This window comes from Sciurus carolinensis, chromosome 11 (genome assembly GCF_902686445.1).
Source record: "Sciurus carolinensis chromosome 11, mSciCar1.2, whole genome shotgun sequence".
In the NCBI taxonomy this organism is placed as follows: domain Eukaryota; kingdom Metazoa; phylum Chordata; class Mammalia; order Rodentia; family Sciuridae; genus Sciurus; species Sciurus carolinensis.
Window position 1 is genome coordinate 21,425,894 of NC_062223.1, and position 72,089 is coordinate 21,497,982.

Sequence of the window (72,089 nt, forward strand, 5' to 3'; positions counted from 1 at the left end):
GGCAACACTTGTTGGGACCCAACATCACCTGGCCTGCTGTTTTGGCAATCGACAGGGTCCTCTGGTTCCCCAATCCCCAGTCCCCCAACCATCCCCTAACCACCCACATGGTTCAGGTCCTGCAGCTCTGTGGCTGGCCCACAGCTCTCAATGCCTGGTCCTGATTTTTCCAATACTTACCATCTTTCCCAGACAGGGGCATAGGTCTGCAACTTAACCCTCAGGACCTCCAGGGAGAGACACAATTCAGAGACTAAATTATAGACCAGGAATTTTGGAGCCCACAAGTGAGGGAAGGGACTAAGATGAAGCTCCTGCATCACATTAGTGGATCACAAAGGAGAGACCAGATGGGCAGTCTTCCAGAGGGACTGGCAGTTGCTATACCCTGCCTCAAGGAGTCTCACCTCCAAGTCTAATCCTCCCACTTTAGCAACTGTCACCATCCTGAGACTGGAGTTACCTGCAAACTCCAGACAACCCTGCCTATCAGCATAGAGGGGAGGAAGAGGAGATATTAAACACCACACAAACAATTGTTCAATATTCCTTCAAGATCTTTTTATTTCTTTTCCCCCCAATGTTTTCTTTTTTCATTTCCTACTCTCACATCCCATGGTCTTTGAAATCAAATACCTTTCATGCATCAGGCAACTGAAGACTGGGAGGTTTGAATAGTATATTACTGTTTTGTTGCAGATTTTTTCTAACTTATTCTCTCTATCCTCCTCTTGTTTATCTGTCTCTTTCTCCTGCTAACAACCAACTTCTTTTGATTCCATTTTCACTCTTCCTATGATCTAGTACCTCTATGTTTTCACTACTTACCTCATTAACATCTCATACTACACCCCTCCCCCGTCTTCTCTTTGTCCACCATTAGAAATTTTAGACCTTATTGAAAACCTACTGTTTATGCTGTAGATAATAATCAAAAACATCGTCTCTGTTTATTATGACAATACTGTTAACATCTTAACAGGGGATATTTGGTTTAAGGCTGCATATTGTTTGCATCAAGTGATGTTAATATTGATATCCCCTTAAAGGTGAGGTATTGGAAACCTGCAGGGATTCTATAAATCTATAGTGTAGAAACCACACTATCTTGGATTTGAACTTCTAGAAGGGAAGATACATGAACAAAATGAAAACACAAGGGAAGAAAGTCACCCAAACAAAGATGCTATATTAATAGAATTCATTGACAGCATAGTAGAAGAAATGTCAGTAAAGGACTTCAGAATGTACATAACTGAAATGATCTGCAAAGTAAAGGATGATATAAGAAAGCAAATGCAGGCAACAAATATCACTTCAATAGAGTTAAAAGAACAAATTCAGGAAGCATAAGTTTATTTCAATAAAGAGATAAAAAATTCTGAAAAAAAATCAAACAGAAATCCTTGAAATGAAGAAAACAATAAACCAAATTAAAAACTCAATAGAAAGCATCACCAATAGACTAGAACACTTGGAAGACAGAACTTCAGAAAATGAAGACAAAATATTTAATCTTGAAAATAAAGTTGACCACACAAAGAGAGAAGATGGTTGGAAATCATGAACAGAAACTGCAAGAATTATGAGATAACATGAAAAGACCAAAATTAAAAATTATTGGGATTGAGGAAGGTACACACATACAAACCAAAGGAATAAACAATCTATTTAGTGAAATAATATCAGAAAACTTTCCAAATTTGAAGAATGAAATGGAAAGTCAAATAAAAGAGGCTTACATGACAGCAAATGTACAACATTGCAACAGATCCACAGCAAGGCATATTATAATGAATATGCCCAGTATACAAGATAAAGATAGAATTTTAAAGGCTATAATATAAAAGCATCAGGTTACATATAGGGGGAAACCAATATGGATATCAACAGATTTATCAGCCCAGACCCTAAATGTTAAGAGTGTTTGGAACAATATATACCAAGCTCTGAAAGAAAATAAATGCCAACCAAGATTCTTATATCCAGCAAAACTAACCTTAAGATTTTACAAATAAAATGTCTGCATGACAGAACATTCTAAGGAAAATATTTCATGAGGAGGAAATGAAAAACAACAATGAAAGTCATCAAAGGGAGGAATTATACTGGTGGAAAAGTCAATCAAAGGAGAAACCAAGTCAAGGTAAAAAAATAAATAAATAAATAATAAGCCAAAATAATTGGGAATACAAATCACATCTCAATAATTACCCTGAATATTAATGGCCTAAACTCACTAATCACAAGAAATAGACTGGCTTATTGCATTTAAAGAAAAGACCCAATAATATGCTTCCTTCAAGAGACTCATCTCATAGGAAAAGATATCCACAACTGAAGGTGAACGAATGGGATAAAACATCATCCATATCAATGCAGTAAAAAATAGGGGGTTCCATTCTCATATCAGATAAAGTGGACTTCAAGCCAAAGTTTCTCAGAAGGGATAAAGAAGGACATTTCATACTGCTTAGGGGAACCATATATCAATAAAATGTAACAATTGTAAATATTTATGCCCCAAACAATGAAGCATCTATGTACATCAAACAAACACTTCTCAATTTCAGGAATTAAATAGACAACAACACAATAATACTGGGTTACTTGAGCACACCTCTTTCACCAAAGGATAGATCTTCCAAACAAAACTGATCAAAGATACTATGGAACTCAATAATGCAATCAATAATTTAGACTTAACAAACATATAGAATATTTAATCCATCAATGAGCAAATACACTTTTCTCTCAGCAACACATGGATCCTTCTATAAAATAGAACATCTGTTTTGCCACAAAACAATTCTTAGCAAATACAAAAAAAAAAAAATAGAAATGCTACTTTGCATTCTACCTTATCATAATGGAATGAAAATAGAAATCAATGATAAATTAAAAAATATAAACTACTTCAAAACCTGGAGACTAAATAATACACTATTGAATGATGTATGGATAGTAGAAGATATAAGGGAGGAGATAAAAAAAATTCTTAGAGGTAAATGAAAACACTGATACAACATACAAAAGTCTCTGGGAAACTATGAAAGCAGTACTAAGAGGAAAGTTCACTGCATTGAGCTCATTCAAAAAAAGAACAGAACAAATGACTTAACATCACATCTCAAAACCCTTGAAAAAGAAGACAAGGTCAACACCAAAAGTAGGAGATGAAAGGAAATAATTAAACTCAGAGCTGAAATCAATTAAATTGAAACAAAAGAAATAATTGAAAAACATGACAAAGCAAAAGGTTGGTTCTTTAAAAAAATAAACAAAATTGATAAACCATTAGGCACACTAATGAAGAGGAGAGAGAAAAATCAAACTACCAAAATTTGTGGTGCAAAATGAAATATCATGAAGACACAATTGAAATACAAAACATAATTAGAAGCTATTTTGAAAATCTATACTCCAACAAAATTGAAAATTTCGAAGATATGTACAAACTTCTAGAGACACATGATCCACCCAAACTAAATCAGAAGGACATATGCAATCAATTGCAATCAATGAAATGGAAGAAGCCATCAAAAACCTACCAACCAAGGAAAGCCCATGACTAGCTGAATCTCAGCTAAGTTCTACCAAGACCTTCAAAGTATTCCAGAAAATAGAAAAGGAGGGAACCCTTTCAAACTCATTCTATGATGCTATTATCAGACGGATACCAAAAGCAAACAAAGACATATCAAGGAAAGAAAATATCCTGATGAACCAATATCCCTGATGAACACAGATGCCAAAGTTTTTAACAAAATTCTGGCACATCGCATACAAAAACATATTAAAAAGATTGTGCACCATGATCAAGTGGGATTCATTCCAGGGATGCAAGTTTAGTTCAACATCCAGAAATCAATAACTGTAATTCAGCACAACAATAGACTTAGAGTCAAGAATTATATGATGACTTCGATAGATGCAGAAAAGCATTTGAAAAAATACAGCAACCCTTCAAGCTCAAAACACTAGAAAAAATAAGGATAGTAGAAACGTACCATGACCAACATCATTCTAAATGGAGAAAAACTGAAAGAATTCCCTCTAAAGACTGGAATGAGACAGGGATGCCCTCTTTCACCATTTCTAGTCAACATTGTCCTTGAAACACTAGCCAGAGGAATTAGAATAAAGAAATTAAAGGGATAAAAATAGGAAAAGAAGAACTCAAGCTATCACTATTTGTCAATGACATGATTCTATATTTAGGAGATTCAAAGAACTTCACCAGAAAACTTCTATAATTAATAAATGAATCCAGCAAAGTATCAGGATATAAAATCAACACTCATAAATCTAATGCTTTTCTATTCATAAACAATGAATCTTCTGAAAAAGAAATGGAAACTACTCCATTCACAATAGCCTCAAAACAAAACAGAATAAAACAAAACAAAACTTGGGAATCAATTTAACAAAAGAGGTGAAAGACCTCTACAATGAAAACTAGAGAACAGTAAAGAAGGAACTTGAAGAAAACTTTAGAAGATAGAAAGATCTCCCATGATCTTGGGTAGACAGAATTAATATAATCAAAATGGTCATACTACCAAAAGCTTTATACATATTCAATGCAATTCCAATTACAATCCCATGATGTTCCTCATAGAAGTAGAGAAAGCAATCATGAAATTCATATTGAAGAATAAGAGACCCAAAATAACCAAATCAACACTAAGCAGGAAAAATGAAGCAAGAGGTATCACCATACCAGAACTTTAACTATACTACAGAGCAATAATAACAAAACGGCATAATACAGGCACCAAAATAGGTAGGTAGACCAATAGTACAGAGTAGAAGACACAGAGATGAACCCACATAAGTACAGTTATCTCATACTACACAGAGATACCAAAAACATACAAGGGAGGAAAGATAGTTCTTCAACAAATGGTGCTGGGAAAACTGGAAATCCATATGTAGCAAAATGAAATGAAACCCCTCTCTCTCACCCTGTGCAAAACTCAACTCAAAATGTATCAAGCATCTAGGATTTAGAGCAGAGACCTGACACCAAATAGAAGGAAATTAGGCCCAAATCTTCATCAAGACTTCATCAGACTTCTAACAAGTCAACCAGAGTGAAATAAATAAAAACTAGAATTAATAAATGGGATGGATTCAAGCTAAAAAGCTCTTACTCAGCACAGGAAACAATAAATAATTGGAGAGGCAGCCTTCAGGGTGGGAGAAAAATCTTTACCACATGCACTTCATATAGAGCACAAATTTCCTGAATTTATAAAGAACTCAAAAAACTTAACACCAAAAATACAAATAACCCAATCAATAAATGGGTTTAGAAACTGAACAGACACTTCACAGAAGAGGATATAGAATCGATCAACAAATTTATGAAAAGATGTTCAACATCTCTAGTAATTAGAGAAATGCAAAAGAAAACTACATTAAGATTTCATCTTGCTTTAATTAGAATGACTATTATCAAGAATAGAAGCAACAGTAGGTTTTGGGGAGGATGTGGGAACATAGGTGCCCTTCGGGAGGTGAAGGGATAAAGAAACTGTACTATATATACACGATGGAATATTACTCAGTCATTAAGAAGAATAAAATTTATGGCATTTGCTGGTGAATGGATGGAGTTGGAGAATACCATGCTAAGTGAGATAAGCCAACCCCCCAAAAAACAAAAGCTAATTGTTTTCTCTGAAAGTGAATACTGATACATATTGGAGGACTGGGGATAAAGAATGGAAGAATTTTGGATTGTGTAGAGGGAAATGTGGGAGGGAGGAGAAAAGTAGTAGTGTAGTAAAGATGGTGGAATGAGACAAATATCATTACTGTATGTACATGTATGATTACATAAATGGTCTGACTTTGTATCATGTACAACCAGAGAAATGAAAAGTTGTACTTCATTTGTTTACAATGAATCAAAATGTATTCTGCTGTCATGTATAATTAAATAGAACAAACAATAAAATGAGAAAAAGAATAGAAAATCCATAGAGACAGAATACAGGTTGTCAGGAGCTAAAGGATGTGAGGAACAGGAGAAATTGCTTTATGGTTATACTGCAGCCAAAAAAATTTAAGAAAATTTATTTATAAAAGCTTACAGGTTGGATTATTCAGAGAAAAAGACTAGAACCACATAAAAACTGAGTATTGAAAGGATATCTGTACGAGAGGCTGAATTCCAGCTATTTTTGATTCAGTCTCATGGGCTAGAACTAGTCAGCGGTGGTGGCTGCACAACATTGCAAATGTAATAACTGCCCCTAAATTGTTTCCTTTAAAATAGTTGATTTTATGAAATGTAAATTTGCCTCCAAAATTTTCAGGTAGACTCTGATATAATCTTATGTTTGTTATCTGTTTTATTAGTGAAAAGCTTAATCATATAATTTATTATACATATACATCCCTACTAATAATTTGTGTCTAAATACCTACAATAATTTTTTAATTAGTTGATGTTAATTTTGGGATAATTAAAACTTTGATTCTGATATATTCAAAATAATTTGTATCTGGAAATTCCTCAACTTAAATTATATATATTAAATGTATGTATTTAAATTCTATATATAATATAGTATTATATATTTAGCATATATGATATATATGTGAACCATATCATATATATATATTTATAAACATATATATAATTAACCAGATTGCATTCTACTAATAATGAAAGTTCTGGTAAATATTAACACTATTAATCTGCATTTTCTTAAAATAAAACATACTTGTTTTTCACAATCAAATTACATAAGAGTTCACCTGACTTTGTATATTCATAGTAGTCCATTTTTAATTCACTTTTACTTCAAATATTGTGTTCTATGAACTGATATTCTTTGTTGAACTTTCTTCTCCCTGTGAGTCTCGGTCCTGATCCAAGTGAGTTTACTTCTTTACTGGAGGTTATCACTATCTATCTACCACATTTCATTCACAAGTGTCCTTGGTTATCAATGAAATTATGTTCTTATGAAAGACATGCTGACAGATGTTTACTCTTTGAATGGTAAAGCAAAAGAAATATGGAGTGGCTATAACAGACCAAATAGACATCAAGGAGTATTGCAAGAGATAAGGTGGGAGGTTTTATAATCATAAAAGAATCAAAAATCAGTAGATGTATAATATGAGTTTGGAAACAGAATTTTAAAATTTAAACAAAAATTAGGTTTTATTTTTCTTTATTTTTAAAGACAAATGAACAATCTTAATCATACTTGTAAGTTTTAATATCTTCCTCTAAGTAACTGGTACAACAGTGACTGATAAAACATTAATTGATAGAACAACTAAATGACGTCAGTGAGGATATCTGAAGAAAATTAGATCACTTCAACCTAACTGATATGTACAAAAACATGTGCAAGTGAATAAGGTGATTCTTTTAAAATTCATAAAGATAATGATATGCCTCATAAAGTCTTAATAAATCTTGACAATGGAAATAAAAAAAAAATAATGTGTTATACTACCTAATATCTTAGTATGCACATTTCTTTTTTCTTTGGATCATTTTTGGTACATCCATGTTAATTTATTTAGTGGGCATCCTTCTGATTTTTCTGACTATTTGAGGTCAATTGTAACTCACACATTACTTTCAAAATCCCTTAACTACCCATCCACCAGAGGAGTGGAACTATTTTTAATACTCTTATCTTCTTAGGATTAAAGTCACCGACTCTTAATTTTGTACCAATTTATAGGTATGTAAGGCTGTTTTATATCATTTTATACATGTAATTTCCAGAAAAATATAAATTACATGAAATACATAAAATAAAATGTATACATTATCCATGAGAAATTTTTTTTTATAATTTTTGTATGTATACTTTGTCCAACAAATGTGTCATCTGTAACAGACTCAGAGTAGTAGGTTCAAAAGCAAGCAAAACACTGAATAGGTACCAAGTCCACAGAAAATCCCATAATGATGGATGTAGATTCAGTTCTGGGAAGACCAAATCTGCCAACCTGTTCTGTGAGTTGTGAATTTTATTTTTTTTAATATTAACTTTAATGTTTTTTTAGTTTTAGTATGATCTTGAAAAATATTAATGTCTAGTCTTTCGTATTCTGTGATAAATTAAAAATGGATTTTATATCTGTGCTATGGATTATATGATAAAAGTAGAAAATGTCCCTCATGAGTCAGCCCAATGATGATGTCACAATTTGAGTGTGTTCCCTGTGCTGTCTGAGCTGTGTGAATAAATTGCTGTGTAGACTGAAGGATTGAGCAGATTACTTCAAATCCAGAACTCGGTACTAATAACTGCATGGAAAATAGCGTGGGCTTATGAGAAAAGTAGTTACTGTTACTATTAGGTCATGTTTGATTAAACTAATTAGAAATTTTAAACATTATTTATAAATGTGATGATGGTGGTGTGGATAATTTGACTTAGATGGAGATTAAGGAAAATAAGATAGAGCATTTTAAATAAAGATGATGTAAATATATGCCTGTGCATGTGTTTTGTACGTATCAGTCAATATCTGCATTCATGTAAAAATTACATATGTATATGTGCATATATTGTTAGAAACATTGCGAAAATCAAAATAAAAGGGCGACTCATAATTTGCTCATTATTCCAAAGTTAGCAATAAAAGTAGATGCTGATTCTGCCAAGAATAAATCCTGGTCTCTAGGAAAACAAAAATCAAGGAAAACATCATTTCTTTGGATGCGACACTGAACTCTAGTCTCAGATACATAAACATCGATACAAATCTTTTTTTCTGAAATGTTATATGTCCCTTAAAACAATTTTTCAATTTTTGAGTCAGAACGGCAAAGATGGATTCAAAGGATTGGGACTTGTCATCCTCTGAGGCCTCAGAGGCTTCCTCATGTCTGATAAATGGTAGTGTGGGGAAATTCAGCAACAAGAGTAAACAAACAATGACTTAAAAAAAAATTGTAAAGAAAGATCTGCTTTAATGACCAAAATGCAAAACAAAACAAACCAAAAAATACACACACCAAAAGCATTATATCCTGTTTTCAGGGGAAATACATTAACTGAGTCAACACCTATTTATTTACCCTTCTCCCCTTCTGATATCAGCAGAGATTAGTTGTTTCTTCGCTGTTGCTATTAGAGTCTCTAAGCACAGATGCAATTTTCTGTCCTTTTCTGAAACACCTGCCACATCTTCCTTGCACCAATCATGATGAAAAGAAAATTACATTAGGCTGTGACCATTCCATTCAAAAGTCATTTTCCTGTGCCCTTCTTCCTTGCCAGACTCATGATATCTGTCCCACTGCTCTCTGTGAGTCCAGAGTGAGGGGAAAGAAAAGACTAGGGCTGGGGGTCAGAACACCTGGCTCAGGTGAGAGAAGCTCTTCACTACAGGAGGCATTCAGGTGATAGGCAGAGAAGACATGGGTGAAGCCTAGGGTATCTTCAGCCATAAGAGGCAATAGCTCTGTAGCAAAAGGGATACCTGAGAGGGAAGGAGCCTTCGGAACTTCCTCCCTGTTAGTGGCCCCTGCCTGGTTTCTAATCCTCCTGCCTTTGGACACTGGTATTGAGATGACCACCAAGATGGCTTTTGTAGTTGGCAGACTTGGGAATCTATTTTTGTTGCTAGCATCAAAATTGTGAGCAAATTACTAACCTCAGCTTTGTTTTTTTTTTTTTTTTTTTTTTTCTGTTGTTTTCATTTTTGGGTGGTTGTTAACTTTTTGTTGTTCTGTTTTGTTTTTATATGATGGGGAGGATTACTTCATTCCATATTCAATGGCTATTAAAGTACACTAATGGGGGCTCTGAAAATGGCTGTGGAGAGCAACCCCCCACCCCATACAATGCATGCTCTCTGAATGAATCAGACTAAGTGCTAAGTGACAGTTCTATATGGCAGGATGAGGTGGGAACGATGTGGAAAATTGCCAGAAGGCAACTCGAGAACTAGTAACCAGGTAAAAGCAACAGATATTGGGTTTGGGGAGAGAAAGACAATTTGTAAAATGAACAGACTGAAGAAGCACCAGGTATGTGGGTTCGCTCAGTGGGAGAGGGAAGGTCCCCTTGTAAACTTGAAGGGAAGTCTGCCAGGAAGTTTAACAGCAGGCTACGCTGTGCAGGACATTCCGTGTAAGCAGGCAAAATGCTTAGATACTGGGAAGTGAGCTGATGCGGGAGGGAGACGAGGCACTTCCCAGCTGACTTCCTGAAAATGGCCACACTGCAACAGCAGCATGAAGTGACTCCTTGGATTTTCTGAATAGGATTGTAAACCCCTACATTTTCCCTTCTTTTTCTTTTTTCTCTCTGCATGCATCTGTGTATATATGGTATGTATGTAATTTTTGCAGCTCTGGGGTTTGAATCCAGGGCCTCACATGTGCCAGTCAAGTATTCTAACACTTGTCTACATCCCAGCTGTGAATTTGTTTTTCTGGTTTTTATTTATTTATTTTATATATTTATTTTTTTGGCGGGAGGAGATTCTGAAATTGAAAATCTAGAAAGAAGCATTTGCTTTTCAAAATTAAATATTGAAACTTTAACTTTCTCTAAAATGGATGATTGTTCATTAAAGTTAATTTGGGGTAGCACAAAATAAAGTATTTTAATATAAACATTGTAAAACTTGTAGTGAATTAACATTTCACTGTATCTCTGCTCTGTGTATTTTCTAGGAAATTAAAATATATTTTTGTATATATAAACCAACTGCTGAAACTCTGTTATATATTTTTATCATAATAAATAGAACATAACTGTATAAACTTCAGGAATATTCATCCTTAACTGACTGTATATATATGTATGTATATATGTATGTATATACATATATGTACATATATAAGTATATATATATATGCTATTATTTCAATGATTTTTCATTCATATTTGATTGGTAAAAGATCATTTTATTAGATGATATTACACTAGGAAAACAGATCAGTCTCTATATCAGTAAAATGCTATGAATGTTAAATTAATAATAATGAAAACATACAGATCATTTTATACAGGATACAGTATCTTCAGACACTATGATGGTATGTATGTCAATATACAATATATTATGCCTTCATTAAAAATGTAACATATTGCAGGGTGGGGGAAACAGTTCAGTGGTAGAGGGCTCCCCTAATGTACCTGAAGAACTGGGTCTAAATTCTAGCACCACAAAAAAAGGACAAACTAAGAATAAATACAGCAGAGTTCAAATATTGTAGGATTATCTCTGTTGCTTCCTTCAAACCAGATTACCATCAGTACAGTCAAAGAATGGATCATATCCAAAAAATAGTACTTTCACATGGAACCAATCTGAGGAAAATCAGCCAGAAGAAAGAACAACAATGCTAGTTCATCACAGAGTAGGTACCTTGGGTAAGAATGAAATATCAAACAGACCATGACTTTTAAACAAGATTTTTTCTTTGCATTTAGAGAAGCAAGGGAGAGTTACCATCCATTAGACAAAAATAGGCTGCCAGGAATTAATATTAATCCAATAAGGAATAAATAAATGAAAGAAAAAGAAGGAAAAGAAAGAAAGAAAGAAAGACAGGCAAGGAAAGAAAGATAAAGAAACAAAAAGGAAGAAGGAAAGAGAGCAGAGAAGAAAGAAGGAAGAAAGAAAGAAAGAAAGAAAGAAAGAAAGAAAGAAAGAAAGAAAGAAAGGAAGGCAAGGAAAGAAAGAAAGACAGGCAAGGAAAGAAAGATAAACAAAAAGGAAGAAGGAAAGAAAGCAGAGAAAGAAAGAAGGAAGAGACAGAAAGAAAGAAAGAAAGAAAGAAAGAGGGAAGAGAAAGGACAGAAAGGAAGGAAGGAAGGAAGGGAAAAAAAAGAAAAAGAAAAAAGGAAAGAAAAAAGGAGTAAAATCTTGGGAGCATCTATGGAAGAACTTAAGTTTATCTTAATTGGTACATCCACTCAAACATATATTCAAGCACTAGATTAGACAAAAATCAAGTTCAATACTGAATCTATGAGTTACTAAATAGCCAAATACGTTGAGTTAGAGGCACTCCTGGGCTCACTCATATATGAAAGTAAGGATACAGATAAGAAAAGGGTAGGACTCTAAGATTTCCAAGTGGAGGAGGGACATTGAGCATATTCTTATGACATGCAAATCAGCATGCTACACTGAGTCTCTTTGCACCACAATTAAATTTGATTTAACACAATCCATAGATGTGTATGAAGCATAACATGGAACAATCATGCTTACCCCAAGGCACAACAATTCACAAACACAAATATGGGTCCTAAAATCTTATTACAACAGTCGAGGCTATAACAATAAGTAGCTCATCTCTTATCTGTACATGATATTCTTTCTCACTCTCATACAACATACAGCCTATAGTGCAGAGATGACAGACCAGTCATATTGTACTGATGAATTACTTTGATTTTCACACTACTAACTAAAGTCTCTCCATTCAGGAAGGCAAGGTTCTTTACCACTTTGTTCAGTGTGTGTTCATAGCATTTAGAAGTTTCAAGAAGATAAAGAAGGTCAATCTCAATATATTTTGAGCCCATTTTTTGCTAGCTATGCTAATTGGAGAAATGCAGTAGATGGTCCCATAACAACCTGCTGTGTATGCAGTTTTCAAGAAAAAACAGTGCATATCTTTTTCCATGTGCTTTGTATGGCATGTTTTACATCTTTGTTCCTCAAGCTGTAGATCAAGGGATTCAACATGGGGATAATTACAGTGTAAAATATGGAAGCCAATTTATCAGTGTCAAAATAGTGACTGGACTTAGGCTGCACGTACATGAAGATCAAAGTCCCGTAGAACACTATGACCACCGTCAGGTGGGATCCGCAGGTGGAGAAAGCCTTGCGCCTGCCCTCAGCTGACTTCATCCTGAGAATGGTTATGAGGATGAGCAGGTAGGACACCAGGATGATCAGAAGAGAGGAAAGCAAATTAAATGCTGCCAAGATCAGAATTATCACTTCAATTTCATGTGTGTTTGAACAGAGCAATGGTAACAAAGAGAGACTGTCACAGTAGAAATGACTGATGACATTGTAGCCACAGAAGCGTAAAGTAAAAATCTTTATGGTGACCAGAAGAGACACAAATGTGCTGTAGAGATAGGGAACAACTACCAGTATATGACATAGCCTCTGTGACATGATGACAGTGTAGAGGAGAGGGTTACAGTTGGCCACAGAGCGGTCATAAGCCATTGCTGCTAGAAGGAAAAGTTCACAAGCAATGAACACAAGAAAGAAAGCTAGTTATGTAGCACACAAATAATAGGAGATTGTATTTTGATCCACCACAAAATTTACCAACATTTTGGGGCCCACAACTGTAGAATAACCAAGATCTGTAATAGCCAGGTGTCTCAGGAAAAAGTACATGGGTGTTTGCAGGCTGTGGTCCACCTTGGTGAGGATGATCATGCCCAGGTTGCCCAGCACTGTGACCAGGTAGATGATGAGGAAGAGCCCAAACAGTGGAGCCTGCAGCTCAGAGCGCGACGTGATACCCATCAGAATGAACTCATGCACCAAAGTCAGATTGTATTTTTCCATCCGTTTTTATTAGAAAGCCTATTCTGGATAGATAGTATCAAAGTCAATAGATTCAAATATTTGCAAGAGTCTAATATTTGTTATGCAATGCTAGTGTAAATAAGCTATGTCCAAATGTTCATATTTAAAATAGTCAAAAATAAATGCATGTTTAAAAATAAAAATCTAGAGAAAAGAATCAGAGATTGATCACTCATTCTCATCAAGGTTACTTTTCTTACTAATGATCATTTTGTAATATCTAGAGATATTTTGTCATGATTGTAAAGAGAACTGCTGCTGGTATCTTAGGTTAGTGATCAGGTAAACTACTGAGAACTCTACCCAGATTAGTGTCCAGATCAACAATCTCATTCTGAGGTTAAAAATCCTTGATAGATAGAGGTAGTAGGTAGATAGACAAATAGATAAATCGACTTTACATAGACGATGGATATATACATAAAGTTGGAAATACAGATACAGTTATATGAATACAGAAAGCAAAATGATGAAAGTTTAAATATTATAAAATGAATACAATAATGAATAATAATTTTGTTTCTTATTTTTATTTGCACTTCTATAATTACAATCACATATTTACAATTACATTTAATTAAATTACATGTCATCTATGCTGATTATGTAATAAAAATCTCTAATGACAAATTCCATAAATTCATACAACTTTCTACTTTGACATAGTCTTATAAAATCTATATACTACTAGTTGATACAACTCAAACTCAGCCTATTCAGTGTATACAAATACCAAAACTACTACAAAAAAAAATCACTGGAAATTATCTTTATATGTGTATAAAGAAATATATAGGTGTATACATATTATCCAAGTTGTATGTAAGCATATGGTTTACGAAGATTATTTTCAGAAAGTATTTTAACAAAACACTTTTCTAGGGTTGTTGAGAATGAAGGGTGACTAAATGATTCAATGTGTCTCTGCTACTTTGAAATATTTCCCACAGGTCATGTACCGAATGTCTTTGTTCTCTTGGTGTTGGTTATGTGACTGTTACCAACCTGAAAGAGGTTTTCTTTAGGAAGGTAAATGAGCATTCTTGTGCACAGGGACTCCACTTGTTGTCCAGGGCTGAAATAGTGAAGAGATGAACAGGTCACATAGGACAAGTATGTAAAATATATCCAGACTCTATCCCATGACCCCCACGCTTACTAAAACTGGAAGTGTGCTGTTGTCTTGGATTATCTACCTTTTGTTTTTCATAACAATTTTAGAAATATTTTAATGTAAATCACCTTAGTATAAATGCCTTAAAATGTTAATTTCCTCCTGGGACACTGTCATTATTATTAGAATACCCTTACTTGTATGTAACAGATTCTTAGTATCTTATATGCACAAATCTGGATGTGGATGAGATAATGTGAAGAAATTTGTAGAAAATCAGTGGCACTGGTTGTATACAATGAAGATTCATAAAATTCTCTTTTGATAAAGGAATATTAATTTTAAGAAGAAAAAAGGCTGAAATTATTTTGCAATAAATTTTATGAAGCTCTACAATTTGTAAACTTTTAATATGGTACGTAATCCCATAGAAACACAATAAAATACAGTAAAGATGACGTGGATGGGTTGCTGGATGTCATTGGAAATCCTACTGTGCATTAAATTCATAGAAATTCTTTCAGATCTGCTGTAGAACATCTTCCAAATATGGTAATGCATATAAACCTGTGTATAAGCAAATGAAATCTACCTGAGCATCTAAAAGATTGAAGATGGACAGGTAGCATAGGAGTGGAGGTATGACATTTAAAGAAAAAAAATTACTGTTGGAATAAAATATTGTGAGCACCAATGTTTCCTAAATCTAAAAAAAATAGACATGACACTTTATAGTGAAAATTGTCATGACATCAATCTACAAGTGGGCTCCAGGAGTCAGAATCATAGAATTTGATGACATTAATTATTTATCAGATTACATGCCATGGACTTTTAACTTACTTAAAATATTTCTTAGTCATGTGACTACCTGACAGCCTACCCTGCTACAAGTACTCATCATTCCTAAATTAGTCATATGAAAATGTTGCAGACTAAAACATTAGAAGATATACTTTTAATAAATTCAATAAGAAAGAGTGGAATTCTTATTTTTTGTTGTTTAGGTTTGGTTTTATTTGTAACCATGAAGCGTTTAAAAAGTGACCTGGTCAGTATGAACTTCTGTAAGTAAAGATGAAAACTGCTTTCACCAGTGTTGGAATTCAATGGGAAAAAAATCTGGTTTTTGTAGTTGAATATCTTTACCGTATCCTGGAATTTCATTTTAAACTCTATGTTCTAATTTCTTAGACTCAGTTCCCCACTGCAAAAAGAGGAGTACTTTACCATCACTATAGAACTGGGGACTTGAAAGTCTCTGACTCTTCAAAAAATGCTTTTCATATCTCAGTGTGAAGTGGAAGCTCACTTTTGCTTATGAAGAGATCAGGAATGAATCACATTTATCTATTTACATAATCATTAAATTTCAAACCATTTGTTAAAATGTCACAAAAACAGGGCTGGGGAGATAGCTCAGCTGGTAGAGTGCTTGCCTTGCAAGCACAAGGCCCTGAGTTCGATTCCTGGTACCGCAAAAAAAAAAGAAAAAAAAAATGTCACAAAAACAGCCTAGAGACACTCACTAGGTAATTATGTCAAAATAAGTCCTAATGTTATGTATAACTAAAAAACAATTCTACCAAAAAAAAAAAAAAAAAAAACAGCTTAGAATCACTAGGTAACTATATGTTTGAAACTAGAATCAGAAATGATCAGTAACATTAGATGACAGAACCATAGCAAAATGTGACCTTTTCTATAGGTACTGGTAACATACGCACCACATTAAAACTTCTGCTTCTGTCCTTGTTACCTGAAATGAAACCTCTTCTCTTGATTCCCCTGTTTTCTTGGCATGGCACTTGTAAGGATGATTTATGGATTCTTTCACCTCTGGAGACTTTCCCTGAGGAGAAGTCAAGCAACTAGTAGAATATCCCTAAAGTATTTGGAAGATCTAACAAAAGGCCTGAAAGTTAGCCACTAATTGTCAGGAACAATTTGTATTTAATTGTGACTTTATTAACTAATTGATCACATGAGCCAGTAATCCAACTTCTGAGTTTTATCCAAAAGTATCTAGATATTAGAATCTCAAAAATATACAAGCACTCTCATGCTCATTGCAACATTATTTGAAATACACAAGATGTGGAAAAAGCATAGACATCCACTTATACAAGGTATTGAAAATACTCTGTAGCACTAGTTTTCATTTGTCTTGTTATCTGTGAATGTGTATATCTACAAGCATTGTAAGTTTGCAGAGATTTTAAGTAAATTTTTGTAATATACTAGTGACTGTCTTCTTCAGAAGATTGTTTTTCTTCTTTTAATTATTTGTTTTGGAATCCTCCATGATAATTAGCTAGATGTTCTTCCCTTATTTTGCTGAATACATAAATTTATTAGATATTTGAAATGTTTCCAAAAATATTTGTTATGATTTTATTATATAGTCCTATGAAAAGAGTAAAAATGTTCCTTTACCTCATTTGGTCACAATTACTTTGAAGTCACCAACCTTAAATTTGAGTCAGTTTATGAGTATTAATAGTGTTTGATATAATTTATTTAGAATTTTCAAGTTACTTTAAAATTTGAGTACAGATATTAACAATAAGACCTTTCATTCTGTGAGATTTTTGGTGTTTCTGTGTCATTCAGTGCCATAGGGATTAATGGTCTATTAATTCACCAAAAGTATATGTGTAGCTGTTTTCTAGGCTCTGTGGTACATTTTACTATATTTGTGATTGATCTTTATGATGCATACTTAAAATTTGGTATGCATATATTCATCATTCTTTGTAAGTTTGAGTGGGCTTAAGAAACTCTTGGTGCTTAACATATGCATATATATATGCATATATATATGCACATACATATATGCACATATGCATATATATATATGCACATACATAAAAAGACCTATATAATACAGTGCTCATTTTTCCATGTGCGTATTCAGAAATAATAATATGTATCAATGACCATGATATATTTTTGAAATTTTGAAGAAAAGATTTATATAGGAGAACCCTCCAGAGAAGAAAAACATTCTTAAGGTGTTGTGTAACCATCTGTTGCAGTAAGAGGTGATCTCTATTTGACTGTTATAGTGCTATTGAAATTGATCAATACCATGTTAGATAAAACCCTTTGGTTGTATTCTATGTAATAAGGATATTGTTTCGCTATAATTAATGAGTAAATGGAATGCTTGTAGGGGAAAATCAGTTCACAAAATCACTTAAAAGGAAACAGGGAAAGAGGGGAAACAATATCAGTTAAAATGACTTTTAAGATTTTTTTTGTGTGTGTGGTGCTAGGAATCAAAACAAAGGCCTCCTGCACTGATCGATGTCCCAAAACTCTCAGCTGTCTCTTGGAGACATACCTGTGCAGTGGACATGAGGTGTGCTGGAGGCAGCATTAGACGTGAGCACAGCAGAGATTCTTCTCTGGGCTTCCATTCCTGGACCTGGGCAGACAGGCAAGTGGCATCTATAAGAGCCTCACAGAGTGGTGGGTGTCAAAAGAATAAAGCCAACAGCTGAGCCCAGGCCCCCAGGAAATCCTGATGGAGACTCTGTTCTGGGGAGAGCTAAATCTGTGAGCCTGTTCTGTTTTATTCTATGAACTGTACTTTTGTTTTTTTATCACTGTCATTCCTAACATTTAAGTATAAACTTGGTAAGTGCTAATGTCTACTCTGTGCATCCTGGTGAATTACAGAAGGGGTTTATTCCTGTGGCATATATAATATAATAAAAGAGGAAAAATGTCATCATCAAATAAGCCCTGGGATGGATGACGTATAGAAATTTGATATTATCTACAATGTCTTAACCACAGGATGTGATAAGCTTGCAGAACAGAACTAAGGATGGAGCACATTGCTTTGAACTAGAATCCTAGGCTTATGGGAGCAGTATTTATTTTCCCTTTGAATTACCTGGAGTCTGATCAATCCAGCCCGATAAACCTGAAAATTTGTTTATAATTGCAACTATCATAGTATACAAAATATGAAATGGAAAATTAAAGAAAACCATGTACAGCATTTTGAAATAGAGATAGCATAGTGTGTGTGCATTTTGTCTATTTCAGTTACTATTAGCGTCAACTTACAAGTATATGCATATGCAAATATTAGTATGAGCATTGTAAATACCAAAGGGATGACAGGGTTTTTCACACATTTAAAACAACACAGGAGAGGATTGCACTTGATTTTTATTATGAAATATGTATAAAGAGACAATTACACTAATAAAACAAACATTTTTAAGATATCCTCTTGATACTAACATACATAATACACTCTAGATTTTTGCAATGAAATTTTTAGTGCAAACAATATGCCTTTTTGTTAAACCAAATGTTGCTCCAAATTTTTGCATTACTTTAAATAATTGTTCCTCAAACCCAAGATTATGGAATTCAACATGGGAATCACAATGGTGTAAACTATCACAATTATCATGTCATGATCCAAAGAATATTGGGGATTTGGTCTCATATCCATGAAAAACAATACCATAAAAAATGAAAAGTCTACCTAGGCAAGAGCCACATGTAGAAAACACTTCATATTTCCCCACAGAAGAGTGTATCCACAGAACAGTCAACAGAATAAAACCACAGGAGATCAGGACAATTTGTACAGAAGATACCTTCACAGACTCACCAAAGCAGCTTGGTGAAAGTGTAGAAATAGAGAGACGGGGAATATGACTGACCTGGACCTTCACTGGATCCACAGGACAAATTGAAAGTAGCTGCTGTGTGCAGAAAGGGATGCGGAATTGCATCCCTTTCTTGTAGATAGCTACATAGTCTAGATGTGTTTGGATATTTTTAAGCAATTTAAGCTGGAGAATCTTTATGAAATAAGTAGTCATCTGAAATGACTACTAGATTACATAGCTAGATAACTAATTTTACAGAATCATTCTTTATTTCCCTATTATATCAAAATAAGACACCCCTGCTACTTGAACATGCCCATTGTTTCCAACACTCTATTGATGGACTCCTGAGTGTCCTTACCTCAAACCATCTGCATCCATCTGTAAAATGGAAGTGCACACCCTGTAAGGAGACTCTTATTTGCTTATCCAGACATAAATTCAAATTTTTCTTCATTCTTTGCAGGAAATATTGCTTTATAATTCCTAGCCAGGGCCTTGACTTAATCACCTTCATGAATACATGTGACTCACACATACAATAGTCAAAAACTGAAGAGTTTTATACTTGTTATCAGTAGCTAAAATGTTCTGCACATGTCATTGAAAATTTATGTTCACATTTACAAAATAACCTTCGAATTGTCTGAAGTTTTCTCCTTCCCAATGAAAGGCAATTACAGTTTTAGATATACAGTGAATATGGCTAATTTTGATTGTGCAGTTCAACTTATTCGTCTGCTGATGAAGTCCATAGGAGATACCCCAAGGCAAATAGGCCCGGTGATCTGCTGTTCAATGTTGCAAGTTAATGATTTATTTCATTCTGGAGTAAGGTCAAGAGTGTTGTTGCTGTTTTTTGAGTAAATAGTGTGCTTTGTCCTCTATTTAAAATGCTTTAGATCTGCATCTTTCTAATGATTAGTAAAATTGAACAACTTTTCATATACTTGTTGGCCATTTCCTTCATTAAAGAAAATTATTCATGTCCTTTATGTATTTATAAATTAACTATTTTTTGTGATTGAATTTTAAAGTTCCTTAAATTTGTTTATATTAACCCTTTATTAGACTTATTACTTTATCCTATTTTGTAGTTTGCCTTTTCACTTTGCTGATTGTCTTTTATGCTCAGCAGAAGCTTTTTGAATTGTATGTAGAACCACTTGCCGAACTTGGTTTTATTGCTCAGTTTTGGTGTCCTATCCAAGAAATCATGGCCAATCCAGAATCCTGAAGCTTTTCCCTTATGGTTTGTTCTGGAAATTTTACTTCTGGGTCTTAAGTTCACATCTTTAGTTGATTTCCAGTTCATTTTTCTGTATGTTGTGAGGAGGGTCCCAGTTCATTCTATTGCATGTGCATATTCAGTTTTGCCAACACCACCTGCTGAGGAGACTCTCCTCCTTTCCTTTGTTCATTATATTTATGGTATTAGGGCAATATGAATATATCTGTTTTGTTACCCTTACAAGAAAGTTACATGTTGTACCAAATTTTCATCTTACTCATTGATGTCTCTTTCAGTTAGAAAAGCATTTTAGCAATTCTTTTAAGACAGATCTGATGGAGGTCTATTCTTTCTGCTTTGTTGTCTGGAAAAAATCGATGACTCACTGTCATTTATTTTTAATTTGTAACAATAGAGTATATTTTGACATATTTATACAAACATTGAGTACCTCTCCATTTTATTCTAATTAGGATCACAGTCTTGTGGTTGTTCATAATATGGAGATTCACTGTGATGTATTTATACATGTACATAGGAAAGTTAAATCAGATTCATTCCACTCTAACCTTCATTTCTAAAAGAATGTTTTACAGTGTGCAGAATTTTTAAGTGACTAATTCTTTTTATTTTTTTTTTTTATTCTTTCACTACTGTGAAAATTTCATGTCAATTTCTTTGACCTACAAGGTTTCTGCTGAAAACTCTATTAGGTGAATTAGGACATACTTTGATCTTTCATTTTTCTCTTCCAGGATTGAGAATCTTCTGTTTATCTTTTACCATTTAGAGTTGGTTTATATTTCTTAGGGAGGGAACTGGTTGTCTGGAGACTTGACATTCTTCTACTTGGAATTTTGTATCATTCTTGAAGTTTGAAATTTATTCCTTAAATAAAATTTCAAATCTCTTTGGAATCCTGTAACCCCTCTTGAATCCCAATTTTCTGAATATTTTCACTCTTAATGCTATCCCAAATTTTCTACAATCTTTCTTCATCCCTGCTTATTCTCTTTTTCTCCTTCAATGGAGTATTTATTATCAATTGACCTGTCTTTAAACTCACTAATGGTATCTTCAGTTTGACTAATCCTACTGCTGATGTCTTCTATAACTAATTTCACTTAGTATATTTTCTGGTCAAGAATATCTACATATCTCTAAATTGCTTCTATTTGTCATTAAGTTCGAGGTTGGAATATTTCTTTTTTTTTCCTTTTTTTTTTTAAGTTGCAAAAGGTTATTTCACTGTAATACTTTTATTGGCCATTAAATTTAATTAAGAAGACTCCAGAGAAGGAAAGAAAATTCATTGCTTTTTTCAGCATTTTTGCTCCTTTCAGTTTGTCCTCTTCTTGAGGTTCTGAGATTCCTTCTTTTTTCATTTGTTTTATTTAAAGACCATCCTTTACCACTGTTACAGGAAAAGACTATCAGCAACAAATTCTGTTTTCCTTCATTTGAGAATGTCTTGATTTCCTCTTATTTCTTTTGTCCTCCCAATTGCTAGGCAAGCACTCTGCCACTGAACTACATCTTCAATTCTCTGCCTTTTTTATTTTACTTTGAGAGAGAGCTCACAAACTTGTCCACTTTGGTCTCAAACCTATGGTCTTTCTGCCTCAGTCTTCCAAGAAGTCAAGATTATAGGTGAACACCAGTCTGCTCAGCCTCTTCTTTCCCAAAAGATATTTTCATTGGACATACAATTCTAGGATGACTTAAAGAATGTTCTGTTCTTTCAGCATTTGAAGAATGTTCTATCACTTCCTTTTGATACCCATACTTTTGGGTAAGAAATCCTGTCATTTGAATTACTTCGTCATTTGAATTTAAGTAAGGTCAATTCTCCTTAATGACTTCAATTTTTCATTGTCTTTAATTTTCAGAAGTTTGACTCTGGTGTGTCTTGGCATCTATTTCTTTGCATTTATACTATCTAGAGTTCATTCAGATAGTTGAGTCCTTCATTTCTCTTTGTTTTCTTGAAGCTCCTTGACTTAAGTAGCTGGTTTAAACACTCTAATCTGGGATTTCTCCCATATTGATTACTATGCATTTTGTTCTAGCACCTTATTTTGAACATTTAGTGATGTCATCATTTCCTAAAAACTTTTGATATTCCTCATCATGGAACGTCATCTGGACATTGAAACCTTGGGTATTTATACTAATCTTTGCTATCTTTCCAGAAATTCAAAGAAGTATTCCCATTTTCTTTGAGTCTGTAGTTACTTACCACACTTCAACACTAGATGGCAACCTGTGTTCAGGTTTCCCACTGATCAGTGCTTGAACTTTTTGTCCCTGCATAACCATTGAAGATGATGGAAGCCCGGGTTTTACCAAGTCTGCACTGTTGTGTGGTTCAACATGAACTAAGAGTACTTTTAGGTAGCCCATCCCTGGAAGCCCTTTCCTGTGACTGGAATAGCCACTTATGCATTGTCCACAGTCACTGGCCTGTGTTTGGACACTAGTGTTCTGTTTGGATCTGGGTCCAATCTCCATGGAGGGACCACCACAGGCTCCTGTGCCAGACCTGTACTCCTCAACAACACAAAGCTATGTCACACCCTTAACCCACACCCCAACAAGGTCAGCAGAGCACTGGAAGAGGACAAAAGCCTGGCTGCTAAGGGGTGCCCATTGATGAAGATGTGCTCATGGCCTGAAATCAACACATTCAAGCCTCGGTTGATGCTGACATGAATAGAAATGCTGGGTCTGTGTCTCTCTTCCTAACACCAGGAATGTTCCAGAAGCTCTACCAAGAGACAGGTCTGAAGATAGGGATTCCAGCATTTCATTTCTCCATCCTGGCCTGAGATCTGAGTCAAATTCCTCTGCTCAGTGTCCTGAAATTCTCTCAGTGAATAGAGTCTTGCACAATGGTCTACTGCCCGAGGTGGGTATAGTGTTGGTAAAGGCAGTCCTTTGGTCAACAAGGCTGACGCTAATCTGGGTCATGCCTGAGTCACATAGCCACAAGGTTCTTCGTAGTCTTAAGAGCACCTGGAGGCCCAGATCCCAGCTGGCAGCAATGAAGGCCAAAACTTGAGTGTCCCACTGAGGGACAGTTCACTACTGGTGATGGACCCAATCTACAACACTGGTCTGAAAATAACTGTGCTGCCAAAGGGAAGGGGAGGGGTGGTACAGATAGTCCATTGTCCAGCAAGGATAATGCTAAGCTGGGTCGCATGCCCTCACAGTGCATGTTGTCTTGGGCTGGGTGTGCCCCACTAACACTCTAAGGTTGGCAATGACACAGGCAAAACTTAACTGTGTTCTACTCAAACACGGTTCTCTACCTGATGCAGGATTTGTAGAGGCTTCATCTGTGGGCTCTGCCCTGGGCATAAGGCCCCTTGATTTCTGCTTATGCTGGTTCTTTCTGCAGTGGACCTGGCCCTGAACTCTAAGACAAAGGCATATGCTCAGTTCTATACCATGCTAACCTGCTGATAGTCTTGCTTCCTCCACTGATGTCCAAGGCTAGTAGAAGCATGCTGGAAGCAGTTTCATTGTAGCCTAGATTATGAGTTCTAGTGGCTGAGTCTCAGGTATCACCTTTAAGTAGGGATCAAAGGACTCTTCCTGGCACTCGGCTTTATCTTGGTATGTTTAAAACTAGGTTTCAAGTCTATGGCCTGGACTCAATTCTCTGTTCCCCTCTCACAGGGGAAGCATTTCTTTTCAAGCTTTTACTGCAAAGAGTTGGGTAAGGGGAGTGCAAGGCACTATTCCCTTCCTGGTTTTCTAAATTTCTTTTTATTATACTGAACCAGGGCTCTATGGTACCTCACCTGGCTTCCTTAGGTGTTATGAAGATAGTTTGGGCTTGAAAGACTGTTCTAATTAGTATAAATTTGGGAAGAGGACACTGGAGGATATTTCTCATCTGCCTTCTCTATCTCCCCAGCTTTTAAAATACAATTTAATTAACCAACAGAAATCTACTAAACCTAAATGCCCTGGCAATTATTAATATAACCACATGATTCCACTATTACATCATACTGGATTTTCAAACTGAAATTGTTAAAAATTGACTTCACCTATTCACGTTAGTCCATTTTTAATTTATTTTTATTATTTATTTATTCATTTGATACCAGGAATTGAACCCAGGGACCCTTAACCACTTTCCCATATCCCCTGCCCTTTTTTAATTTTTTAGAGACAGGGTCTCCCTGAGTTCCTTATGGTCTCACTAAGTTGGAAAGGCTGTCTTCATACCCGCAGTCCTCCTGACTCAGCCTCTCAAGCTAATGGTAATACAGGCATGTCCCACCTCACCCAACTTGATTTATTTTTATAATAAAAATTATATTTTATAAAATTGAAATTTTGTACATCACTTTTCGTCCCTCTTAATCATGGTCCCAAACCTAAAAATTTTACTCTTTACCAGAGGCAAATCCTATCACTAATTTGTCATTCATTTGAAAGTGGACATTAAATTGATGTACTCATTAAAAATATTAGTATAGATTTGCAAATAATTGAAATTAACATTTACAAAATTGAAGGTCTTATTCTGAAAAATATTTTGTTCACTCTGATAAATGCAGTTGAACTAATCCATGTAATTATATATAAATAAAAAATGTTCCTTGATTTTTCAGGTTGTTCAACCTTATTGATTGCAAATTTTTTCCCAAAATGGCTAAAAATTTTGTATTCCCACTAGAACAGTGGGTATGTTTCTTTTACTCCACATTTCCACCATGACCTGAGAGTCCTATAATTTAACACTTTTTCCATTTTACAAGATTGTGTTTTATATGTTTTTGCTTTTTCAAATTATTTTGGAAGTATAAGCATAGATCATAATATTTTAAACTTTATGATTCTTTTGTATATATCCTTTGTCAACTTTTCTATGGATTTTTGACCTATCAATTATTAATTCTACATTTGCAAAATTGTATCTATTTTCTCCAACTGTGGCATGTTTACTTTTTTATATTTGTGGTTATTTCCATTGTATAAATATTAGAAACTTTAATAAATAAGTTTTTTGATCAGTCTTTTTGATTTTTGGTTTTGTTTAAGGACATTTTCTGTGCTGAATCATATACAATTAGACACACACGTACAAACACAGACAGTACATCTGTATGAAGAGAATACATACAGATAATCAGTATCAGTGACCATATTTAACTTTTGACATTTAAAGAAGAAACCATGTGAATAATAGTCAAGAGAGCCTTCCAATCAAAAGTAGAGAAATTGCACTAAGAATATATGATGAAAAGAAGTACTCTAAAAATATGTTTTTAAAAGATTAGTTAAACATAAAAATATCAATTTAGGAAAATAATGATTGAATTCTGTTTTCTGAGATTTTCCTATCAAAATTAAAGAATAAAAGGCACCCCTCAAGAAAGAGTTATGCAATATAAAAATATTTTAAATACAAAAGAAGGAGAGAAGGAAAAAAAAGATAATATTACCAGTCTTAGAAACTTCAATTTTGCTTTGAGAAAGTTATTGTAATAATGCATATGAGAATTAAAACTTTTTTATGTGTATTAACATGTCTGTTTTAGTTTCTTCATGTGGTAAATGACATTAAATTTTAAATATTGAAGCAAACATAAATTCCTTAATCCTGACCTGGTGTATTATTGTTAGTATATTGTTGGACTTATCAAATAACATTCTCTTTACAATTTTCACATATATTATTTAAAGATGTGTCTAATCTAAAATACACTGTTAACATTCACTTTATCCCTATTTACTATACAATCTCAAGAACATTCAATTTTGAGTATATATATATATATATATATATATATACAAATATATACAAAACTTACAAATAGGTATAAAATTAGGAATAAAATTTTTGCCTTGATAAGAAATAAGTGCATGAACTGTTTAGCAAGTTTTATCTTTATATGACAATATGCATATACCTTTATTATTCTAGTAAATTATTTTATTTGAGTGACTCTCTTGATAATTTGAATGCATTGTAATGTACTAAGAAAACACATCTATGATTTCATAATGATAATGAAATGCAATGAGTTCTAAACAATAAAACAATGAAGGTAACATGGAGAATTTTAAAGAAGCCTGATGGATGATATACAAAAACATTATAAGTACTTATGATGTAAAATGACATACTATACTCCAAATAGAAATATAACATAGCACAAATCAGGGAGTTAATCTTTGGTTACATCAACTCAGAACATTGAAAATACAGGGACTACAAACATATTTCATCTTAGAATAGGTATATGGTGCCAAAATAATACTAAGAAATAGATTGAGACCTTTTAAAAGATTATTCCTTGCATTTAGTGAAATAAGGAAGAGTGCCTATCCATGAAACCAAAGCAGGAAGAAAGGAATTCAGATCAGACAGTAAGGATAATAAATTAATGAATAAACCGTGGGTGTGTCTTTGGTTGAATCTGAGACATCAGTCTTAACTGGTACATTTACTTGCATATATGTACATACTAAGACAAAATGAGATGCTGCACTGAAGCTCTGAGCCACTGCAGAGCTGATGATGTTGAGATAATAGACTCTTTTGAGCACTTATAAGGTCAGGGTACTGATGAGAGAAAAGAAGGAGCCTAAGATCCCCACATGGAAAAGAGGCAAGTTAGCATATTCATATGACTGTTTTCTTCAAATGATCAGATTACATTAAGCCTTCTGTTACCACACTCAAGATTGAGTTTAGCACGAGCCACAAAAACACAAAGATCAAAGTGGAATGAGGGTGTTCATGTAAAAACATAAATACATGCACAAACAAAAACATGGACAGTGGAAAGGTTATTGCAATGCTTGAGAAATATCACAGAAAAATTGTAAATTCTCTTTCACACACAGTACTCATTCTCTAATAGAACGTGGGACTCTGCTACCTACACTGACCGGATGAGCATTCAAAATCCATTATAATTTACCATAAATGTAATCATTTATTATGTTTATGATTCATATCTCATGCTTAAGAAGGGAAATTCTTTTGCCATTCATTTTATTTACATGTGCATTTAAAGTATTTAAAAATTTGACCAGTACAAAAAGGTCAATATCTACTTATATATATTAAGTCAATTTATTTTATTTTATTTTTTTGTTTGTTATACATTCTGGAAGAAAAGAGACCACGTTGATGTCAAAATCTGATTAAAATGACTTATATTTTATATACCTTTAAGTAAAGATATTGTGTACTTTTTTCCATGTGCTTAGTAGGGCATACTTTACATCTTTGTTCCTCAAGCTGTAGATCAAGGGATTCAACATGGGAATGACCAGGGTGTAAAATATGGAAGCCACATTATCAGTGTCTAAGGAATGACTGGACTTGGGCTGTACATACATAAATATCAAAGATCCATAGAACACAGTGACCACAGTCAGGTGGGATCCACAGGTGGAGAAAGCCTTGTGCCTGCCCTCAGCAGACTTAATCCTGAGAATGGCTATGAGGATGAGCATGTAGGACACAAGGACAATCAGAAGAGAGGAAAGCAAATTGAAAGCTGCTAAGATCAGAATTATCACTTCAATTTCATGTGTGTTTGAGCAGAGCAAAGATAACAAGGGGAGACTGTCACAGTAGAAATGACTGATGACATTGTAGCCACAGAAGGGCAAAGAAAAAATCTTTATGGTGATTAGAAGTGACACAAATGTACCATAGAGATAGGAGATTGCCACCAAGAACTGACACACCCTCTGTGACATGATGACAGTGTAGAGGAGAGGGTTACAGATGGCCACATAGCGGTCGTAGGCCATCACTGACAACATATAAAGTTCAGAAGTAATGAACACACAAAAGAAAGCTAGCTGAGTAGCACAAAAATAATAGGAGATCGCGTTTTGATCCACCACAAAATTGACCAACATTTTTGGACCCACAGCTGTAGAATAACCAAGGTCACTGAGAGTCAGGTGTCTCAGGAAAAAGTACATGGGTGTTTGCAGGCTGTGGTCCACCATGGTGAGGATGAGCATGCCCAAGTTTCCCACCAGTGTGCTCATGTAGATGATGAGGAAGAGTGTCGGGGTACCGCGGACCCCCAGCCCTACGATGCGGCCAAGATGGTGCCTGGCAATGTGCCAAGGAAGTGCTGAGAGCAAAACCAGGTACCTCCAGCAGACTAATTCTCTGTGCAACAAGTGGCGTTATTTGAGGAAGTTAATGTGATTGGCCATGGGTCCTCGTGGACACTGCATGCTTGCTATATGCACACTATTATGCTCCATTACTGTCCATGCTTTCTCCTCGTGATCTATAAGCTGATTGGTTGTTGTATGTAATGTAAGGCCCTTGCAAGAGCAGCTGTGCGCGGCCAGTCAGAAGTAACAGATAGCAGAAAATAAAGAACTTGCCCCGATCCAGTTTCGTGTCTCTCTGCAGGCGGGGAGCGCGATAAATGGTGCCGAAACCCGGGAACGAGTAAAGATATAAGGGTAAGTTCACATAAGTTCTCAAATCAAGACAAAATTAGTCCAAAAGTACAAAGGTGAGACGTCTCGACGATCGCGGAGCCACAACAATTCATAACAAAAGGATCCCCGTGGGAGGGACGAGTGAAGTGGCCAAATAAAGACTTATACAGTGGTACCAAACTGTGTATGTGTGTGCGTGCGTGAGCGTGTGTGTGTGCGTGCGCGCGCTTGTCTTTTTGTTTGTGTGTTTAAACTAGCTCGTAGTGCTGTAAGATTTAATCATGGGAACGGAATTGTCTAAGATTAGAATGCAGCAGCCTCTTAGAGAACGATTAAAAAATCATGGAACACCATTGAAGGCAAAAACGGCCCTGAAGTTTCTTGATACTGTAGAGAAAGTCTCTCCGTGGTTTTTAGACGAAGGGTTACTAAATCTTCCTCAGTGGGAGCAGCTAGGAGAGGATTTGCGCGATGCGGAGAGACGAGAGCCATTGCCAATGGGAACACTGGCCATATGGTCGCTTATTAAATCTTGTTTGATGCAGCAAGGTAAATCAAAAAACCCTTTTAGGGATTTAAAGGGGCCTTTAGAAGAAGGAAGTCAGATCTTAGAAGAAATTAAAGAGGAACGATCATGTTCTCAGAATTCAGAAAGAGAAAATTATACGGAAAGAGAAAGTTCCGAAGAGGAACTTACTGGGGAAGAACTTGAAGAAGCTATGGGAAAGTTAAACATGCAACCTGAGCGCCCCCTAGCGCCTAGACTGCTTAGTACACCTGTTGCCCCCAGTGCACCACCTATGGAGTTTAAGAAAAAGGAACACCACAGCAGACACCGAGGGTGGGCCTCCTTACAAAATGCTACATATCCAGTATTTGAAGATGCCCAGAATCAAAGGTTTCATCAGCTGTTAGATTTTAAAATTGTTAAACAGCTGAAAGAAGCAGTGAGCACTTATGGGCCTCAATCGGCTTTTACAGTCTCACTGGTAGAGACCATGATGTCCTTAAATATGCTACCTTTGGATTGGACTAATCTAGCTAGAGCAACCTTGTCAGGGGGACAGTATCTTATGTGGAAAACAGCTTGGCAGGAAATTTCAATGGACACTGCAAGGCGCAATGCAACTTCAGGGAATCCGCAGGTAGACAGAGACATGTTGATGGGAACAGGGCCTCATGAGGGAGTCCAGGCACAAATTAATTATCATCCTGCAGTGTATGCTCAAATTGCTGTGGCTGCTATTAAAGCATGGAAAACCCTACAAGGGTCAGGAGATTTACAAGGACAGTTGTCAAAAGTTACCCAAGGAAGTAATGAGCCCTATGCAGACTTCGTTGATAGATTAATTCAAACAGCTTCTAGAATTTTTGGAGATGCTGATCAAGCAATGCCATTAATAAAACAGTTAGCCTATGAACAAGCGAATAAATGGTGCAAAGATGCCATCAGGCCATGGAGAAATAAAGACTTGACTACTTATTTAAGAGTCTGCAAAGACATTAATGAGGCCTCTGGAAATAGTGCTGCATTTATTGCGGCACTCGACAGACAAACCTCTGTTCTTGCCACAGCATTAGCACAAAGAGGAGGGGGAAAAAAGGGGGACCTCCTGGTTCCTGCTTCATATGTGGACAAATGGGACACTTGAGAGCATGTTGCCCTTCCAGGAACAATGGCCAAGGAAAGGGGCCCAAATTATGTCCTCGGTGTAAAAGAGGAAATCATTGGCTTAGTGAATGTTATTCCGTTAGGGACAAAGAAGGGAATCCTTTACCAACTAACCCCAAGCTACAAAAAAACGGGGTGAGGGGCCCGCCCCGGGGCCCACAACAAATATACGGGGTGATTCAACAAGTGCCACAACAGTGGTATCCTCCAACCGAAAAGGGAATGAAGCTCAGGAAAGAAGAGCCACCTCAGGAAGTGCAGGATTGGACATCTGTGCCACCTCCAGACTCGTATTAACCCCTGATATGGGTGTACAAATGATAAACACAGATTGGGAGGGAAATATTCCGGCAAATTCAGTAGGATTGCTTCTAGGCAGAAGTTCTTCTACCTTAAGAGGTCTTATAATCCACCCAGGAGTAATTGATCCTGATTTTCAAGGACAAGTTAAGGCTATGGTTTCTTCACCCAAAGGAATCACAGTCATTTCTCCAGGAGATAGGATAGCACAAATGTTAATTTTACCTAGTCAGCATTCCTTGTGGCCTAGTAAGAAGACAATAAGGGGAACTAACGGATTTGGGTCTACAGGAGGACCCTGGGCTAATTTTACTATGGACCTCCAAGATAGGCCCATAATGCAGTTAATAGTGGGACATAAAGCTTTTATAGGATTACTGGACACAGGAGCTGATAAAAGTATTATAAGTGAGGCAGTTTGGCCCAAAGGTTGGCCTGTAGTTACAGCTAATCAAAATTTACAAGGTTTGGGTGTGGCTCAATCACCTAACCAAAGTGCTGCTTCGCTGTCCTGGAGGGATAATGAGGGCCATTCAGGGATTTTTCAACCATATATCTGTAAAATACCTATTTCCTTATGGGGGAGAGATGTCTTAACTCAAATGAATGCTAAATTAACAACAAATATTAATTCTAAACCTGTGACGCATATGATGAAAAAGATGCAATATACAGAAAGTCAAGGGTTAGGTCGAGAACAACAGGGATCACTACAACCCTTGCCCTTACCTCCTCCAAAAAATGATTTCAGAGGGCTGGGTTTTATGTAGGGGCCACTGTTATTACACCAATTCCAATAGTTTGGAAAAACGATGAGCCACAATGGATTCAACAGTGGCCCCTTACTACAGTAAAGTTAGAAGCGGCTCATAAATTAGTACAAGAACAAGTACAGGCAGGACATTTACAACCTTCTACTTCTCCCTGGAATACTCCTATCTTTGTCATTAAGAAAAAGTCTGGAAAGTGGAGACTATTACATGATTTAAGGGCCATTAATGCACAGATGTTCCCTATGGGTCCTATACAACGGGGATTGCCTTTAGTTACAGCTTTACCTAAAAATTGGCCCACTGTCATTTTAGATTTAAAAGATTGTTTTTTCTCAATCCCATTACATAGAAGGGATTGTTGGCGGTTTGCTTTTACCTTACCTTCTCTCAATCATGCACAGCCTGACCAAAGATTTGAGTGGACCGTGTTGCCTCAAGGCATGACTAATAGTCCCATGTTATGCCAAATATATGTAGATAAAGCCTTAAAACCTACAAGAGACAATTTTCCAGATTTGTTGATTTATCATTATATGGATGATATCCTTATCTGCCACAAAAACAGACAATTCTTGGAAAAGGCTTTACAATTTTTAATTTCCACTCTACAACAATATGGCTTAAACATCTCTCCAGAAAAGCTACAAATGGGAGACACTCAAGAATATCTAGGTACTAAGCTTACAGCTACTATGGTAAAGCCTTTAAAATTAACCATTAGAACCAATAAGCTTAAAAATCTAAATGATTTTCAAAAACTCCTTGGAGATATAAATTGGATTAGGCCATATTTAAAGATTACCACAGGAGAGCTGAAACCTCTATTTAATATACTTAAAGGAGACCCTAATCTCCATTCCCCGAGAGTCCTTACTTCGGAAGCACAAAAGGTTCTCACGTTGGTAGAACAGAGATTGCAATCAGATCATACAGAAAGATGTGATCCATCCCAACCTCTAATGTTGATTATTATCCCAGAACAACATAGCCCATATGGAATTCTATGGCAAGGCGGACCTTTACAGAGTATCAATCTCCCAGCATCGCCCACAAAACAGTTACAAACATTTCCTAAGGCAATAGCTCAGTTGATATATAAAGGGTTAGAGGCCTGTATTACCATATTTGGAAGTCACCCTAAGGTCATTATTATTCCCTATACTAAACTACAAATGCAGTGGTTGATTCAGCATGATGATGATTGGGCTGTTTTATATTGCTCAACCACAGCAACATTTGATAATCATTATCCTAAACATCCATGGATACAGTTTTGTAAAAATACTCCAATTATATTTCCAAAAATTACAAAGATGCAGCCTTTGTGTCATTGCCAAACAATATTTACTGATGGATCTAAAAATGGAGTGGGAACAGTAATAGTTGGAGATAAAACTGAAACCATCATTCTCCCTTCCTCGTCTGCCCAAGTAGTGGAGCTTGCTGCAGTAGTCTTAGCTTTTAATATCATGAAGGATCAACCTTTTAATCTGTTATCTGACAGTTATTATATAGTACAGTCAATACCTTGTTTAGAAACTGTGCCTTATATTCCCGATGGATCCACAGTTGCTCCTTACTTTCGAACCTTGCGTGCCCTAATTTTAGACCGCAAATACCCCTTTTATGTAGGACATATTAGAGCTCATTCTGGCCTACCAGGACCACTTGCCAAAGCAAATGCTAAGGCTAATAAAGCCACAAAAACCATCTTTTCTTTTACACTATTTGAACAAGCTAAGATGTTTCATTCACAATTTCATGTTAATTCTACTACTCTTAGAAGAAAGTTTAATATTTCTAAAGATGTTGCTAGACAAATGTTAAAACATGTCAACATTGTGCCACCCTATTGCCAGTACAGTCTGTTGGAGTAAATCCCAGAGGACTGTTACCTAATCATATTTGGCAAATGGATGTTACTCATTTTTCAGAATTTGGAAATCTCAAGTATATTCATGTTTCAGTAGACACCGCTTCAGGGGTAATCATGGACTCAGCTCACACTGGTGAAAAGGTTAAAGATGTTATACAACATTGTTTACAAACATTTGCAGCCTGGGGCGTTCCAAAAATCATCAAAACTGATAATGGGCCAGCTTACACATCCAAAAGTTTTTTTCTATTCACAAAAAATTTTGGTATACAGCTCATCACAGGAATTCCTTATAATCCTCAAGGACAAGGAATAGTGGAACACACTCATTTAACATTAAAAAATTGTTTAATAAAACAAAAAGGGGGAATAGGTGCTGACTTTAGAGCACCTAAAGACAAACTAAATTTAGTACTTTTTATTTTAAATTTTTTAAATGTGGACAAAAATGGAAGCACGGCTGCAGAGAGACATGCTAATCCCACAAGTACTCAAATGTGGGTAAAGTGGAAAGATATTCTCACAGGTACATGGAAAGGTCCAGTTCCAGTTCTTTGGTGGGTCCGAGGGTCTGTTTGTGTCTTCCCACAGGACCAGCAAACACCAATTTGGATACCTGAAAGGTTGACCAGACTGGTGCATCAAAGTAACGATGAAGAACATCGTGCTGATAAGCGTCCTGCTAATGATGATGTTGACACTGGTGAAGACACGAGAATTATGGGTGATAGTTAAAGCCTGGCCATATCCTTTACCGTTAACTAATACTTCCTCTTTACTTCCTCCGTTGTTCACCACCAAAATGGCTACAGGATTACCCACTACGTCTTTTGATCCAGATACTCATCTATATAATTTTTCCACTTTCTCCCTCCTAGGAACCTTGTGCTTTGATATACCTGAGGATAATGCTATTAGTAGTAATGACTTTAACCCTTGTATTGTTCTCCAAAAGCAGGTACAGGGTTTCTTTACATCCAGGGATTCTCCTGATGCTCTACCCCAAGGCTACGGTTCGCTTGGTGTTCATTTTGTTAATGGTACACACATAACCATATCAGAGGAAAATTGGGAAGGGGCAGCCACCTTGATTACAGGACTTATACCTCACAAATTACCACTTCCCACTAATGGATTTAAAACTCCCAGACTTTTTCCTCCATGTAATCCAAAATTTTCCACACTTCCTACATGGACAGGTTGTCAAAATGCTGAGCAAGCAGACCCAGTTCAACATGGATTTTTCTTCACACCAAATTTTACTTCTCAGCGTACCACTGATGATTTTGATGATTATGACGGCAAATTTGGCGGAAGGCGCACTAATCCTTTTGATAACTGGTTGCTCTTTACCTCGACTTCAGGATATACTAACTTACAACCTTTTTTTGCTCTTAAAGGAGGATCTTTCAGACAATGCGAATGGAATTCTAGGAAGTGGACTGGAATTAACAGGAGTGGAGCCAAGACTACTACTAATTGTACTCAAAATCTTTCATTCTTGTCCACCCCAGTCTGTGTGTTCCCTCCTTTTATGTTTTTACTAACTAACACTAATAGCACAAACCTTAATTACTCTCAATCTAGATGCTACCTTTCTCAATGTTGGAATGCTGCCAATTTCTCCCGAGCGGTCATCATGCGAATCCCTACTTTTCTGCCTATGCCAGTTTCTGTTACAGATGATGAATTGCCAATATTGCTTTCCAGAAATAAGAAGGATTTTGGAATCACCGTAGCAGTCATTACCACCGTAGTTGCATCAGCAACAGCAGCCGCTGCAGCGGCTGTAGCCTTGATGACATCAGTACAGTCAGCAACTAAGCTTAATGATGTGGTCCAGCAGACAGCTACTGCTCTGTCTACTCAACAAACAGTGGATCAACACCTAAAAGCAGGACTACTTTTGGTGAACCAGCGTGTGGACTTACTTCAAGAACAGATGGACCTTTTACAGGAACTGTTAAAGGTGGGGTGTATTTATCATCTGCCGGGACTGTGCGTTACATCTGTAGCTTATCATAATCTTAGTTATGCAGCAAATTTGTCTAAAATCATATCTACTCAGCTACGTGCCAATTGGTCTTATAAATTTGATAATCTTACTGCCATTCTTAGATCACAAATTGTTAGCCTTAATTCTACTAGAGTTAATATAGCCCCTATGTCTGAAATGCAAAATTGGTTATCCTCTTCTTTCAGTTTTGTAAAGCAATGGGCAGGAATGGGAGCATTGTGTATGTTAATGATTATTGCAATTATCTTCCTCACACGCTTTATCATGCGTATACGCCAAGTTCATGCCAGAGATCGCATCATTTTCCATCAAGCCATGATGGCCTTAGAGGCTGGCAGCTCTCCTCAAGTCTGGCTGAGCATGCTGGACCGGTAGTCAATGACGGGTAAGGAAGGAGGTAACCTCGTACCGACCTAAGACAGGAGCTGTAGCATGCTCTGCAGTTATCCGATGACGGGTAAGGACGATGGTTGACCACTCCGCCTAAGACAGGCACGGTCCCGAGCCAGCATTCTTTTAATAAATAAAAAAGGGGGAGCTGTCGGGGTACCGCGGACCCCCAGCCCTACGATGCGGCCAAGATGGCGCCTGGCAATGTGCCAAGGAAGTGCTGAGAGCAAAACCAGGTACCTCCAGCAGACTAATTCTCTGTGCAACAAGTGGCGTTATTTGAGGAAGTTAATGTGATTGGCCATGGGTCCTCGTGGACACTGCATGCTTGCTATATGCACACTATTATGCTCCATTACTGTCCATGCTTTCTCCTCGTGATCTATAAGCTGATTGGTTGTTGTATGTAATGTAAGGCCCTTGCAAGAGCAGCCGTGCGTGGCCAGTCAGAAGTAACAGATAGCAGAAAATAAAGAACTTGCCCCGATCCGGTTTCGTGTCTCTCTGCGGGCGGGGAGCGCGATAGAAGAGCCCAAACAGTGGAGCCTGCAGCTCAGGGCATGATGTGATGCCCATCAGAATGAACTCATGCACGGTTGTGAGGTTGTGATTTTTCATCCAGAGTTTTCTTTAAAAAGTCTTATCTGGAAAGAAATAATAGCTGAATCAATAGTTTTCAAATATTTTCATCATGGGAACATTTATTATTCAAAATGTAAATAATATGTATGTAAACATTCAAATTTATAATATTCAAAAATAAACACAATGTGCATTGCTACAATGAAAAATATATAGAAATAGAGAGAGGTAGTGACAGGACAGTTTTTCTCAACTGGGGTGATTTTACTTACCAAGGAACATTTTTAACATCTGTAGTTACTTTGAATGCCACAATTGGGAAGTGTACTGCGACTGGCATCTCATGGTTCCAGGGCTGGTAAGCTGCTAAACATCCTACTAAATCTAATATGCATTCAAATGTAATAGCAATAGCAATAAAAGTGTTCCAAGATTGATAAACTCTGATAAAGGTAATAAGAAGCCATAAGGCTAGTGATAAAGATATAGACATAAAAGACAAGTTAAGATTTACTTAAACTTTGGGTGTTGTATAAATAATTATTATACTATTAAATTTATTTATTACATAATTACAATAACATGTTGATATTTAATAATTAATTTTATAAAATGTCTGGGTATATCAATTACATAATAAATATTTCTATTTATTAATTTCCAAAATGAATGTAACTCAATAGTTCAATTGATTGTCCTATAATATCTATATTCTTATGGGTGATAGAGTTGAAATTCTGAACACTGTAGGTAGGTATATGATTGGAAAACTATGACAGATCACATTAGAAATTGTCTGTAGAATCAGAAGAAATGCCTCTTAATGTGTATCTATGTGATATACTCATTTAGTGGATGTTGAGATTACTTTAGGCAAATAATTTAAAAAAACTATTATCATATACAGAACCAAAATGTTCTTCAAGTTTTATTGAGATGAATTATGATTTAGTGATTCCATGTCTCCATTCTTCTTGAAAATATTTCTCTAATATCATTTACAAAGAAAGTGAAATCATCATACTCTAGTTAGATAGGCATAATGGTGTTTCTATAAGTGCAATTCGCAATAGCCAAGTTATGGAACCATCCAAATGCCCATCAACAGATGAACGCTTACAGAAACATGGTATATGTGCACAATGGAATTCTGCTTAGTTACAAAAAGAAATTATGAATATGCAATGGAGAGAAGATAGCCTCTTCAACAAATGGTGCTGGGAAAACTGGAAAACCATATGCAACAGAATGAAATTAAACCCCTATCTCTCACCCTACACAAAACTCAACTCAAAATGGATCAAGGACCTTGGAATCAGACCAGAGACCCTGCATCTTATAGAAGAAAAAGTAGGTCCAAATCTTCAACTTGTTGGCTTAGGATCAGACTTCCTTAACAGGAATCCCATAGCACAAGAAATAAAAGCAAGAATCAACAACTGGGATAGATTCAAACTAAAAAGCTTTCTCTCAGCAAAGGAAACTATCAGCAATGTGAAGAGAGAGCCTACAGAGTGGGAGAATATCTTTGCCAACCATACTTCAGATAGAGCGCTAATTTCCAGAATCTATAAAGAACTCAAAAAACTCTACACCAAGAATACAAATAATCCAATCAACAAATAGGCTAAGGAAATGAAGACACTTCACAGAAGAAGTTGTACAAGCAATCAACAGATATATGAAAAAATGTTCAACATCCCTAGTAATAAGGGAAATGCAAATCAAAACTACCCTAAGATTTCATCTCACCCCAATTAGAATGACGATTATCAAGAACACAAGCAACAATAGGTGTTGGCGAGGATGTGGTGAAAAAGGAACACTCATACATTGCTGGTGGGGTTGCAAATTAGTGCAGCCACTCTGGAAAGCAGTATGGAGATTCCTCAGAAAGCTTGGAATGGAAACACCATTTGACCCAGCTATCCCACTCCTTGGCCTATACCCAAAGGACTTAAAATCAGCATACTACATAGATACAGCCACATCAATGTTCATTGCTGCTCAATTCACCATAGCCAGATTGTGGAACCAACCTAGATGCCCTTCAATTGATGAATGAATAAAGAAACTGTGGCATATATATATAATGGAATATTACTTTGCAATGAAGAATGAAAAAATTATGGCATTTGCAGGCAAATGGATGAAATTGGAGAATATCATGCTAAGTGAGATAAGCCAATCTCTAAAAACTAAAGGACGAATGATCTCGCTGATAAGCGGATGAGGACATATAATGGGGGGTGGGAGCGGTTAGCATTAGGTTTAGGGTTAGGTTTAGGGTTAGGGATAAGGAGTGTGGTAAGAATGAAGGAAAGAAGGACTGTATAGAGGGAAAAGAGGGGTGGGAGAGGTGGGGGGGAAGGGAAAAAAATAATGAATCAAACATCATTGCCCTATGTAAACGTATGATTACACAAATGGTATGCCTTGACTCCATGTACAAATAGAGAAACAACATGTATCCCATTTGTATACAATAATAATAAAAAAAAAGAAATTATGTAACTTTCTGGTAAACAAAGAGAACTGGAGAATATCATGTTAAGTGAAATAAAGCAGACTCAGAACATCAAAGGTCAAATGTTTTTTCTCATCTATAGAAGATAGAAATCAGAAAATGAAACAGGTTGAGGGGGAAATTCCTTGAAAAAAGGAAGGAGATCAGTGGAGCAGAGGAAGGGGATTGAGGGGGAGAGAGGAGGATGGGAAAAGAGAAAATGTGGATTGAAATTGACCATATTACTTTATGCACATACATTAATACACCACAGTGAATTAAACTTTATGCATATCTAAAGCACCAACTAAAAAAAAGTGGAAGATCAGCAGAGTAGAAGAGGGGCATGGAGGAGGGACAAGAGGAGGGAAAGAGAAAATACTGGGGAATAAAAGGAAACATATTGTATTCCTCACAGTTGATTATATCAAAATGAACCCCACTATTATGTATAACTATAATGCATCAATAAAATATAACGTGTAAAATAAAAAAAAGATCATGTATAGATGTAGTTTTTTTACTTCTTTTATATATATATACTTACATATATGTATATATATGTACACTGACAGCAACCTAACCTGAGAGAGGTTTTTTTACATATGCAGACAAGCACTTTTGTGGACTTCATCTCTTTGTCAGGGCTAAAAGGATGAATAGGTGAGAAACAGGTCAAGTAGGATGGATACATGCTATTTATACCAATCCCCATTCACTCCTCCTCCTCAAATATACTCAAGGACTGAAACTGTACACACTGTATCTTTCATAAGTACTTCAACAGCACTTTAGTATAAGTCACCTTCATAAATGTACTTAAAATATTAATTTTCCTCATGGCACATTGCCATTATGATTGAGACAGGCTTATTTCTCGGTGACAAAACTGATGTATGTTACATGGTAGAAACTGAAGGATATAAAGAAATTTGAATTGGGAGATAAAGAGGTTAGTAGCATTCGTTTTAAATAATGAAGATTCATTATATTTTGGGGGGACAAATTGATAAAAGAAATAAACTGAAACATTTTAAAAGTAAATGTAAAGTTCTACATTGTATAAAGTAACTACATGACACAGTACCATAGAGGCAAGATAAATTACAGTGAAGTTGATATACACAGAATCCTACTTGTGATTTGAAATCTTTTTGTGGACTAAGATCATAAGACATCTTCCAAATATGATATAACCATTAGTGCAGAAAATATGCACATCAGTAAGTGAAATGTATCAAAGTATGTCTAATAGGGTGAGGATTGAAAAGTATAGCATAGAAGTAGGTGCATGGCATTTAAGGGAATTATCTTTGGTGCAAAATGATCAGAGCTATTTTATACATTAAAAATTTAGAAATGACATATTTTATAGTGAAAAATTTGTTGAATACAGTGTAAGTGAGCAACTTACACTGTAACTTACACTGAGCTATGAGAAAACAGGATCATAAAATTTTAGAGCATTAAGTATATAGCAGATTACATGTAATTGACATTTAATCAATTTAAATTTCTGCTTGCATGGTTGTGGCTAACTGATAATCAGCCATGCCCAAAGCTCACACCTTTCTTTAATTACAATTATGTTAAAGAATGTCAGAGTAAAACATTCAAGAAATTCCCTATATACAATAAGAAACAATGTAAAGTTTATTGTTTTTGTTGTTACGGTTTGATTTAATTTCTAATCATGAAAAACTACAAATAAGGTGCACGTAGTAACAAATTTTTCATAAGGTAAAAAGTTGTTTTTCCTTTAACTAGCTTCAATGAAGAGAATCAAATTTCTATTTCATAGTTGAAAATCTGTTAAATACTGGTATTTCTTTTGTGTGTGTGTGTCTCTCTGAGAAATACTTTTCAGATTCCACTGCAAAAGAGACACTTACCATCACTATAAAACTGGAAACTGAAAGTTCTCTTAATCTTCATCTTTCACATTCATCAGTGTGAAGTGGAACTACCTCTTCTTCATCAAGAGAAGAGGAATGATCATATATATATATATATAATATATGTATATAATATATATATATATATATAATATATTCATAATCCATGTAATTTAAATTACTTTAAAAGGATTACAAAAAGAGCCTAGTCACTAAATAACCAAATGTTCGGAAGATTATCAAAATGAAAGACTGAGTCATTACAGTTTTGAATTCTACCATTAAAGAAACTGGCATCCCTTAATACTTTACCTCCTCCCACTTTTGGCTGACTTCATACATAAAATTATATATGTATGTGAAATTAAATTTTTTCTAAAACACACACACGCAAAGTGTGTGTTTCAAAGATGTTTACTTTCTCTACCCATTTGAAAATATTTAAAAATTAGCTTGCAGAGATTAGGAGAGTGCTTATAACTTATAGCTTAGTGCTTACAGCTGCTCAGCTTTTAGGGAGCTGTAGAAAGCACAGAACTGACTGAATAAACTCTGTTCTCTTACATTCAATGGTAAAGCCAGAGCAAATGGGATTATTTCTGTAGGTACAGGTAGCATATGGCACCATGTGAGACCTTCTGTGTTTGTTACCTGCAATGAATGCTTTCTCTTGATTCTCCCATGTGATTCTTAACATTGCATTTAGGAGGAAAATTTATGAATGTGTTTTTTTATATTTGAGACTGTCCCTGAGGAGATGCCAAACACCTAGCAGATTATCCTCAAAGCATTTGAGACCTGAATGAAATTTGTGGAAGTTATCTGCTAATTGTCAGGGACAATTTATATTCAACTGTGGCTTTATTTATTTATTAACAGAGTATAAGAGCAAATAAACAGCTTCGAGATTTTGTCAAAATGCGCTGGTATGAGAATCTCAGAGATCTGCTAGTAATCTCAAGTTCATAACAATGTAATTAAAATTAGCCAGGGTGTGGTACCAATCTATCCATTCAATGATAAATGAATATGTAAAATGTGATACATAGATGCACTAGACTATTAATAAGACACTGAAGACACTTTAAATCAATATAACATAGCTATACCTGAAGATATGATACTACATCAAATAAACCAGGTACAAAAGGAGAGATACTGCATTAAGGATCTTAATAAAGTATCCAAAATACTCAAGAAGAATCAGAAAGTACCATAATAATTACAAGGAATACAAATTGGGAAAAACGAGGAGTTCACAATCAATAGAAAAATCTCAATTATTCAAACCAAATATGCCCTAGAGATCTCTTGTAAAAAATTCTGCATATATTTAAAAGTGCTGTATTATATATTTGAAATATTTTAGGAAAATAGATATTATGTTAAACATTTTGCAATAAATTAAAAAATGTTCATTTTGATACCACTTACTGAAGTATTTAAAGCTTAAAATGAATTTTGTTACACACACACACACAAAAGAAACTAACACACACACATGTGGACACTGAAAAGATTATTATAATACACCAGACAATAACAACAATAAAAAATCTCAAGTAATTTTGCATATATATATGTATATAACTTTTCATTCCCATACTGCATACCATTCTACCTGCAATTTGAATCTGAAGACTTTAAACATACATTAATTTACTATAACATTTACTGATATATTGTTTACATTATAATTGATTTCTTGACATCAAGTAAAGCAACATATTTTGTCTTTTTGTTCACCTACATATTTATAATATTGAGATATTTGACTAGTGCTAAGAAGACCAATCTTTAAATATATGTTGAGCACCATTCTGCATTCTATACATTCTGGAGGAAAATAATGCAGGTTGTTCTGTGGTTTCTATGGCTTAAATTGTATGCAAGTTTTAAGGAAAAACATTCCATCTCTTTTTCCATGTCCTCTGTAGAGAGTGCTTTACATCTTTGTTCCTCAAACTGTAGATCAAGGGATTCAACATGGGGATGACAAGGGTGTAAAATATGGAAGTCACTTTATCAGTGTCCAAGGAATGACTGGACATGGGCTGCATATGCATAAATATCAAAGTCCCATAGAACACAGTGACCACAGTCAGGTGGGATCCACAGGTAGAGAAAGCCTTGTGCCTGCCCTCAACAGACGTCGCCCTGAGAATGGCTATGAGGATGAGCAGGTAGGACATCAGGATAATCAGAAGAAAGGAAAGCAAATCAAAAGCTGACAAGATCAGAATTAAGCACTTCAATTTCATGTGTGTTTGAGCAGAGCAAAGATAACAAGGGGAGACTGTCACAGTAGAAATGACTGATGACATTGTATCCACAGAAGGGCAAAGTAAAAATCTTTATAGTGATAGAAGACACAAAAAAGTACTGTAGAGATAGGGCATTGCCACCAACAACCAACACACCCTCTGAGACATGATGACAGTGTAGAGGAGAGGGTTACAGATGGCCTTGTAGCAGTCATAGGCCATTGCAGAGAGAATAAAAAGTTCACAAGAAATGAATAAAAGAAAGAAAGCTAGTTGTGTAGCACAAAAATAATAGGAGATCGTATTTTGATGCACCACAAAATTGACCAACATTTTGGGGCCTACAGCTGTAGAATAACCAAGGTCACTGAGAGACAGGTGTCTCAGGAAAAAGTACATGGGTGTTTGCAGGCTGTGGTCCACCTTTGTGAGGATGACCATGCCCAAATTTCCCACCAGTGTGCTCATGTAGATGATGAGGAAGAGCCCAAACAGTGGAGCCTGCAGCTCAGGATGTGAGGTGATCCCCTTCAGAATGAATTCACGCACCACTGTGTCGTGTTTTTCCATTCAGTTGTATTCAAATCCTATTCTGGAAAAACATAGTAGCAAAGTCAATAGATTTACTGCATGGGGAACATATATTATGCAAGGCTAGTATAAACCAGGCACATTCAAACTTTCAAATTTAGAATATTTAAAATTAAATACTTTTCACAAATAAAAATATAAAAATGAGAGATAAACCTAGTACAGTTACTCTTATCTTGGGTGATTTGATTTACCAGAGTATTTTTCCAGTTTAGAGATACTTTCATTGTCACAATTGAGAGGTGGATTGCTATTGTAATCTAATTTGTAGAAGTCAGATAAGCTGCTAACCAACCTTCTGTATACCACATTCAGTCCATTTCAATAAGCACATCATAAAATTGTTCCAAGGCTAAGAAATCCAAGAAATAAAGAAGCAGACAATGATACAAATGCAGGTACATGGATATATAAAATTTTTTTGTTAGATGAATGGTTGTCCTACTTTTATATTTTCCAAAAGTATTGTGGTTGTTATTTATTTAACTATAATGACATGTAAACCTTTATTTATTAACTTAATAAAATTTTATATATACTGGTTACATAAAATTTTTTTAACAATAAATTTCAAGAATGCAAACATTTTCCTACTGTAGGATACAATCGTATAAATACCATATTTGCACAGGTGATAGTGATGAAACTGTGGATACATGATGTATAAACTTGGTAGATGTATGAGTGGAGAGCTGTGACAAATCACTTTGGAAATTGTCTTTGTATGAAAACACAATCAGAATAAATATGTACATATGCAAATATTGATATGTTCCACATTATCATAGTATATATATTTTACTTTGTGCAAATTATTTGATAGAAACTCTATTCTCATATACAAAACCAAAATGTCCTTATGTTGGAAAGAATGAATGATGATTTACTGATTCAATTTGCCCAAGCTATCTGTAAATGGCTCTCAAAGACCATGTATATATGGTTTTGGGCTTTATTCTTATTTTTTTAGATGGTTACAAGTACCGAAGGAGGAACATTTTCATGTACATGTGAACAAACATTCTTTAGTACACAGACCTCACTTGATCAGGGTTAAAATGGTGAATGCCTGAGGAAGAAGTGGAGAAAGATGAAGACATGCAAGCTATTCCAATTCTGTGTCCTATCTTCCCTCAAGATTACACTTGATGCAATGGGACAAATGGAGCTTCAGTTTTGGATTATTCATCTTCTAAGTGTTGCAAGTACTTCAGTAATATTTTAGTGTAAGTTTCTTTGACTTAAGTTCATTTAAAATGTTAACCTTTCCCTGGGACATTGTCATTATAATTGAAATACCTTTATTTATAGGGAACAAATCTGATATATGTTATATGCAATAGTCTAGAGAAATATGAAGAAATCAGAGCAAATTAGGAAAAAGAGCATTCAATGCCATTGGTTTCATACAACAAAGCCTCATAAGTTCATATATTATATGGAGGAAATAGAGGTTGAAATATTTTTACAATAAATTTTATAAAACTGCATCGGACAAAACTTTATGATGCTGGACAATATCATAGAGAAGAATAAAGTCAACAATGATGGCATAGTCCTGCATTCCTGGATGTGATCTGAAATCATCTGTGCATCATGTCCATGAGAAATTCCTCCTGCTGTTAATTATTTATTCCATAATGCAGAAAAACACATGTAGAACAAAGAAACAATCCAAATATCTCTAATAACCAATGAATTGAATAGTATAGCACAAAAACAGGGGCAGTGCCTGGAAGTTTAGATAATAATTATGGGTATAAAATATTGTGAGCAGCAAAGATTTCTAAATAAGGAGAAGAATAAATGAAAATGGTACAGTTTAAAGTTTAAGTTGCAGTGACAAGAGAATGTAAGTAAATTATAAGGAAACCATATTCTGCAATTTATAACATTAATTATAAAACTGATTACACATATTGTACCTTTAAGAAACATAAAATATTGTTGAATTTGCTGTTGTTACCTCAGCCCTACTCTGCTCCACAGATGTACCTTCTAACAGTAGATGAATTCTAAAGTGTATCAAACTACATCATTTGTGTGATACATTCATTATTCAATAAATCCAACAAGAAACAATGGAAAGCTTTCTTTAAAATATTTTAGTTTGACTTAGTTTGTAATCAAGAAAATTAAAAACTAAAGTGGTAAGTATCAAATTTTCCATCAGGTAAAAATTATTTTTTTGAGGGGGCTATCAGAGATTGAACCCAGGGGCACTTAACCACTGACCCACATCCCCAGTCCTTTTTTAATTTTTTAGAGACATTGTCTCCCTGAGTTCCTTAGGGTCTCACTAAGTTGGGAAGTCTTTCTGCATACCCTCAGTCCTCCTGCCTCAGCCTCCTGAGCTAATGGGATTACTGGCATGTGCCAGTGCACTCAACTTGATACATTTTTATAATAAAACTTATATTTTATAAAATTGAAGCTTTGTACATTTTTTATGTCCCTCTTAATTATGATCCCTTAATTGTGATTCTTCTTTACCAGAGGCAAATCCTATTTCTAATTTGTCATTCATTTGAAAGTGGACATTAAATTGATGTAGTCCTTAAAAATATATAGTATAGATTTGCAAATCATTGAAATTAACGTTTAATAACTTGATGGTCCTATTCTGAAAAATGTTTTGTTCACTCTGATAAATGAGGTTGAACTAATCCATGTAATTCTATGTAGATAAAAAATGTCCCTTGATTTTTCAGGATGTTCTACCTTATTAGTTGCAAATTCTTTTCAAAAAATGGCTAAAAATTTTGTACTCCCACTAGAACAGTAGGGATGTTTCTTTTATTCCACATTTCCATCATGACCTGATAGCCCTATAACTTAACACTTTTTCCATTTTACAAGATTGTGTTTCATATATATTTATATTTACTTTTTCAGATTATTACTGAAGTATAAACATAAATCATAATATTTCTAATTTTATGGTTTTTCTATATATATCCATTGTCCACTTTTCTATAGTTTTTTTCACATATTACTTGTATATTTGCACAATTGTATCTATTTTCTCCAACTGTGGCATGTTTTTTTTTTTATATTTGTGGTCATTTCCATTCTATAAATATTAGAAAGCTTAATAAATAAGTGTATCAATCTTTTTATTTTTGGTTTTGTTTAAGGATCTTTTCTGTGCTGAATCATACACAATTAGACACACACATACACACAGTCCATTTGTATGAAGAGAATATATACATATAATCTGTGTCAGTAACCAATTTAACTTTTTGACCCTTAAAGAAGGAACCATGTGAATAATAGTGTAGAGAGTCTTCCAATCAAAAGCAGAGAAATTGCAATAAGAATATATGATGAAAAGAGGTACTCTTGAAGATGTGTTTTTAAAAGATTATTTAAACATAAATATCAATTTAGGAAAATAATCTTTGATTGAATTCTGTTTTCTGAGAAGATTTTTCTACCAAAATTAAAGAATACAAGGTATTCCTCAAGGAAGAATGAGTCATGCAATATAATAAAATTTTAAATAAAAAAGAAGGAGAGAAGGAGAAAGGATAATATTATCAGTCTTAGAAACTTCTATTTTACTATTGCTTTGAGAAATTTATTGTTATTAATGCATTTCAGAACTTAACCATTTTTCATGTGTTTATTGGGATGTCATACAGATGTCTATTTAGTTTCTTAATATGGTTAATGCCATTTAACTTTAAATGTTAAAGCAAACTTAAGTTCCTTAATTCTCTCCTGGTATGTTACTGTCAGTACACATTGCTGGACTTATCAGATAACATTTTCTTTAAAATTTTCACATACACAAGGCCTTTTACAGTCTTTAACATCAGGCGAGTGCTTTTCAGAAACTCAGAACACATAACATCTTTCAGATTTCTAAAAGTGTTTCTGGAGAATTGCTATCTATTTTTCCCTTAAATATTTAGCATAAACAACCATTCAGGCCAGCTGAATCAAAATTGGGGTGGACATGGAGAGTTTTTGCAGTGTATTTTAGTTATATTTAATGAAGTTTTCAACTTTGATATTCTCTTCATCAAGAATGTTTTAAATGTTTCTTGGAGTCTGTGGAATTGAAAAATTATAACACCTTCTTCTAATAGTAACGAAACAGGTTTTTAAGGAAACATTCTGAGTATACCCAAAATTATTCTGAAAGTCTTACTGCACGGTGTGCAGATATTTCTGATTTATTATTGTACAACACATGACATATTATTGACTTGAAATATTTTAGCAAAATGTAAAATCATATCCTGAATTCTGTTTTTTTTTTAAATACTTATTTTTTATGGGAAGTGTACAGCATCATGAAATGACTAATACATGTATACAACAGTGAAAAACTGGAGTAACTTTCTCAATGAATGAAATATGTTCTCAAATAGTGTCAGTATATTTTTTAATGTTCTTTCTTTTATAATTTGAGAGATTATAAAAGTCTAAGATTTATTTTCAAAATGGATATGGGTTATGTTTATTCAGATATTTGTTTGTGAATATTAGAAACTTTTACCTATGTTATAAAAGTTATGATTTTCATGGAAATTCATTATGTGAATATATGAAATCACAGAAAATTTATTATTTAAAGATGTGTATAATCTAAAATACACTGTTAACATTCACTTTATCCCTGCTTACTATACAATCTCAAGAAGTTACAATTGAGTGTGCATATATATATGTATATATATACTAGTATGTATATATCTTACAAATAGATAAAATTAGGTATGAAACTTTTGTCTTCAAAAGAACCAACTGCAAGAACTGTTTAGCATTTTTTTTCTTTACATGACAGCATGCATCTGCCTTTATTATTCTAGTAAATCATTTTCCAGTGGTTCTATTGGTGTTTTGAATGTATTGTGATGTATTAAGAAATCACATCTAAGCTTTCATGATATAAATGAAATGCAATAAGTTCAAAACAACAGAACAACAAACAATGAAAGAAGCACGGAGAATTTTAGAGAAGCTCATGGATGATGTACAAAAAAACACAATAAGAACATACATTATAACATGACATAATACACTCCAAATAGAAATATAGCAATAGCACAAATCAAGGTCTGATCTCTGGTTACACAAACTCAGAACACTGAAAATAGAGGACCAAAAAACATACTTCATCATAGGACAAGCATACCATGCCAAAATAATATTAAGAAATAGACTGAGGGGGCAGGTGTAGGATAGATAGTGGACTGAGACAGACATTATTATCCTAAGTACACATACAATTACATGAATAGTATGAAACTACATTGTGTAAACCATAGAAATAAAACGTTGTACCCCATTTGTGTACAATGAATCAAAATGCAGTCTGTAAAAATAAAAATAAATACAATTAAAAATTAAAAAAAACTGAAACATTATAAAAAAATAATTTCTTGCATTTAGTGGGTTAAGGAATAGTGACTCTCCATGAAACCAAACAGGAAGAAAGGAATTCAGATCAGACAGTAAGGATAATAAATTAATGAATAAGCCGTGGACGTGTCTTTGGTTGAATCTGAGACATCAATCTTAACTGGTGCATTCACTTGCTTATATGTACATACTAAGACAAAATGAGATGCTGCACTGAAGCTCTGAGCCACTGCAGAGCTGATGATGTTGAGATAATAGACTCTTTTGAGCTCTTATAAGGTCAGGGTACTGATGAGAGAAAAGAAGGAACCTAAGATCCCCACATGGAAAAGCAACAGGTTAGGATATTCAAATGACTGTTTTCTTCAAATGATCAGATTACACTAAGCCTGTTACCACAGTCAAGATAGAGTTTAACACAAGCCACAAGAACATAAAGACAAAAATGGAATGAGGGTGCTCATGTAAAAACATAAATACATGCACAAACACAAACATGGACAGTGGAAAGTTTATTGCAATGCTTAGGAAGATAACAAAAACATTGGAAATTTGCTTCCGCACACAGTAGTCATTCTCCAATAGAGCATGGGACTCTGCTCCCCACATGAATAGTCTAAGCAGCCTAAAATTTAATCATTTATTATGTATATAATTCATATCTCACACTGAAGGGTAGAAATTATTTTGCCTCTCATTTTGATTACATGTGCATTAAAGCATTTAAAAATTTGACTAGTACAAAAAGGCCAGTATCTGATCATATATAGAGAGTCAATTTTTTTGCTTGTTATACATCCTGGAAGAAAAGAGACCACGTTGATGTCAAAATCTGATTTAAATGACTCATATTTTATATACCGTTATAAGTAAAGATATTGTGTACTTTTTTCCATGTGCTTAGTAGGGCATACTTTACATCTTTGTTCCTCAAGCTGTAGATCAAGGGATTCAACATGGGAATGACCAGGGTGTAAAATATGGAAGCCACTTTATCAGTGTCTAAGGAATGACTGGACTTGGGCTGTACGTACATAAATATCAAAGTCCCATAGAACACAGTGACCACAGTCAGGTGGGATCCACAGGTGGAGAAAGCTTTGTGCCTGCCCTCAGTAGACTTCATCCTGAGAATGGCTATGAGGATGAGCAGGTAGGACACAAGGACGATCAGAAGAGAGGAAAGCAAACTGAAAGCTGCTAAGATCAGAATTATCACTTCAATTTCATGTGTGTTTGAGCAGAGCAAAGATAACAAGGAGAGGCTGTCACAGTAGAAATGACTGATAACATTGTATCCACAGAAGGGCAAAGTAAAAATCTTTATCGTGATTAGAAGTGACACAAATGTACCATAGAGATAGGAGATTGCCACCAAGAACTGACACACCCTCTGTGACATGATGACAGTGTAGAGGAGAGGGTTACAGATGGCCACATAGCGGTCGTAGGCCATCACTGACAACATATAAAGTTCAGAAGTAATGAACACACAAAAGAAAGCTAGCTGAGTAGCACAAAAATAATAGGAGATCACGTTTTGATCCACCACAAAATTGGCCAACATTTTGGGACCCACAGCTGTAGAATAACCAAGGTCACTGAGAGTCAGGTGTCTCAGGAAAAAGTACATAGGTGTTTGCAGGCTGTGGTCCACCATGGTGAGGATAAGCATGCCCAAGTTTCCCACCAGTGTGCTCATGTAGATGATGAGGAAGAGCCCAAACAGTGGAGCCTGCAGCTCAGGGCGTGATGTGATGCCTCTCAGAATGAACTCATGCACAGCTGTGAGGTTGTGTTTCTTCATCTAGTGTTTTAGGAAAGTCCTTTCTAGAAAGACACAATAGTTAAATCAATAGATTTCAATTATTTTCATCATGGGAACATTTATTATTTAAAATGTAAATAATGCGTATGTAAACATTCAAATTTATAATATTCAAAAAAATAATATGCATTATTGCAAGGAAAATATATAGAAATAGAGAGAGGTAGTGACAGGACAGTTTTTCTCAACTGGTGTGTTTTCACTTACCAAAGAACATTTTTGAACATTCTCTAAGTACCTTGATTGGCACAATTGGGAAGTGTACTGCTACTGGCATCTAAGGGTTCCAGTACTGGTAAGCTGCTAAACTTCCTTACAGCTAATACCCATTCAAATGTATTAGCCATATTAATAAAAGTGTTCCAAGGTTGATAAACACTGATAAGAGTAATAAGAAGATATAAGGATAGTGATGATGATATGGGCATAGAAATAAAAACTAAGAAGAGTTAAACATTTCTTCAACTTTTGGTGTTTGATAACTAATTATTTTACTATTATGTTTATTTGTCACTTATATAATCACAATAACATGCTGATATCTACTAACTACACTTAATAAAATGACATTGTGACATATCAATTGCATCATAAATATTTCTATTTATTAATTTCCAAAATCATTATAGCTCAATCACTCAATTAATAGTCCTATTAAATCTACCTACTTATAGGTGATAAAGCTGAAATTCTGAACACTGTAGATAGGTATATGAATGGAAAACTACAACAGATCACATTAGAAATTATCTGTAGAATCAGAAGAAATGCCTCTTAATGTGTATCTATGTGATATACTCATTTAGTGGATGTTGAGACTACTTTAGGCAAATAATTTTAAAAAACTATTATCATATACAGAACCAAAATGTTCTTCAAGTTTTATTGAGATGAATTATGATTTAGTGATTCCATGTCTCCATACTTCCTGAAAATATTTCTATAATATCATGTACAAAGCAACTGTAATCATCATACTCTGGTGAGACAGGCATAACAGTTTATATTAGTGCAATTCACAGTAGCCTAGTTATGGAACCATCCAAATGCCCATCAACAGATGATGCTTACAGAAACATGGTTTATGTGCACAGTGGTGTTCTGTTTAGTTACAAAGAGAATGAAGTTTTATAACTTGCTGGTAAACAGAAAGAACTGGAGAATATCATGTTAAGGGAAATAAGCCAGACTCAGAACATCAAAGGTCAAATGTTTTTTTCTCTTCTACAGTAGTTAGAAATCAGGAAATATAAAAGGTTGAGGGGGAATCCTTTGAAAAAGGGAGATTAGTGGAGCAGAGGAAGGGGATCTAATGAGAGGGAGGAAGGATGGGAAAAGAGGAAATGTGGAATGAAATTGACCAAGTTATTCTATGCACATACATGCGTACACCACAGTGAATTAAACTTTATGCGTATCTAAAGCACCAATTTAAAAAAATATGAGGAAGAGCAGTAGAGTAGAAGAGGGGCATGGGAGAGGAAAAAGAGGAGGGAAAGAAAATACTGAGGAATAAAAGGAAGCACATTATTATCCTTGCAGTATAATTATATCAAAATTAATCCCACACTGTTATGTATAACTATAATGCACTATAAAAATATAAAATGAAAAATGAAAAGAACATGAGAACATGTACACATGTAATTTTGTTTTTACTTCTTTATATATATATATATATACAAACATATATATTTATGTGTGTGTGTGTGTGTGTGTGTGTGTGCTGATAGCAACTTACCTGAAAGAGGTTTGTGTTACATATGCAGATGAGCACATTTGTGGACTTCGTCTCTTTGTCAGGGCTAAAGGGATGAATAGGTGAGGAACAGGTCAAGTAGAATGGATACCAACCACCATTCACTCCTCCTCCTCAAATATACTCAAGGACTGAAACTGCACACTGTGCTGTGGTTTGGATTTCCAGCCTTCTATCTTTCATAAGTACTTCAATGACATTTTACTATAAGTTACCTTGATATAAATGAACTTAGAATATTAAATTTCCTCATGCTGCATTGCCATTATAATTGAGATAGGCTTATTTCTATGTAACAAAGCTAATGTATGCTATGTGGGAGAAATTGGGGGAGTATAGAAGGAAATATGAGTGAACTGGGAGAAAAAAAGTTCAGTGGCATTGGCTTTACAGAATGAAGATTCATTAAATTTGGGGGGATAAATTGATAGGATAAATAAACTGAAACATTTAAAACTAAATGTAAAGTTCTACATTGTATAAAACAACTACCTGACACAATGCCATAGAGACAAGATAAAATACAGTGAAGCTGATATATACAGATTCCTACTTGTGATTCGAAATCTTTTTGTGTACTATGATCATTAGACATCTTCCTAATATGATATAACCAGTAATGCAGAAAAAATGTGCATAGTAAAGGAAATGTATCAGAATATGTCTAATAGCCTGAGGATTGAAAAGTATAGCATAGAAGTACATACATGGCATTTAAGGGAATTATCCCTGGTGCAAAATGATCATAGTTGTTTTACACATTAAAAATTTAGAAATGACAATTTATAGCGAAAATGTAATGAGTACAGTATGTAAGTGAGCAACTGAGCTATGAGGAAACAGGATTATGAAATTTTAGAACATTAAATATAAAGCTGATTACATGTAATTGACATTTAATCAATTGAAAATTCTGTTTGCATGTTTGTGGCTAACTGATAATCAACCTTGCCCCAGCTCATACCTTTCCTTAATCAGAAATATGTTAAAGAATATCAGAGTACAACATTCAAGAAATACCCTAAGTACAATAAAAAACAATGTAAAACTTATTTCTTGTTGTTATGGTTTGCTTTAATTTCTAATCATGCACACTTGCAAATAAAGTGCACACAGGTTAGTAACAAATTTTTCATAAGTTTAGAAAATTATTTTTTTCCTTTACCTAACTTCAATGGAGGAATGAAACTTGTGTTTAATAGTAGACAACCTATTAAATATCACTATTTTATTTTTTTCTGCGTTTCTCTGAGAAATTTTTTTATCAGATTCCACTGCAAAAGGAACATTTACCATCACTATAACACTGGGAACTTAAAAGTTCTCCTAATCTTCACCTTTCACATATCAGTGCAAAGTGGAACCACCATTTCTTCATCAAGAGAAGAGGAATGAGTCCATAAAATTTAAAATATTTTAAAAGGATTACAAAAGAGCCTAGTCACTAAATAACCAAATGTTGGAAGATAATCAGAATGAAAGACTGAGTCATTACAGTTTCAAATTCTACCATTAAAAAACCTGGCATCCCTTAATACTTCACCTCCTCCCACTTTTGGCTGACCTCATATATAATATTATTTATGTATGTGAAATTTAATAATTTTTAAAATACACACACACAAAATATATGTTGCAAAGATTTTTACCTTCTCTACCCATTTGAAAATATTTAAAAATTAGTATGCAGAGAATAGGAGAGTGATTATAGCTTATAGCTTAGTGCTTCTAGCTGCTCAGCTTTTAGGGAGCTGTAGAAAGCACAGAACTGACTGAATAAGCTCTGTTCTCTTACATTCAATGGCAAAGTCAGAGCAAATGGGATTATTTCTGTAGGTAGAGGTAGCATATGGCACCATGTGAAATCTTCTGTGTATGTTACCTGCAATGAATGCTTTCTCTTGATTCTCCCATGTGATTCTTAACATTGCATTTGTGAGGAAAATTTATGGAATGTTTTTTTTCACATTTGAGACTATCCCTGAGGAGATGCCAAGCACCTAGCAGATTATCCTCAAAGCATTTGAGACCTGAATGAAATTCGTGGAAGTTATCTGCTAATTGTCAGGGACAATTATAGTGTAAGAGCAAATAAACAGTTTCAAGGTTTTGTCAAAAAGCACTGGTATGAGAATCTCAGAGATCTGCTAGTAATCTCAAGTTCTTTACCATGTAATTAAAACTAATCAGAGTGTGGAACCAACCTAAGTATCCATTCAATGATGGGTGGATGTTACATAGATGTGCTAGACTATTAAAAAAAAACATTGAAGACACTATAAATCAATATAACATGGCTATACCTGAAGAATTGATACCAAATCAAATAAACCAGGTACAAAAAGAGAAATACCACATTAAGTGATATAATAAAGTATCAAAAATTCTCAAATAGAATCCAAGTAGGATAACAGTTTCAAGGAATAGAAATTGGGGAGAATGAGGAGTTCTCAGTCAATAGAAAATCTAAGTTATTCAAACTAAATATTCCCTGGAGATCTTTAGTAAAAACTTGTGCATGTATTTGAAAGTAATTTATTATGCACTTTAAATATTCTAGGAAAATAGATATGTTAAACATTTTGCAATAAATTACAATAAATATTGATTTTGATACCAGTCATTGAAGTGTTTAAAACTTAAAATGAAAAGTTTTTCTTATACACAGAAAAGGAAACTAACACAAACACACATGGATACTTAAAAGTTTATTAAAATATACAAGATAATAATAACAATAATAACAAAATCTCAAGTCCTTTTCCATATAATTATATAATTTTTCATTCCCATACTGCATACCGTTCTACCTGCTGTTTGGACCTGAAGACTTTAAACACACATTACTTTACTCCAGCATTTACTGATTTATCATGTTTGCAATTCATTTCTTTTCATCAAGTAAAGCAATGTATTTTGCCATTTTGTTCACTTACATATTTATAGTATTGAGATATTTGACTAGAACTAAGATCATTCTTTAAATACACATTGAACATTTTTCTGCATTTTACACATTCTTAAAGAATACAATGCAGGTATTTGTGTGATTTGTGTGGCTCAAATTGTATGCAACTTTTAAGGAAAAATATTCCATCTCTTTTTCCATGTCCTCTGTAGAGAGTGCTTTACATCTTTGTTCCTCAAACTGTAGATCAAGGGATTCAACATGGGGATGACAAGGGTGTAAAATATGGAAGCCACTTTATCAGTGTCCAAGGAGTGACTAGACTTGGGCTGCACATACATAAATATCAAAGTCCCATAGAACACAGTGACCACAGTCAGGTGGGATCCACAGGTGGAGAAAGCCTTGCGCCTGCCCTCAGCTGACTTCATCCTGAGAATGGCTATGAAGATGAGCAGGTAGGACATCAGGATAATCAGAAGAGAGGAAAGTAGATGAAAAGCTGCCACGATCAGAATTATCACTTCAATTTCATGTGTGTTTGAGCAGAGCAAAGATAACAAGGGGAGACTGTCACAGTAGAAATGACTGATGACATTGTAGCCACAGAAGGGCAAAGTAAAAATCTTTATAGTGATTAGAAGAGACAAAAAAGTACTGTAGAGATAGGGCATTGCCACCAACAACCAACACACCCTCTGAGACATGATGACAGTGTAGAGGAGAGGGTTACAGATGGCCATGTAGCGGTCATAGGCCATTGCAGAGAGAATAAAAAGTTCACAAGAAATGAACAAAAGAAAGAAAGCTAGTTGTGTAGCACAAAAATAATAGGAGATTGTATTTTGATGCACCACAAAATTGACCAACATTTTGGGGCCTACAGCTGTAGAATAACCAAGGTCACTGAGAGCCAGTTGCCTCAGGAAAAAGTACATGGGTGTTTGCAGGCTGTGGTCTACCTTGGTGAGGATGACCATGCCCAAATTTCCCACCAGTGTGCTCATGTAGATGATGAGGAAGAGCCCAAACAGTGGAGCCTGCAGCTCAGGATGTGAGGTGATCCCCTTCAGAATGAACTCACACACCACTGTGAGGTTGTGTTTTTCCATTCAGTTGTATTCAAAAGCCTATTCTGGAAAGACATAGTAGCAAAGTCAATAGATTTACTGCATGGGGAACATATATTATGCAAGGCTAGTATAAACAAGATACATTCAAACTTTCAAATTTAGAATATTTAAAATTAAATTCTTTTCACAAATAAAAATATAAAAATGAGAGATAAACCTAGTACAGTTACTCTTATCTTGGGTGATTTGATTTACCAAAGAGTATTTTTCCAGTTTAGAGGTATTTTCATTGTGATAATTGAGAGGTGAATTGCTGTTATCATTTAATTTGTAGAAGTCAGTTAAGTTCCTAACCAACCTACTATATACCATATTCAGTTCCTTTCAATAAGCGTGCCATAAAATTTTTGCAAGGTTGAGAAATCCAATAAATCAATAGGCAGGCAATAATACAGATGTATATACATGGATATATAAAATTTTTTTTGTTAGATGAATGGTTGTCCTACTTTTATATTTTTCCAAAAGTTTTCTACTGTTATTTATATAATTATAATGACATATAAACCTTTATTTATTAATTTAAATGTAAATATAAAATTATATATATATGATAATCACATAATAAACATTTCTAATAATAAATTTCAAAAATGCAAACATTTTCCTATTTTAAGACCCAGTCTTTTAAGTACCATATTTACACAGGTGGTAGTGATGAAACTGTAGATACATGATGTATAAACTTGGTAGATGTATGAGTGGAGAGCTGTGACAGATCACATTGGAAATTGTCTTTGTATGAAAACATAATCAGAATAAATATGTACATATGCAAATATTGATTATGTTCCACATTATCATAGTATATATAGTTTACTTTGTGCAAATAATTTAACAGAAACTCTATTCTCATATACAAAACCAAAATGTCCTTTGAGTTATGTTGGAAAGAATGAATGATGATTTACTGATTCAATTTGCCCAAGCTATCTGTAAATGGCTCTCAAAGACCATGTATATATGGTTTTTGGTTTCATTTTTATTTTTTTAGATGGTTACAAGTACCTGAAGGAGGAACATTTTCATGTACATGTGAACAAACATTCTTTAGTACACAGACTTCACTTGATCAGGGCTAAAATGGTGAATGCTTGAGGAAGAGGTGGAGAAAGATGAAGACATGCAAGCTATTCCAATTCTGTGTCCTGTCTTCCCTCAAGGTCACACTTGACATAATCGGACAAATGGAGCTTCAGTTTTGGATTACTCATCTTCTAAGTGTTGCAAGTACTTCAGTAATATTTTAGTGTAAGTTTCCTTGACTTAAGTTGATTTAAAATGTTAGCCTTTCCCTGGGACATAGCCATTATAATTGCAATTATTTATAGGTAACAAATCTGATGTTTTTTATGTGCAATAACCTAGAGAAGTATGAAGAAGTCACAGAAAATTAGGAAAAAGAGTATTCAGTGCCATTGGTTTATACAATGAAGACTCATAAAATTCATATGTTATAAGGAGGAAATAGAGGTTGAAATATTTTATAATAAATTTTATAAAGTTCTGCATTGTACAACACTTTTACGATGCTGGACAATACCATAGAGAAGAATAAAATCAACAATGATGACATATTCCTGGATTCCTGGATGTGTTTTGAAATCCTGTGTGTACTATGTCCACAAGAAATTCCTCCTGAAGTTAACTAGCCCATTATGCAGAAATAAACACATGTAGAGCAAAGTAGCATATTCAAATGTCTCTAATAACGAAGAAATTGAATAGTATAGCATAATAATAGGTGCACAGCATGAAAGGTTAGTAATTATGGGTATAAAATATTGTAAGCAGCAGAGATTTCTAAATAAGGAGAAGAATAAATGAAAATGGCACAGTTTAAAGTTTAAGTTGTAGTGAAAAAAGACTGTAAGTGAATTATAAGGAAACAAATCCTACAAGTTTATAACATTAAACATAAAACTGTTTATATATATTTTGCATTTAAGAAACATAAAATATTGCTGAATTTGCTGAGGTTTCCCCAATCCAACTCTGTCCATAGACATACCTTCTTACATTAGATGAATCTTAAAGTGTATTAGATTACATCACTAGAGAAATACCTTCAATAATCCATCAAGGAACAGTGCAAAGCTTTCTTTTTTAAAAAATTTAGTTTGGCTTAGTTTGTAATTAAGTAAAATTAAAAACTAAAGTGATATCAAACTTTCCATAAGGTAAAGCATTTTTGTAGGAAGAAGGTACCAGGGATTGAACTCAGAGGCACTCAACCACTGAGCCACATCTCCAGCTCTATTTTGTATTTTATTTAGAGACAGGATGTTACTGAGTTGCTTACTGTCTTGCTTTTGCTGAGGCTGGCTTTAAATTCTTCATCCTCCTGCCTCAGCCTCCCAAGTTGCTGGAATTACAGGTGTGTGCCACCGGGACCAGTTTAAGCTAAATATTTTTTTTTTAAAGTTTTCTCTTAGTAACATTGAATTTCAATTGAAATAATCAAATAGTTTTTTTCACGGTTATATATATTCACTGAATACCAATATTTCATTCTTTAACACTATTCTCTGAGAAAAATTCGGTTAGATCCCACTGCAAAATGGAAGAACGTTTCCCATCACTATAAAATGGGAATTTCAAAGACTCTAGATTTGCCTATAATGCATTTCATTTCTCAATGTTTCAATGGGAAGTAAAAAAATCCCCTTTATCAAATTATTTTGAAAGAGTTGCAATTAAAATAGTGGGTCACTAAATATGTATTTGGAATTACATCACAATAAAAGACTGAATCAGTGCATTTTCTATAATTAAAAAAAAGAAAGTTCTGTATCTCTTTATTCTTTGCCACCATTACTGGCTTCCATTAGACATAAAATCATGTTTGTATACAAAATCAAATATTTTCTAAACACACACAAAATGTGTATTTCCAAGATGTTTCCTCTTAATCTATATGAATATAAACAAAAAATTAGTATAAAGAAAAATTTAAAAAAAAGAGTTCCCATTGTTGCTAAGTCCTTATGGAATGGTAGAAAGCACAGCAATTGAAATAGAAATGGTGACTCACATTAGATGGCAAACTCAGGACAAATTGTGAGCATTTCTGTAGGTAATGTTCATGCACAGCACCACATGACACCTTCTGTCCTTGTTAGGCATTATGAAACATTTCTCTTAATTTGTCTATTCACTTTTAACATGACGTTTGTAAGGACAATTTATGCATTTTTATCACCTTTGAGACTCTCCCTAAGGAGATGCCAAGCAACTAGATTAGCCCTAGAGCATTATAAATTTAATGAAAGGCCTAGAAGTTATTCACTAATTGTCAAGGATGATCTGTGATCAACTGTGACTTACATATTTATTTCAATTGATTATATAAGCCAACAATCCAACACTTGTTTTTGATTCTTTTCCCAAAAAACAAATGGTCCTAGGATTTCAAAGAGATATTAATATTCTTATGTCTATTACAGCAAAATTTGAAATAGCCAAACTGCAAAACATTGTAAACACTCCTTTCAGGAATGAGTGAATATGTACAGTGTTGCATGGAGACATGATGGAATATTAAGTAGATTTGAAAGATGATGCACTTCAACATGTGAATTATAGATAAACCTGCAGAACAAGATGCTAAATGAAATAAAACAGTCGCAAATGGACAAACATTACATGACCCCACTTGCATAATATAGTGGAAATACTGAAACATTTATCATCTGAAAGTGGAATGGTCATGGAAAAGGGGCAGGGATTGGGGAGAATGAGGATTTGCAGTAGATACAGTTTCAATTAAGCAAACAAATCAAATCCTAGATATCTGCTCTGAAACACTGAACTTATAGTAAAAAGCACTGTATTATTCATTTGACACTTTTAAGAATGTAGATTTTATGTTAGACACAATGACATTAAAGCTTTTAAAAAGGAACAAACTCCCTGTACATGCTATTATAAGTATGCATCTCAAAAAAAAAATTCAAAGCAGCTAGATAACAATGGTGACATTTACTTTGAATTTCTTTGGAACATGCAGAATAGGAAAATAAATAGAACTGTGAAACAGATTACAAGGTGCTAAAGGAAGAGAAGACCTGGGGAGAAATTTATTCATGAGTACTTTGTATCAGTGAAAATGATTTAGAACTATATAGCATGACATTGTGAATGTAGTAATTACTTCTAAAACATGCCCTCACAATTTAAATTACTACTAACTCATGCCCTTGCTATTTAAACACTTTATTTTATGGCATATGAATCTTACCTCAATAATTATTTAAAATAAGATATAATATATTCATTTGTTTTATGTGGGTCCTTTTTATAGAACTGCCTAATTTTATATTTTGCCTGTATATTGTAGGCTTGCTTGAAAATCATTTCTATTACATGCAATACAAAGTGGTCTTTTTCATTCATCTATCATTGTGCTATTTTGAAGTTTTACTTTTGGTGTGTTCACCTAAATTTACATTAGGAATTTACTCAATTTTTATAAAATTATACTAAACCAAAGGGGTTCTACTGATTGTAAGAGTTCTGTATATATTAACAAACTATATATTTTGCTAAACTAAGATACAATTGTTTTCATAATGATTACTATATATTATTAAGTTGACCCTATAATTTATATTAATCATTCTTTATTTTGACCATAAAAATCAAATTTTCTAAGATTGGAAGTATTTGTATACTCCTTACTCTTTCTGTGAATTCTGGTCCTTTTCCTATCCATCTCTCCTTTACCAGATATAAGGAATATCTACGATTTGCTATTGGTCAACCATAAATTCACTTACCATAAAAATACATAGGTAATTTCAAGGTGTCCAGGTCAATTTTGGTTTGGTTGTGCACAGATAATGGATATCAATGTCCATGACATGGTTTTGACATTTGAAAGAAGGTATCATGTGATATCACAAGGACAGAAAACCAATGTAATGTTTCTCTTCAGGACTATATTGTGGAATGAGATGCACTGTGTATGTGTTTTAGTGTTCTTTCATTTTATTAATCTCACTGAAAAATACATTTTGGTTATATTCTATGTACTAAGGATATTGTTCTGCTACAATTAATTAATGGAGGGAAACCTCCAGGGAGATAATGAATTCACAGTATAATAACTTGAATTTAATAGGTGATGATGAAAGAGAAAAGAGGAAACAGTACCACTGAAATTGAAAGTTGAAGAAGACATTTCTGCACTGAAAATGGTATCCATGGGGAGCAGGGACAAACATGAGCAGAGTAGAGATCCTTTTCTGGTTATCTTAAATTTCATTCTTACACTTAGGCCATCAGGAAGAGTGACATGTGCAAAAGACTCGCCGAGTTGTAGGAGTCAGAAGAAAACAGCAATAAACTGAGTGGGAACGGGTGTATGTCTGTGCTAGATGCTATAACAAGTGAGGAAGAAAATCACCATCATCAGCCTGTCCTTTGAGGAATGCCAGGTTTCTGTGCCTGTTACCTGTGGTGACTGAACCACAGGCTGAGGTGAGATTGCTGTATAGATATGAGGATGGGGCAGATTGCTGGGAATAGGAATCAAGTACTGAGGACTCCATGGAAAATGGTCCAGACCCACAGGATTTGATAGTCTTTTATCAAGAAAATCAGAAATAAAAATACACATCATTATAATCACAACTATGGGAGCCTATCAATTTGATTTAGATGGAAATTAAAGAATATCAAATACAGCATTTTAAAGTAAAGATCACATAAATATAGAGCATTTGTGTACATTTCTTTGTATATCTCAAAATATCAGCATCAAGGTAAACATAGTGTGCATACATATATTAGTAGAATATTTTAAAACCAAGGATGATACAATATTTTTACTTTTAAAAGGAAAAAATATTCAGTGAGGACCCAGGCCAAATCCACCCAGAGTGTGTTCAGGAGCATCTGCAGCCATCTCGTATTATCCCCAAAGCAGAAGTGGTCAACTTCAGGTGGGGCAGCTCCTCCTGCGAGAGACTAGAAGCTCATTATCAGGTACTTTTCATGCATCAGGCTACCAAAGACTGGGAGGTTTGAATAGTATGTGACAGTTATATTGAAGTTTTTTTTTTTTTATTTCAACTTTTTATTTTTTGTATTTTTCCTCATTTTTCTCACTCTATTTTCCTCTTATTTACCTGTTTCCCAGGTGTCTCTTTCTCCCTTCTCTCATGCTGAAACCAACTTCTTTTGATTCAGCTTTCACTCTTCCTACGATCTAGTACCTCTGTATACTCAGTTCTTATCCCATAAACATCACATCCTACACCCTTCTCCATCATCTTTGTCTGCCAATAGAAATTATAGACCTCATTGCAAACCTATTGGTTATACTGTAGATATTAATCAAACTCATTCTCTCTGTTTGTTACAATAGTAATATTCCGTCTTAAAAGGGAGCTATTTGATTTAAGACTGCATATTGTTTGTATTGGGTGCTGCTAATATTGATCTTCCCCTTAAAGAAGAGGTTTTGGAAACCTGCAGGGACACTATAAACCTATAGGGGGGAAACTGTATATCTCAGATCCACACTGCTAGAGGGGAAGATACATAAACAGTATGAAAATACAAGGGGAAAAAGTGCCCCAAACAAAACAAGATGCCATATTAATAGAATTCATTGACATAGCATATCAAGTAGTAGAAGAAATATCAGAAAAGAAGTTCAGAATGTGCATAATTAAAATGATCTACTAAGTAAAGGATGATATAAGAGACCAAATGCAGGCAATAAATGATCACTCTAAAAAACAGTTAAAAGAGCAACTGCAGGAAGCAAAAACTCTTTTCAATAAAGAGATAGAGAGTCTGAAAAAAAAAACCCAGAAATTATTGAAATGAAGGTATAAACCAAATTAAAAACTCAATAGAAAGCATGACCAACAGACTAGATTACTTTGAAAACAGAACCTCAATGAAGACAAAATATTTCATCTTGAAAATAGTTGATCGCATAAAGAAGATGGTAAGAGTCATGAACAGAAACTCTAAGAATTATGGGTTAACATGAAAAGATCAAATTTAAGAATTATTGGGATTGAGGAAGGCACAGAGAAACAAACCAAAGGAATGAACAATCTATTCAATGAAAAAATACTAGAAAATTTCCCAAGCCTGAAGAATGAAACGGAAAATCAAATACAAGAGGCTTACAGGACATCAAATGTATGAAATTACAACAGATCCACTCCAAGGCACTTTATGATGAAAATACCTAACATCCAAAATAAAGGTATAATTTTAAAGGCAGCAAGAGAGATGTATCAGATTACATATAGTGGGAAACCAATGTGGATATCAGCAGATTTCTCACTCTAGATCCTAAAAGCTAGAAGGGCCTGGAACAATATATTTCAAGCTCTGAAAGAAAATGGATGCCAACCAAGAATCTTATACCCAGCAGAACTTGCCTTTAGATTTGATGACAAAATAAAATTCTTCCATAATAAATAAATGTTAAAAGAATTTGCAAATAGAAAGTCTTCACTACAGAACATTCTCAGCAAAATATTATATGAGGAGAAAATAAAAAATAATAATGTAAGTAAGCAGAAGGAGGAACTACCCTAAAGGAAAAGCCAATAAAATGAGAAACTAAGTGAAATTAAAAACCAAAAATAAGCCAAAATATCCAGGAATACAAATCATATCTCAGAAATAACCCAGAATGTTAATGGCCTGAACTCATTAATCAAAAGACATAGACTGGCAGGTTGGATTTTTAAAAAGTGACCCTTTGCTGCCTTCAAGAGACTCACCTCATAAGAAAAGACATCCCCAGACTCAAAGTGAAAGGCTGGGAAAAAAACATACCATGCATAGGGACTCAATAAAAATCAGGGGTATCCATCCTTATATCAGATAAAGTAAACTCCAAGCCAAAGTTAATCAGAAGGGATAAGGAAGGACATTTCATACCACTTAAGGGAACCATAAACAGCAAGACATAATGATCATAATATTTATGACCCCAAACGATGGCACATCCATGTATGTAAAACAAATCCTTCTCAATTCCGAGAACAAAACAGGCTACAACACAATAATACTGGGTGACATTAACACACCTTTCTCCACACAGGAGAGATGTTCCAAACACAAGCTGAACAAATAAACCATAGAACTTAATAGCAACATCAATAATTTAGACTTAACAGACATATATAGAATATTCCATCCATTAATGAGGGAATACACTTCCTTCTCAGCAGCACATGGATCCTTCTCTAAAATAGACCATATATTATGCCACAGAGCAACTCTTAGCAAATACAAAAAAATAGAGATGCTACCTTGTATTCTATCAGATCATAATGGAAGGAAATTAGAAATCAATGATAAAATAAAAATTATAAACTACTCCAACAACTGGAAACTGAATAATATGCTATCGAATTATGCATGGATAGCAGAAGATATCAGGGGTAAATAAAAAAAAATTCTTAGAGGTAAATGAGAACAACTGCATTCATAACTACTCCATTCATAATAGCCTCAAAAAAAAAAAAAAAAAAAAAAAAAAAAAAAAAAACAAGGGAATCACTCTAAAAAAACAGGTGAAAAATCTCTACAATGAAAACAACAGCACAATAAATAAATTAAAGAAAACCATAGAAGATGGAAAGATCTCCCATGTTCTTGGATAGACAGAATTAATATTGTCAAAATGACCACACTACCAAAAGTGCTACATAAATTCAATACAATTCCATTTAAAATCCCAATGATATACCTCATAGAAGTACAGAAAGAAGTCACAAAATTCATTTGGAAGAATAAGAGACTCAGAATAGCCAAAGCAATCCTGGGCAGGAAGAGTGAAGCAGGAGGTATCACAATCCCAGAACATAAACTATACTACAGAGCAACAGTAACAAAAACTGCATGATATTGGCACCAAAATAGGTGGGTAAGCCAATGGAACAGAATAGAAGACACAGAGACAACATAAATACAACCACATAAATACAGTTATCTCATACTACACAAAGGTGACAAAAACATACAATGGAGAAAAGATAGCCTCTTCAACAAATGGTGTTTGGAAACTGGAAATCCATATGCAGCAAAATGAAATTAAACTCCTATCTCTCACCCTGCAGAAAACTCAATTCAAAATAGATCCAGAACCTAGGAATTATACTGGAGACCCTGCAACAAATAAAACGAAAAGTAGGACCACATCTTCATCATGTTGACTTAGGACCAGACTTCCTCAACAAGACTCCCAGAATGTAAGAAACAAAAGCAAGAATCAACAAATGGGGGGATTGCTGAGCTTTTTCTCAGCAAAGGGAGCAAACAATAATGTGAAACGAGTTTATAGAGTGGGAGAAAATCTTTTTCACTTGCAGTTCAAATAGAGCACTAATCTCCAAAATTTATAAAGAACTTAAAAAACTTACCACCAAAAATACAAATAATCCAATAAACAAATGGGCTATGGATCTGGGCAGACACTTTATAGAAGTTACACAAGCAATCAGCAAATATATTAGAAAGTGTTCAACATCTCCAGTAATTACAGAAATGCAAATTAAAACCACCCTAAGATTTCATCTGACTTCAATTAGAATGATTATTATCAAGAATAAAAGCAAAAATAGGTGTTGGTGAGAATGTGGGGGAAAAGGTACACCCATACACTGCTGGTGGGATTGCAAATTGGTAACAACCACTCTGGAAAGCAGTATGGAGATTCTTCAGAAAACTTGGAATGGTCCCACCATTTGACCAAGTTATCCCACTCCTTGGTTTATACCCAAAGGACTTAAAATCAGACACAGTCACAACAATGTTTACAGCAGCTCAATTCACAATAACTAGATTGTGGAACAACCTAGATACCCCTCAGTAGATAAATGGGTAAAGAAAATGATATATAATACAAAATGAAATATTATTTAGTCATAAAGAAGAATAAAATTATGGCATTTATAGGTAAATGGATGGAGTTGGAGAATTTAAGTGAAATAAGCCAATCCTTAAAAAAAACAAAGGCCATATGTTTTCTCTGATAAGTGGATGCTGATATATATAATGGGGCAGGAGTGGGCAGGTTAAAAGAAGAATGGAGGAACTGTGAATCGTGTAGAGCAAATGAGGGAAGGGAAGGGAATGGGGGAAGGAAAGATAGAGGAATGAGACAAACATCATTACCCTATGGATGATTACACACACCTTGTGAATATACATCCTGTACAACCATAGAAATGAGAAGTTGTACCCCATTTATGTACACTGTATCAAAATGCAGTCTATAAAAATAAGAATAAATAAATAAATAAGTAAACGGGGAAAGGAGCCACTACTATGTAGTAGTGCACACTTCTAATCCCAGCACTTTGGGAAGTTGAGACAGGAGGAGTGCAAGTTCAAAGCCAGCCTCAGCAATTGAGACTATGTCTCGAAGTATGAAATCCTGGGAATGTGGCTCAATGGTTTAGGACCCCTGGGTTCAACCCTGGTGCCCAAAGGGGGGAAAAGGAGCAAAGGAGAGGAATGATTATGACTTTGCCTTAAACTAAAAAACTCCAAGAGAATAATTACAGTCACCAATTAAAGCAAACCTTTGAACATACCCTTCTGATATTGGCACACATAACACTACTTTAATTTTTTAATATTATCTTTATTCTGAAAAATATACTTTACTTTTAAACTGATACTTTGCAAGCACTTTCTATTTTTTTCTTTATATTTTATCTCTTTAATTTGTAGATGAATAATTGCAACATGGGATCACAAACATTTACAATATCAATGTTATCCTGTTGAGCCTCAAAGCATAACTGGAATATGATCTCAAATAAAGGAAGAAAAGAATACTATGTAGATTGGACACTCTAATTAGGGGAGAAGCACATGTAGAAAGACTTGCTTTCTCATATAACAGTGTATCCTCAGAATAGAAGACAGAATGAAATTATAAGAGATCAGGATGATTATTATAGGAGTCATCTCAATAGACCCAGCAAAGTATCATGTTGAAGCTGGTTCATGTCAGTAGCAGAATAAGGAATTTGTAGAAGAAGACAGTTATGGGAGGTGCCGGGAACCATCCCCAGCAACTCGCGGGTTCCCTGAAGGATGGGTGGAGTTGGCACAGCGAAACAACACAACCCCTGGAGTAACTTGAAGCAAGTGCTTCTCAGATTTATTTTAGCTCTTCTTTTATAGTATTAAGTAAAGCAGGATTAAACAAGATACAAGTTATAGAGAAATTACCACAACATTTGTCATTAACCACACTTTCCAGCAGGTGTCTAACACAGAGCGGGTACATTAGGGTCAACTTTCTATATTTACTTAAAGTTACTCACATAAGCAAATTACAGTGAAAGATATTTTCCTCTTTTCATCCTACTGGCCTTTGTTTACCCTTTGGTGTCAGACCTATTGTCAGTCTAGTGACCCTATTTTGTTTTAAGTTAATTTTACCAAACTGCTAAGCAAAACATGCACTAATCTTTAGCTCATTACGTTTTTGATTTAACCTTAAAGGTCTACTCTATTACCTAAACAAGCTCAGTTAAGACTAAGTTAGGTTATATATGGCCAAACAATCAGTGTGAGTGCCTAATTTTATCCTATTATTTTTTATGTCATTGATTATCCTCTACCTATTGTAATACATATGTGAGACTTAAGCCAGCATAAGCTACCCATAACCGGTTAACAAGCAATGAGGGAATTTAATATTAAGGTAATATTTTTCTAGTTGTTTGCATATGCTGTTTCTTTGTTCTTTAGTCCTACATTTCCAGGGTGGCCCTTGACGTCCAAGCCTTTGAAGGAAGGACAAATATTGAACATTTTTCCACTTACCATTAACTATCCATCATCATTTTTATTGTACACTCCTGTATAGGGAAGAGGTGGATCTGTGGGAGGTGGGTTCTTATTCTTATCTGCTTGTTTCCCTCTAGATGGATACCACAAACATCCCTCAATCCTCTAAGCTAAGTAGTGTGGTCCTTGCACTGTGGGGACAACAAGTCTTCTGCTCTATTTTTCAGGCTATTTTACTGGTAAAGCATTAACTGGGGCAGTTGTGGTCAGCATAGGAGCAAGCAATTCCTATAACTGTAGTGTTCTTGAGGACTCCTCAAACTCTGTACTTTCAGACTTATGATGTGTGATATTAGTAAATTTTTTACAGCATTCCTCATCTTCCCCCAAGCTCCGCAGACTTATTGAGGTTAAATTCTTATCACAACAATCCAGGGAATGTGATTTGCAGTTGTGTAGTTATGAGTATGATAATTACAAGAAAACATCCAATTCCTAGCAGAGATGACAGCGGCAGTTTCCTGGAATGGTGGCCTTGACAAGCCCTTCCCCATGCTCAGACCTTGTCAAGGAGCATAGAGGAAATGGTCCCCGCCACAGAGGCACATCTAATTTCATTGGATCAACACAAGAATATTCTAACGTTGCCCATTATGTAGAATAGAATGCAGAGTTCCACCAACACAGAATGCTGAGTGATGCATTGACTATGGGTGACATTCTCACTGAATGAAGAAGTAGATTATAGATGGGTTCAGAGCAATCAGAAGCCCTCGCAGACAGCAGAAAGCATTTGGTGATTCCAAATTAACAGCAAGAAATGACTAAGATGCACTTCCACAGAACAAAATTACTTTCCCATTTGATATACAATTTACTAATATATTTGAAATACTAACGGAGATGTAGCAGGCATCTACTGAATACAACAGACTCAGAATATAGTACATTGGATTGTGGTGCCAGGAATCACCAGTGACCAATATAATAAGCCCGACATTCATGAGGATAGTACAAAGATAAATTGCTAGAAATACAAAGCAAAAGATGATATATAGTTCAATATTTATCTGTGAATCTATTCAATACTAATAATGTCTGTGACACTCTTTGTGATGAAATCTAATGGAAGAAATGTGAAGATAACCATAAATCACAATTCCTACAACTATGAACGATTGAATAATACTGTGAATTAAGGAACACAAAGTATGCATATATCTACATATATATATATATGCAAAGTGTGTGTGCATGTGTGTAATTATCTCGTTGTACAATTTCCCTGCAGTGGATCAGAAGACAGTAACATGAAGGGTATCCAGTGTTAGTGGCTTTTACAAAAGAATCAGATATATGATAGGAGTATTTAAATAGTGTCTGAACCCCTGCCAGTAAACCATGAGATCAACTACTGTATGTACAATAAATTCTATTGCCTCTTTTCATATTAAATCAGACTACAGTCCAAAGTGGGTGACTAATAACATTTCCTTCTGACATTCAAACACATGAGATTGTTTATCAGGGGACACAGCAATGGAACAAAATCAGCATTCTGACTCTGTCAACAAAAAGAATGATTTATTATAATCCACTCACCAGTAAAATGAAAAATTTAGTATTTATTTTACAAGATTGAAGTAAATATTGAAGAACGAATTATGCTAAAAATTGAATATTTCAAAGAATTTTAATTGCAGGATATGCTGAAATTGCTTGGTTTTACAATGTGTTCTTTAAGGAATAAACTCAGTTACATGTCTTTTTGGGTTTTGATTACTTCCTTTGCCATTGCTTTATATACACACAATGTTCTTTAGAGAATAAAAACTCTGGATTTTGTGATTATTTGAAAATATATGTGTGCATGTATATGCAAATTCATGTATATGCAAATTACCAGAATTTCTATTTCATACACTGCAGTGAGCTTACTTATGCTTTCTTCAAAAGAGATATTTTGGACTAAATATCTCTTGAGGCAGGCATTTATATTACATGCCAAAAGAAATGCTTAATGGATATGAGTAAGAATATGAATGAACACATATTTAAGAGATTCAGAGTTATCAAGAGAAAATGATCAAGATTTTTAGAGACTGCGTAATGTGGGATCAAATTCTGAAGTTAGTGGAAATCTACTTCTGTAAAGCCAATATGAATAGGAGCAAGAAATATGCAAATTTCTTGGACTTCGTGATAAAACCATAAATGTGCAAAAACAAGAAAAACAGTAATACCCATTAACCATTTATTCAGAACTGACTACAGGAATGGACACTTAGAAGCATTAGGTTAATTCATCCGTACAGCAACTTAAATAACTAGTAATCGCCCGTCACAATTCAATCCCAAATCCCTCTCAGAGTGCACACACTTGTGAGCATTTTTTCTGGCTCCTATTATACTATGGTTTCATCATAGAACTAGAGTCTCCCTAGACTCCAAGGAAAGAAAGCAAAATGAGTCTTGACGTATTTACATGTTTTAAACCATTAAAACTAGAGAGATTATGAAATAAGTAGTAACCTGAAGTGACACCTATGTTAAGCAACTAATATATAAATATATAAATTATATATAAACTAATATATAAATATATAAATTCTAAAAACATATTTTTTCCTTATATCAAACTATAAGACTCTGGATACTTGAATATGTCAAATATTTCCTTAACCACCTTCGATAGCTCCATGATTATTTTTGAACTGACTTCCTTCTGCAGGAAGAGGAATGCACACACTTAAAGGGGCACACTTACTTACCTAAACAAACATAAATTCAATATTTTTTCTTCCTTTCCATGAAGTGATGGCTTGAATTCCTACAGAGAACTCTCAATAAAAAATTTTAGTGAATATATGAAATTGACACTACAATAGCAAGAACTAACACATTTAGTACTTGATACTTAGTAGCTAAAATGTTTAGTGCAGAATAACACAGTTGCGTTTGAAATTTTTCGTGGTAATTCACAAAATATCCTTCAAATTCTCTGAAAAATTATCTTATGGAACCACAAATACAGGTCTGACTATATTAAAAAATGGCTATTTTAGATAGTTTATATTCACTTATTGAACTATTAATCAAGCCCAAAGGAAATTCCTCAAGTGGAATATGTTATAATTTTGTCTGGCTTCAAATAGCAACAAAATATTTCCATAATCAAAAAGAAAATATTTCTGAAATAATAGACTACATGCTACTGTTCGTTGACTGAATAGTGTTCTTTGGTCTATGTTCAAAATCTTTCAGATTTGCATTTCCCTGATGATTAGTGATTCTGAACATCTTCTCATATACCTGATGACCATTTTCTTCTTTGAAGTCTGTTCAACTCCTTTGCCTCTGATAATTCATATTTTATTATGTTTTGATATTGAAATTTAGTATCCCTTTTACATTTTACATTTTA

General features: G+C 34.6%; 3 protein-coding genes and 2 pseudogenes across 3 annotated transcripts; all 5 read right to left on the minus strand.

Annotated features, from left to right (window-relative positions):
• Positions 1–12,609: 12,609 nt before the first annotated feature.
• On the minus strand, positions 12,610–13,551 carry LOC124959967 (olfactory receptor 8K3-like; annotated as a pseudogene).
• Positions 13,552–27,760: 14,209 nt separating this feature from the next.
• LOC124959968 (olfactory receptor 8K3-like) lies at positions 27,761–36,654 on the minus strand. Its single transcript, XM_047518473.1, has 2 exons — positions 36,570–36,654; positions 27,761–28,617 (listed from the first exon to the last, which is right to left on the minus strand). The coding sequence occupies exons 1-2, from the start codon at positions 36,652–36,654 to the stop codon at positions 27,761–27,763; spliced, it is 942 nt and encodes a 313-aa protein (XP_047374429.1).
• A 6,260-nt stretch (positions 36,655–42,914) lies between these two features.
• LOC124959160 (olfactory receptor 8K3-like) lies at positions 42,915–43,853 on the minus strand (annotated as a pseudogene).
• Positions 43,854–50,103: 6,250 nt separating this feature from the next.
• On the minus strand, positions 50,104–51,057 carry LOC124959161 (olfactory receptor 8K3-like). Its single transcript, XM_047517780.1, has one exon. The coding sequence runs from the start codon at positions 51,055–51,057 to the stop codon at positions 50,104–50,106; it is 954 nt and encodes a 317-aa protein (XP_047373736.1).
• Positions 51,058–55,915: 4,858 nt separating this feature from the next.
• On the minus strand, positions 55,916–56,857 carry LOC124959966 (olfactory receptor 8K3-like). The gene has a single exon (XM_047518470.1). It carries the CDS (start codon positions 56,855–56,857, stop codon positions 55,916–55,918), a length of 942 nt encoding a protein of 313 aa, XP_047374426.1.
• Positions 56,858–72,089: the final 15,232 nt, after the last annotated feature.

Excerpts from the sequence above, each read along its gene's own strand:
- LOC124959968 (XM_047518473.1), bottom strand. The coding sequence starts at position 36,654 with ATGAAAAATCACAACCTCACAACCGTGCATGAGTTCATTCTGATGGGC. Across the intron at positions 28,618-36,569 it reads GCTGCAGGCTCCACTGTTTG|CACTCTTCCTCATCATCTAC; the intron begins GGCTCTTCTATC and ends GCGGTACCCCGA.
- LOC124959966 (XM_047518470.1), bottom strand. The coding sequence starts at position 56,857 with ATGGAAAAACACAACCTCACAGTGGTGTGTGAGTTCATTCTGAAGGGG.
- LOC124959161 (XM_047517780.1), bottom strand. The coding sequence starts at position 51,057 with ATGAAGAAACACAACCTCACAGCTGTGCATGAGTTCATTCTGAGAGGC.